Consider the following 72,089-nt stretch of genomic DNA (forward strand, 5'->3'; position numbering starts at 1 on the left):
ACATTGATGTTTTTATTTGTCTACTGGTATATCAATCGGTAAATATAACATATAACTCACAAAATACCATCTATAATTTCGTTGGTGAGTTAAGAGTAACAATGACATTTGCAATAATTTTTTTTCAACTTTCTCTGAAATATACCGACGAAGCTATTCCATCGATAACTCCGTCAATGATATTTTAAAAATATATTTTTTAAAAAAATAAAATTCAACAAAAGTAGAAAAATAATTAAAATAATATAAAAATCAAATATTTATTATAAATTTAGACATTTATACATTCAAATACAATAAATCTAAAATATAGGCGATGCTAGAGAAAGGGGAGGGGGAGGCTAGTTGTCACCGGGATCGCGGGGCTAATTAGGGGTTGCACATGAATCACTCATTTGTGATCTCATCTTTATTATCAATCAGCAGAGATCTTTATAATCAACAGTGAGTCGTTCACATTTATCATTAAGATAAGTTGTCTGAGCTTGTACTCGTTAGTCTAAAATCACTTTGAATTCCAGAGTTTAAGTGCTCAAAATCGATTGTGAGCATTCAAAAATTAATTGTGCGACTAGGCCTTTATTTTTTTTATTGCAACTTAGGACAACATGAAAAAGAATTTAGGAGACATGTCGTCCGATTTGCCCAAATTCCATCAACTGTGGTGACCGGAAAATCATGGTTCAAGTTTTTTTAACCTAAAACACCTTTGAAACCATTATAAATCTATCCATGATCTTAAAAAAAAAAAAAAAATCATCCAATAAACCAAAATCAACTCAAACAAAAAATCAATGCGAGCTTATATATGTTTTTTCATGAACTTTAAAGATAAAATTACATCCATTATGAACTCCCCTCATCAAATGAAACTATTTGACACAAACATTGACTGTTTTGATGGCATAAATCGGCGTCAATGATATTTTTCTTTCTTTATTGCTGAAATTTAGTGACCTCTCTATCCTCTTTCAACTAGGAACTAACAAATAACAAAAATAATTTTTTGTACCAAAATTGAATTAAAAAAAAATAAAGCACAAAAAATATTGTATAATTTGTGTTATTTTAAAAGTTAGAGGACCAAAGTATATCTTTCTCGGAATTTTTGGAACGCAACCCATGTTGGACACCTTTTTCATTTTAACATCTATTCTTCCAATCTCACCCTTGAATAAAAAAAGTTAAAAGCCATTGGCCTTAAATTATGATTAAATTGTCTAAAATAAAACTATGAAGACTAAGATGAATTGTCAAAAAATAAATAGGGTCATCTATAGTGAATATCCCACATGTTTTAGTATTTAACTAGTTATATGACCCGCACGATGCCGCATGTCATTTTTTTTTGCATAAAAAACATTAAAAAAATTAAGATTTAAAAGTCTTGGGTTTTTCTGCAAAGTTATACCCAAGAATCTTGGGTTTGACTACAACACCTAACCTAAGAGTAATATTAATAATAACATTAAACTTGCATGACCCAAATTTAAGTGAGCCTAGTTGCAATACCGGACCCAAGAATATTGGATGTGGGTCTAGCTATAAGGTCGTATCATAAAAATATGATAATTAAAAATAAAAAAACAAAGAAAAAACCAATAGGAAGAAAAAAGTAATGAAGAAAAAGAAAAAAAAATTGAATTAATTGGGTTAACTCTTTAAACCAGGTTATCCCGTAAAACCTGGAATTCACGCCATGAAAGTTTGATAACTAAATAAAAAAAAAATTTTTTTACCAAAATTAACTGGATTAACCCATCAAACCAAGTTAACCCGTCAAGCCTAGAATACGTGTCTGAAAATCTAATAATTAAATAAAAAGAAATTTAACATTAACAAACTAAACTAAATGAAAAAAATAAAAATCTGGGTTAACTCGTCAAACCAGGTTAACCTATTAAACCCGGGATTCATATTATGAAAATCTGATAACTAAATTAAAAAAAAATTAACATTATTAAACTAAATCAAACAAAAACAAATTCATTAAAAAAAACAAAAAATTGAAAATAAAAAGTTATATAATATAATATAATTATAATTATAATATATAATATATATATAATATATTAATAAGTGAAAGGCGTGAAGCTGTGCTTTCCCACGCCTTTTAGAGTTCTTTAATATAATATAATTTTTTTAGTATAAATGTACATATAATTTAAGTATGCAATACTAAGGAGAATTTCACCTCACAAATTACAAAAACGTGTGTGTATAACATATTCATATTCCAAAAATAAACAAGAGCCAACAAAAGAGAATTTTGGAGGTTCCATATGCACTCATAAATAAAGTAGATGGTGCCTTTAAGGATTTCACTGAGTGAACGTACTTGCGCTATGTAATGGATCGAATCAAAAGTTATTTTTAACGTGTAAAAAATATATAGGCGCTATTATTTTTTTAACATCAAAAAATATTTTAATTTTGAAACAAAAAATTCACCAATGTGTTTAATAAGATAAATTGATAATAACATGGACAAATAAACATTACAAATAATTATTAATGATAATCAAAAACTAAATCGACAAGTTAAGTGATAAATATAGATTAAAATATTTAATCTCGAGCGACGAAGAATTATTCGATTTTTCTTATTTAATTAGTTGTTAGTTTTTTTAACAAAAATAATAATTTATATTTTATTGAAACAAAATAAAATGCTTGATATGATTTAGCAAAGATAGATTTAGATTTTAGCATAAAACTTTCCTACCCTTCAATTTTATACTATTGAGCATAACTTCATATCAAACTGTTAGATTAAACTAAAAATTTTCCATAAGATTCTAAATGTATTTGTCTATATTAGGGTAAAAATTTTGGTGAGTTGAAGTTCAGGAAGACCTTGCTATATAGGTTATAACAAGTTGTATGAATTTTGTTGTTTATTTCCTTTTGATTTGTAGATTTTTTATTTGACAATGATCTCTTTCCTACAAGAATGTGACAACTTATTTTAAAAATTTTCTAATTCTTTAAGGATTTTTAATGGACTGCAATATAATTAATTTAAAAGGATAAACACTCTTTAATAGTTATACATGCATATAGGAAAACTAAAAAACACTTTCAATGAAAATTTTAAAATTAATTCCACAAAAGGATGGTAAGGTTAAGAGCAAGCCACTTGAGAGGAGAAATCAAGAGGGTACCAACAAGAGGAAACAGCCGGAGAGAAGAGAGCATGATGGCAATGAAAGAGAAGCCACTAGAAAGGAGAGTATAAAGTGTCACGTTAAGGCAAAACCCTAAACTTTTGTGTGTAGCTTAGCATAAATGTAATATTTTCAGATTTTAAGGTTATTAATGCATTTTGGGTCAAGTTTGGGCCGGGCAGAGCAGTATCTATAATTTACTTAAAACCCGATTTTTTCCTTCGAGTTTTATCCAAACCCAGTCGGGTTAAGAAAACCCTATCCATCAAGTCTATATCTATCAGATTTTGGTGGAATTACCATCCCTCAATGGCATGACGGGAATTGTATTGATGATTGTTTGCTGGCTTCGATCTATGTTGACTGTGCACTGGATGTGTTGAGATTTTATGGTTTGGATGCCTGTTGTGAACGGTGCTGGTGGTGGTGTTATTACTGATTGGGAAGACATGAGCTGAGCTGCGAGGTTTCTCCGGATTGTGTTCGCTGCCGGAGATCAAAGGACACGTGAAGAGGCTTTCCTTGCTTTGTCCTCGAATTGAATATTTGTACTGTTTTTTAGTGGAGGTGTTTGACCTTTAATTTCAGTTTTTCCAATCAAGACTACATAAGTAATTGATTTTGAGAGGACAAATAATTACGCTTTTTATATTTTTTATTTTAAAATATATTAAAATAATATTTTTTTATTTTTAATAAAATTATTTTTAACATGAAACGTTAAAATAATCTAAAACATAAATAACATATTAATTTAAAACAAAAATAAAATATAAAACTGAGTTTTTCTTTAGCCTAAATTTTTGACATAGTGATAATTATTTTCAAAAAATATATCAAACTTTTTATTTATTATTTTTAAAATTTATTTTTAATATCATCATATCACATCAAATCAATTCAAAAACACTAAAAAAAACATTACATGACTATTCCGTATATAAAAAAAAAATAAAAAAATAAAATACCACCACACACACACAACCTATCTACTTCAAGAATGATTAAAAATATAATAGCAATTGCTTTTCAAAAGTTTTTCTATCAAAATAATAATTTTTTTATTTTTTTAAAATTATTTTTAATACTAGAAAAAACAAAACTAAAAAAAATATATTTTTATATTACACCGCGTTTTCAAAAGTGTCTTCCTATCTATAAAAGAGACACCAACGGGCTAATATTGGTCATTTTGACTGCAGGCGGCAACAGCATATAGCATTCTGCTTGTTGCAGCACGCCAGTATCTGGATATGAAGTTACTCAAAGGCCAAAAAGGCACTAACAATGACATCTGCCCCCAATAAATGATCTTATTAACGGAATTTCAATATATAGAAGTTGTTGTTCGTGGAGATGCGCCAATGACAAAGGTTTGCCATGCATTGCCAAGCAACGGTGCATATAATAATAATAATAATAATAATAATAATAATAATCAAACAGCACTTGCTAGAAGTTGGGACAATCGCTAACTTGTTCAAGGAAACGTAAGTGCCACCCAACTGTTCAGAGCTTAGCGAGAAGCCCATTCTGGATTGGCTTTGCAGCTACCACATTGTCCTTGAGATCCAGATCAGATGCACTTGGAGGGACATCTACCGCCGGTGAGCTGTTAAAGAACCCATGTGGCTGCATAACGAACAGAATCAGAGCAGCAGGATCACAAGTTTGCCTCATTGGTAAAGAACTCGTACTTTAACTCCATAAAACATGCAAGAATCGCTCTAGAAGTGCAATGATGTATGAAAACAGATACTGTTATTACTGAGATGAGTAAAATACCATAAGCATAAAACCAATTCGTTCCACCGGCATGACGGGCCAGTCTTCTAGCCGAGGAATGTGTGTAACACCAAATACATACCTGCAATATTTGATATCATGATCAGAAAGATCTCTCATATGTGAATAAACCAATGATCTGATGTATTTGCATGGCAAATGATGCTTAGCGTGCTGTATTTTCAACACTTTTTGGTAGTTCGTTAATACCCTATTGTATGATTTATCCAAGACAAAGTGTATGCTACTGCATCAGATATACAAAAGCACGTCTAATATCCAGTGTAGAGTTTCGTGATAGAAAATCAGGATATTATTTCCATAATCAAATTGATAGTGCCAATACAAAATGAAATTGTTTCTCTTATAGAAACAAGAAATATCGGTAAGTGGACTGACCAAAGAACTACATCAGTTTCTTCAAGTGATCGATTTTGCTTCACCCAAGTAGCCAATCCCTCACCAACACGTGGATTCTGATTAGGAAACTCGCCTCCAGGATACATTTCATCACGTGCATATGGCGTAACCCAAAGGTTATGTTTCAAGAAAGCGGCTCTTCTCAAGAATTTTGCCTCAGAACCAGCTAATGGTAAACAGTTTGAACCAGGCATCAGCTTGAAACCTGTTAGCTGCCCGCTCCGGTTGACAGTTCTTGTGTTTCTGATCTGATTTTATGAAATGAGGAGCACAAACCAAAGCAATCAAAGATGGGAATAAATAGTAAAAGATATGAACAAGTCCTCCCCAAGAAATAGACCAAGAAACAACAGTTTAAAAAAAGAGTTAAAAAGACGGTAGCAAAAGATGACATCATTTCAATTTATACAGCTAGAACAGCTGCAAATTAACTAAACGTTAGTATGCATTACAACCTTCCAGGAGACAAAAGTAACAAACATATCGTTCATTCAAAGCAAATCTGACAATAAAGCATTTGCATGTTTAAGCACAAAAAATTCATGCACAATCCAATTTTTCAAATGAAATGTGAAATTCCAAGACAAACATCATGGCAGTATGAGCACTAAAAGTTGCTTGACATTGATACAGGAAAACAAGTGAAGCAAACTAAATTCTCCCAACTTGCACCCAGAAATAAAAAAATAAAAAAAACATTATGGAACATAAACCAAAGCATACTTTTATTAAGGATATAGCCTAGTAAGCAGAACATCTGCTTCCCCAACAGTTATGTTATTTGAAAATAAATTGAAGTGTGCATAGGGGACATGCTAATCTCAAGACGTTGCACCAATCCAATCAACCTTACCGTCCCGGGGCTTGTTTAGAAGTGTGGTAGAAGTTCTTTTTCAAAGTGCTTTTCGCTTAGAAATATATCAAAATAATATTTTTTTTTATTTTTTAAAATTTATTTTTGATATCAGCACAACAAAACAATCCAAAACAAAAAATTGAAGCTAAAAAACAATTTCAAAAGCACAGTTGGACTACAATGACAAACAAGGCCTCACTCTCTGCATATTGCCAAAATCAACCTTCATTGTGCACACTATGACCATATGACAAATATTACAATTTACCCAAAATGAAAAGGAGAGTCACAATGACGGCAGAAGTACTTACAATCCAATGGCGAGCAGATAATGGATTACAATCTCGCATTGCTTGTAACTCAGATCTGAGCAGTTCCTCTTCAGCATAGAATGCATTGTTATGGACATTATCCTTTCCTGGTTCTTCAATTTTAACATTCACCTCAACGACCTATAAGAAGTTAGATAAAGAAAGTAGACATCCCTTAGTGAGCATGAAAACATAACAGCAGTGGAAATTAATATAGTCACTTGGAATACAACTCTGTAATGGGACAGAAGAAGAAAACAAACTCTATTTGAATTAGTTAATTTTCTTTTACTTTGATATACTGTATTGCGACTTGGTCTTCATCACACATTTTTTTAATGATATTAGATCATATAGCCTGGAGAGAGGGACCAAAAGAAAAAAGGAAGGGACATAGAAAAAATAAATAAATCAAGATAAGCCCAGATTCCGGTGGACAGTTTCAGCAAATGCTAAGCATAAAGAGTTCGAGAAACCACAACAATAACAAAATATCCTAAGATAGCCAATGTAAGAGACACCTGATATTCTACCTACTGAAAAGAACTAGCATCCCTGTTAATAAATCAGGAAAGCTGCTTGAACATAAAACTCAAATATCAATATTCCAACTAATAACATGTGTCCATGAGCCATAAAATTGCCTAGAATTTACCCTGAAGCACCCATGATTTTTTCCCTCTCAAACCACTCAAATGAGGAAGTTACAAACAGACTCAATCTTGGAGAAGCCATCTAGCACAGTCTATCTTGACCAACCAAACCTAAATTAACATTAAGTCATGAAAGAATGACCAACAGCCTTCAAGAACGCTACCACTATCGAACATATTGACAAGTACTCAAACGACCTCCCAGAAAGAGCAACTTATGGGACAGAGATGAGCCAGAATTAACTAATCCTTCAAAATGTCAGAATGCAGTAGCTCTTATTCACAAAAGAAATAAGGATTTAATTGATCGTAAGAAATATTAAAATAAGCCTATCACAAAAATTGCAATATTACAGTGGATCAGAGACTTACCTGATTGAATGTTTCACCAGGTCTACAATCAACAGCCATATCCATACGTGCCACAAAAAAGTGTTGATGGACAGGTGCGTACAATCCCGGAGCAATTGTTGTTCCATATTTTCGAGTTTCTCCAGGTGGAAGTGCTCCTAAGCTAAGAATTCCAGTTAGTTTAACCTCGGCTTCAATTTTTCCATCCTGAAAGAAGGAATGACTACAGGCATTATTAATACATTAAGGAACTATCTTTTGACAGCCTCAAGGAAAAAACTCTAAAGAAGATAGCAGTAAACTGTAAAAGCACTGCAATCAAACAACCCCATTTTTCCATCAAGATGGTAGCTGAGCATCACAGCCACATTCAAAGAGCTTTGCATAACACATAAGATAAAACTACAATCAAGAAAAGACTGAACAATCAAGGATTTATGTAAAGCAAGCAGATTATATCACCAATTGACTGACTTGCCTGATAAAAGTGCCAGAAAAATCCGTACTCATAATTAGCAACCGTGCACACAAAAGACACTGAAAGCCTTCTAGAACGTCGGACTTCTGCTAATCCTGTTCTCCAATCCTGATGCTTCCATAAGATCCCATGATCCTCTTCATGTAAACAAACACAGTTCTCGATCGTTTCAACACCTCCTGTGAAATTTGTAAAGTGTGCATCGAAGTACTTTATATAGCCTAAACAATCACAGCCCTGCAACGTCCACTTTATTCAGTTATTGAGTAGCGCAACATGGATTCTAAAATTTTAAACTGATGGAAGAAAACTACTTGTAAAAAGGGAGAGGAAAGAAAAAAAAAATTCTCACCTTCTTAAGAGAATGTGCATTTTTACCCAGTCCATCTTCTCCAGCATCAAATGCATTCTTCCTATAGTGTGGGTCATTAGGATCTCCATAAGGGACCACCATCTCAACAAAACTTAACCTGTGAGCCACAGGTCTCCGACCTCGACCATCATCAACATATGCAACGGAATAGATGACTAAGCCCTCCCTGGGTGTGAAACCAATACGAAAATTCCACTGCCAAGGAAAATGAGAGCAGAAAAGAATACTGATCAGTTGATTTGTAGCACTTGGAGAGTTAGTTATGTAGCTCTACAAACAGACAAGCACCTTCTGCCATTCGATGAAGTGCCCACTGACACGAAAACTTGGACCTTCAGGTTGAATGATCTGTAGGGGTTTAATATCACTTCTATCAACACCTCCTCGAGTTTCGCCCGAAGTATAATTTCTCAATGGATCAGCAGGCGGTAGGGGAATCAGTTTACGGTCTTCAAACTCAATCACAACCATATTTTGCATATCAACAAGAACATGGATTCCTTCAACCGGGCGGGCATAACCATTTTCCATAGGGCAGTCACTCTCAGTTCTGCAAAAGATAAGAGGTTTAGCAAGCCTGCGGCTAGGAGCATCAGAATCACTGTGATATCCAGCACACCTGGAAAAAAAAATTGGGAACACCCAAAATATTATAATGATTGCAGGGGGATACACTGGAACATAATTTTACAGAGATAATTGGTGTCAGTGCCAACAAAGAAACTAACCATGGGTCCACCATCACAAGATCCATGTCGTCAATACCCCTCTTTTTCATTGCCTCGCGAAATGGAGGGAAATCTTTCACCACAGCTTCGCATTCAGCATATTCCACAGCATCCTGTAATTTTGAAGCAAATGAAAAGGTAGAATCCGTTATGTGTATTATTCTATTTAAGATCACAGCAAAAACTACCTCAGATTTTTTTTTCCAGGATTCAACAGACCCAACTGGAACTTTCTCCCTATTCTGATTATGTTATAACCTTAACCTAACAGTTGATCATTTAATATGTAGCCGATACAAGAAGAGTGGTCGTTGGAGACAGGAGCTGTCTGCATTACAAAATCTTTTTAACAAAGGCCAGGCACTCTTGTAAAGTTCAAAATGTTTCACATAATTCACCCTATTTCCAACAAATTTAAATTTATGCCATTATCACAGACAAGTGACAAGTACTTAACCAAGTCTAAATTCTTGATGAAAATTTCATTTTTTTTAGCACAGCAGCCAGAGCTAAAAAAGGGTCTTTACATACCATGGGAGGCTGAACATTCGGAACAACTTCAGATGAAATGACTTTGCCCCTGTGGTGGCCACCTCGAGTTGTTGCTCGAACTTCTGCCAGTTCAACAATCCATATGCTTGTCTCATTTGACCTTTTGTTGTAAACAACAAGTCTTGCTCGTCTCGGAGGAAGTTTAGTGGGAATCACTGGTCCACCTTTCGTTCTGGGAAGTAATGAAGGCTGGAAAGGAGGAAAGAAATACGCATCTGCCAATGCAACGACGTGCTTGACCGGCTCCACCAAAACTACTTCCACAAATCGCATGCTATCCCTCACCTGCCAAAAAAAAAGGATTGAAGTAAACAGTTAATAAATTCCTTTATGGAATCAAAGTTAGTATAAGTCATAAATTTAGTTTAATTAAAACCTCAGGGGTTGCTCCAGCTGCCCTAACAGTTGCCACTGCAACAGAAATCTCAGCAGCAGTTAGTGGTTCTAAAGGGTGGCAGGTTTGCGCCCTCGTCATTATCGTAATCCCTGTCCAAAAAAGATTTAAGATGAGACGAGAATAATGGAATAATTTTCAGAATGCAAGTGTGTTGAGTTACCTTTAGTATTAGGATCAGGTGAGAGGGAGGAAACCGGACGGATCATGGAAACCGAGGTGGATGATCTGTTGGTGATGGGATCCTGGGAGGGATCGGTCCAGCTCTGCAAGACCCCATCTGCTGCTGCTTTTCCAGCAGCAGACGCAAAGGAAGTAGGCGTCGCCTTTTCCTGAGCTGTGGCCATTGTAAAGGGTTAGCAAGCTCACCGTAATAACTGTCACTGTAGTATTTCGCTGTCATACAGCAAAAAAATTCTACAACTAAAAATTGTGTAGCTCTAGCTAGCTAGCAAAGGTAAGGTAGGATTCAATTAGCTGAGTGATTTGATTCTTCACCTAAACTTTCTTGACTTCTTGCTCAAGCCCTTTCCTTCTCTTTTTATACAATACCGAGAAAGAAAGAAGATGGATTGGTGCGAGTGAGACCGAGTTGAGTTGAGTTGAGTTGAGTAAGAGAATAAAGAAGGATGATGATTTCGCTTTAAGATTTAATTGCCTACAGTACCCCCACCCTACCTACCCCTTATTTTCCTAAATTTTACACTCTGACCCTGGTGCATTATTGAAAATCTTGCCGTGTCCTTTTTTATTTATTTTATTATTATTATTTATCATAGTATTAAAAAAAAACAATTAACTGCACCACATCGGCAATAAAAGAATCTATGCATATTATTTGCAGCAGCTCGTTTTATTAATTTTTAGATTTTTTAAAATTAATTTTTTTAATTTACTAATATTAAAAATATTTTTTTAAAAAATATATATTTAATACATTTTCAAATACAAAGAATATTTTAAAAAGTAACTTTTAATCTCTATCACTGTATAAAAACTTTTAAAATTGCTTTTTGTACTTTTATTAAGTCTCTTTTATAATTATAATTTTTTATAAAAAAATTTTGTTGAGAGTGGGTTCCATTTTTATAATCTTTCACGTGTAAAGGGAAGCCACGTGGGATATCGGTATGTGGTAGCTAGGCTCCATCCAGAAAACGGATTATTGTCGGTGAATAAAACGGATTATTTTTATAATCCCTTGGGCTGTTTGGGATTGCGTTTGAAAAGCGCTTTTCATAAAATTTAAAATTTTTTTTTTTGTTTTAGCTTGGAAGTAATATGTTTTTGATGTTTTCAAATCATTTTGATGTGCTAATCTCAAAAATGATTTTTAAAAAATAAAAAAATATTATTGGCATGTTTTTCTAAGTGAAAAACACTTTGAAAAGCAACAGCTCCCAAACACTTATGATAATTCCTCGCGTCAAAATTCAAATGTATAATTGAGTAATGGTCAAAATTCAAGATTTCAAACCTTGAGAGCCATTGTTTACGGGATAAAACCTCAAGGCTACGTGGCTAACAGGGACAATATCTTGCAGAAATTAAGGTTATGTTTGATATCATGTTTGGTAGGAAATAATTTTTAGTTTGTTTCAAAATCTCGTTACAAAATTATATCAAAAGTTGAGATTTTTAACTTTCAACTTTCAAATTGTGAATTATAACTTATAATACATTTAAAACAAGTTTTTTCATGTCATTTTTACTGAATATATTTATAACTTATTTTTTTTATTTGTAACTTATTTTTATCATAAATTATTTATAGAAAATAAATTTTGATTATGACTCAAGATCAAAAAATATAATTCAAGAATAATATCTAGCAGACTTGAAGTTAAGATCATCGCGCTGATGTAGGTAGTATTTGAGATTGTGGTAAAATTTATTTTTAAAAATATTTTTTTTGTTTGTAAATACATTAAAATAATATTTTTTTTATTTTTAAAAAAATTATTTTTAATATCAATGCATTAAAACAATCCAAAATTATAAAAAATTATAAAAAATTTAATTTAAAGCAAAAACAATTCTCAATAATTTTCAAAAGCGTTTTTTAAACATAAAAATAAATATATTCTTAAAGTGTGTTTGTTTTTGTGGTTGATATTAAAAAAATAGACTTAGAAAAATCATTTTTAGTTATGATTCATTTCATTTAAATAGATATTTAATTAAAATTATAGTTGAAAATATTATTAAAAAAAACATATTAAAACTGCTTGGTTAAAGTTGATGTTGTGACTTAAATTACCTAGAAAGACACTCAGTTTTTTCTTAATTTGCATAGCAATTATGATACACTAGAATACAAACAATAACCCTAGCATCTTACTTTTTGTTAACTTGTGACCGGACCATTAAGAATATATTTTAAAAAAAATTATTTTTGACATGATCTAAAAATATATATAAAAAAATATTTATTTAAAGCAAAAAATAAATCAATAAAAATTTAATTTTTAAAAAAATACTTTTAAAATATAAAAACAAACAGGATAACTTAGGTCTACAAACACAAACATAATGTGTTTCAAATATAATCAAACACCTTATTTTTATTGCTTGTCTTGATAATATAAGCTGTCATGAAAACAAACATAATGCATTTTTTGATGTTAGAACACAATAAATTAACACGTGAGCAAAACTTTACCTTGTGATTGAAAAAAGAAGAATGTATTTTTTGAAGTTTAGAACACGATAAATTTATCTATGCATCTAGTAAGATCCTCTCTCACGATTCTCCAATTTATTCTATTTTTTAATGGAAAAATCATTTTACAGTTTAACTACAAAATAAGCTATCCCCAAATTAAAAGTATACCATATCATGAATTTTTTAGAGGAAAGGCATTAAATAGAAGAGATAATAACATGTGTGAACCTTGATAAATCACAACCGAGTGTCATTCGTGTCATCCGAGCACTAAAATAATATCCAATTAAACATTCATTTTTTTTAAAATGAAAAATGTTGACATAATTGATTGTAAAATTTCTCAAAATACCACACATCTTTCCCAGTTAAAGCTTTTCACCACCACACGAAGGAGAATAAATTATAAACTAGTCATTTTAATTTTGAAAAACAAATTAAATAGACCTTTTAATTTTAAAAACCAACTAGTCTCTTTAATTTATTTTTTATTTTATTTTAGTTTTTAGTTTTAAAAAATAAATAAATAATATGGAAAGATTGACAAGGAAAAAAAACATTTTTTGAAATAAAATTATATAGAATTAAACATAAGCAACATTGATCAAAAGACTAAATAATTAGTTTTTAAAGTTAAAGAACTGTTTAATTTGTTTTGCAAAACTACAAGAACTAATTTATAATATACTTCTGGAAGGAACATAGCTTTTCAGGGTGTGAATAAAGCATACTTTCATTTAAAAAAAAAAAAACAGGCACCGGTACCCAACAGGGTAGGGTGTGAATATTCATGTAAGCTAAAAATAGCAATACCTGTATGTTAAACCAATTTTTTGTTAGCTTGTTTTGACAGTATTGCTTGCTATTCACTAAACTGATCGCCCCCTGGCAGAGCTCACCATACAGATATTAACCTTACAATTGCCTTAAAGTCTCTAAATGCTGGTTTCCGTCCTAAATCCCTGGGAGAACCCTCCACGGACAGAGGAACCCTGACATTCGAGCCCTATAATTGATTGGACCAACATGAGAATATTTCATCGCCTCAATTTGAGTTCGTTCACTTCTATAATGGCTAGTGCAACTTAAACTTCGATTCCCACTAGAGATGAACAAACTCCTTTGATAAACCCAGTAAACCTAATGCTATAAAATCTGACTTTTACTCCTCAGTCCCCCCCATGTATCCAATACAAAAGGTATTTCCATTTTCCACAATGAAGGATTCGCAGCTAGAAACATTAAAACCGCAAGTCCACTGGATGAAATAAGACAGCTCTGAAAACACATACAAATAGGCCAAAATTCAAGCACGCCAATGAGTCAATGACAAGAGATGGATACCAAACTCAATGATGGAAGAATATTGCTGGCAGGCATGGTTAGACTGCCATGCCAAAGGAAATTTTACAATTACTCGAGCCAAAGAGTCAATGACAAGAGATGGATACCAAACTCTACGATGGAAGAATATTGCTGGCAGGCATGGTTATGATGCCATGCCCTATGGAAATTTTACAATCACTCGAGAGTGACTACTGATTTTCTATTTCCTTCCCGCAAGCAAAATGCGGGAGAAAACCCACCAAACAGCATTAATTTATTGAAAAATGAATTTCGGGTGTGGATTCATAGAGTCCCTCAAGTCTACTGCAATGAGCTAGTCAATACATGACTACTGATTTTCTATTTCTTTCCCGCAAGCAAAAGGCGTCATGATTGGAAATCAAATCTGAGCAAATTCCTATAAGAATCTTGTAAACAAGACACTTAACGAGAGAATGTGACAGGGCATATTCCAAAAGAAACCAACTATCGAGTGAATGTGACAGGGCATATTCCAAAAGAAACCAGCACTGAGAAATGAATCAGACCCAATTGCATTTTCTTGCAATGCATACAAACTTCAATTGCCTGATTGGAAACGAAACTTTCAAGAGCAGTTTCATAAACAATTCAACTCAATAAAAAATATTCACAGTAAAAAATTGAATGGCAACTAAAGATTTTTATATCCATGGCAAAAAGAACCCTCATAAACAAGTCAGCATTAGGAAGAGTAAGGTTTCATATTCACAAAGCACCACAGTGAAATTAGCATCATCAAACAATCAATTCAATTCGACCCGGCCAAGAATGCAAGAGACAAAGCCATAATTAAGCCAATACCAATAGATTTATAAGAAAAACATAAAGTATCCATAATATCAAACGGTCCAACAGTATCACTAATCTCTTGAATTTAACAAAATCAAGGACAGCACAAAATCTTAAAAACCCTCACCTAAGCAGTAAGCACAACAGCCCCACCAGCCTCTTTAATCTTCTTCTCGGCAATCTTCGAAATAAGCTTGGCCTTGACAACGATTGGTTGCTTCTCAGGCAAAACCCCCTTCCCAAGAACTTTGAAGTACCCGAACTGAGTGACATCGATCATCGGCACAGTATCCTTGGTTGCCTTGTCCTTAACATCCTGAGGGACCATGGACCATAGCTTGTCGATGTTCACTATCGGACAGTGGAACTTGTTGCGGAGCTTGTGGAAGTAACGCATACCGACTTTGCCAAAGTAACCAGGATGGTACTTGTCGAATAGAATCCGGTGGTGGTGCATACCTCCAGCATTACCACGACCTCCTGGGTGCTTCCTGTGCTTGCCGATACGTCCATGACCAGCACTGACGTGCCCTCTCTTCTTCCGGTTCTTCTTGAAGCGGGTCGTCATTTTTTGGTGAGAGGGGTAGGTATCTGTTGTCTAGGGTTTGAACGGCGGCGGAGAGACCAGAGTGAACGGCCTTAGGGTTTGGGAAATATATAGATATGCGAAAGAAAATGTGTGGGATTTTTTGTTGACGATTTTGTCCTCCGGTTTTGGATGTGGCAGCGGCAGCCGTTAGGGTTTCAGTAAATGGGCTTTAAATAACTGGACCAGAAATTCTGAACTGGGCTTCCCTCTCGTGCTCGTTCCACTTCTTTTTCTCTTGCTTTTTCCTTGTCTTTTGTTTATGCTCACAGTGATTAAAGTTTTTGTATTTTCTTACGATGCAGAATAGAATAAAAAAAATAAAATTAATCAGTTAATTCAAATGTATAAGGATCATTGTTGATGAGCTGAAAAGATTTCTGGTAGGAAGATTGAAACCTTTTTCATGTATCGGTAAAACTAGATGTAAAAGACTTGATGAACCTGAAAATATCTACAAAAAAAATATTCAAAATCTTAAGTCATATAATATTTATTCAAGTGAAAAAAAGATAAATATTTTCCAAGCTTAAATATTTTGTTGAAATCAATTATTTAACACATAAAAATATATACCATCATGTTTTTTTTATATAACTGTAGCATGCTCTAGGTCATTTGTAATTAAAATAAGGAGTATTATAGAAAAAATATAATGATTAGTTCTTTATGAAACCAATCATTTTAAAATTCATAGAATCTATATCAATTACTTATTGATTAACACCTTCATTCATGTATAAATTTAATATGAAATATTCGTTTGTAATTTTTTATTTTTATTAGCGTGAGTGTTCGGGCCAGCTTGCGCGTACCTCGACTAATCCCACGAGCCCTGAAGTTAATGACCATGTAAATCTCTAATAATTATGAGGTTTATGAAACTCGAACCAGTAAACTTTAGAAAATAAAACTAGAACTTGATTAATTGAGTTGCATTCTCAATACTTATAAAAAAAATTTCTTGATAGATGAGGAGATGGTTATCTCTTTGATAGACTCATAAAGAAATAATTTTCCTTAAATAATAGATTTCTTGACTTACTACTAAATTAGTTCAATGATATTAATTAATTAGTTATTGTATGTAATTTTTTTTTTAAAAAAAATAGAAATATTGTTGATTCTTATATTATTCGACTATGAAATATAATTGCTATGATTGCACGATCTGATAAATAGAAATATTATAACAAATAATAAAAGAGATTATTACACTTGGATTTGTCAATTGTCGTAGTTTGAGTATGCCTGCATTAATGGGTAAATAGGAGGAAATTTTACAAATATTGAAATAATACAAGTTCGGAGATATCAATCTTAATCCTAAGTAAGTTAAATCCTTACGAAATAGGAGGAATGTTTTGTCCTCACAGGAAAGAATGAAATGTTTTTGTTTTTATGCTTTGCTGAACAAACAATGTTAGACCCGTATAGTTAACGAATCTTCATCCTAACTTGGGTTCCATTGAAGAATCTTCACATTTACCACCGAGCCCTTTGATGACCTCGAGTAATGTTAATAACAGCCACACGCAAATGAAATCCAATCAATACTCGAAAATGACTTGAGGTGTGTTTGATGTTGTGTTTTGGAAGTATTTCAGTATTAGCATAAAATTAATATGAAAATATCAAATAATATTAATTTAAAATAAAAAAATATAAAACATTCTTTTTAAAAAAATTTTATTTTAAATTAATATAGAATTTTTTATATATTTTTTATTTTAAATTAATATTATTTTCATATTAGTTTTGTGCTAATATCAAAAATAAATTTTTTAAAATAAAAAATATATTTTGACGTGTTTTAAAATGAAAAAACACTTTGAAAAAACAATTGCTATCACACTTCCAAATACATTCTTTATCGAATGTATGAAGTCATCATCAGGCTATCAACAATACTAATTTTCCTTGTACTGATATCATTTGGAATAGTAATTTCTTGAACAAAATAATATTTGACGTCAATGTATTTTGTATTTTTTATAAATATTTGGCTTTTTATTAGTTATGAGCAGTAACATAACCATCACAATATATAATTGAAGATGTCTTAAATTCCAAATAATTTAAGAATAAGGTTTATATATCTAATATTTGGTTAATCTTTTTATTCAAGCAATTTGTTTTTCTATTTTTGGCCAAGGTGACTGGTAGCTCGAACCTAAAAAAAGGTTTATTTTTTATATAGATTTTGGAACTATCAGATACTTAAATAAATATCTTTTTAAAGAGAGAGTGTAATGATATTTTAAAGAGATGCTCTGAAAATATGTATGCAATAAAGATTGTGAACCTAGCTTTTTAAAGGAATCTCCTGGTCATTATAATCTATGAAGCTGTCTTTATATGAAGAGAAGAGGTTGAAGTGTTATCTTGCTTTGATAGCATTTAAAAAAGGATAAATATCTCTTACACATTATTAATGATGGATAAAGTAACAGGTTCCTATAAGACTTTTATACACCTAGGGATATAGAGAGATTGTTATTTTTTTTACCTTAATTGTTTATGTTAAGAGTCACGACAAAAACAAACAGAGTCTTATAACCTAACAGGGAGCCTAAAAATATCATCAATTTTACATCCATCTAGGCTCGGCGAGATGTCAAGCCCAATGATATTGGATCTAATAGCCTACCACGCTTATATATACGTGGGCTTGGTATGTAGTTGAGCCCAGAGATATTAGGTTTGGCGGTCTGCTAAACACATGTGTACACGAGTTTAGTACGTAGCTAAGCCTAAAAATATCAGGTCATCACTTTACCTTTGGTCCTTTTATTGAACATGGATTCCAGGCAAAAATAACATAAAACACATTGATTTATTAGTAGCCTTCCAAGTCTTTGTATTTACTACACAAAGATTTTGAAAGGTTACCAACCTTAAAAAAAGTCTTTTTACCTAAAAGTTGTTTGTCACATTAATGAGAGACCTTTTAACTTCCCTACTATATTTGTCTTTCCAGAGCTTTTGGGATTCTTTATGGCCATATGTCTCACCCTTTTTAAGAAAAGTTCATTAAAAGGATTTTCATCTCTTATCTTAAGTAGAGACAAGACTAGAGAAGAGATAGAGGGCTAATCCATCATTATCGATGAACTCCCTATCCTTAAAAATACAATGGTGAGAGCCAAAACTCCTACAGAAACAAAAACTATGGGTAGTCATACTCTTCTTCCTTAGGGTCAAACAAATTTGACCTCTCCTAAAATGACTGCAGGTGTCATGGCTTGCTTTAAAAATAATAAGGGTCTCTATCCCTGTAAAGACCAATGTTCTAGCCTCAATCATAAAGGCTCATATAAAGACATTTCCTTTGCCTCAACTACCTTATCTATAAAGGCTACAATAGTTGGGGTCTTTACTTGGGTTATTTTTTAAGAAGCTGAATTTAAAGATTTTTTTTTTGCCTTGCTCTTGGTAAATATCTTTTCAATTTCTCTATCTTGACTAATAAGAAGAGACAACTTATGGAGGTTGTTATTGGTAGAAGGAAAGGCCTTGGAGAGACTGACCTCTAGGTGGTGAGACTACTAGAAAGGATCCCCACCATTTCATCAGACATCTTAATAATGTCTTATAGGATCTATCATTGTCATTTGGCTTTAAGTTGACAGATGGCCTTCAATGTAAAGAGCTTTCTTGTTTATCCTTGTAGTTTAGTTTTATGACCGTTATTATTAACACTTGTTTTTGGCACATTTTCTTAATGTGCATATATTCTAAGAAGTGTTGAATGACCAAGAGGAACCATATAAGACAAGTCATTGCTAAAAATAGTGGAAACCAAGCTGTCTTTAAGTGACGAAAAGAGGATAAAGCTATTGTGAAGGCTGAATTGAGGAGCCTCAAGGTGGTTTAGTTATCACTGAATGAACAAATATAAGGTGTTGTTCTTCAGTTTGACTCCAATGATAAACTGCTTCAAGTCGCTTATAATCAAATGGATATCCTGAAATGGAAGATTTTTTAGGTGAAAACCACTTAAGATGATCTGATGGTTAAGCTTATCACTGTCAGGAAAGAAGCCTAGAGTTCTTAGGCTCAACTGGAGGTTTTGAGGAACTCTTACGAAGAGCTCTATGAACTTTTTAAAAGGTTTATAGCTTTGTCTGAGACAGTTAGATACAAGATCTTTCTTGTCATGTCTAATATGTATTTCTTAAATCAATCAAGGGGAATGCATGTAGACTTTAGTGTTGCCTTCCATCTAGTCCTGATGCTTGATTTTTTGGATGTGTTCCTTATCAGGGTTGTTGCTGCCCATCGTGGAGAATATCTAGTTGGGGAGCCCGAGTTAGATATTCTATTCCCTTTCCCCCATCCCCTTTGCTCATGTATATAGCCTCAGTCCTGTGGGGTTTATCCATGTAACATATATTTTGTTTTATTTTATAAATTTTATTATTTTCATGTTTATATTGACATGTGATGTTTATATAGATCTAATGCCCATAATAAAAATTACACGGGATTCAAGCCCTTAAGAAAAGTTTTGAAATTTTGTATGGGTCTAACACCCATACTTAGAAAAATATCGAGGAATTCCTTAATTTGTACAAGTCTAATGCCTATACTAAAAATTTTATGCAGGGTTCAAAAGCCCTTAAAAAATTGTTAAAAATTTGTATGGGTTCAACGCCTATATTTAGAAAAATATTTATCAAATTTTGATAGGAATCGAGCTTTGAATTTTGCCTAACTTTGGTAGGATATGCCCCTTGATTGAAACCAAGAAGAATCCAAGTTATAACTGTATCTTTATATTTCCAACAAATCGTTGAGATGGCGCTGGGATCACACAAAAATTGGTGTTATTGCATTGCAAGGATGAAGTCAATTTTTTTTGGACTTGTGGGGTTATTGCCCTGAGAAAATTACGTCAATCCTTATTATTGAGGTCACTTTTATCCCATCCTTGAAGAGTTATGCAATCGTACTAGGAAGATCATGCCAATTATTTTCATGGTAAATTATGCAATCGTACTAGGAAGACAATGCCTTCCATGATTATTAACCCATATCAAAGTTCACTATATAAACATTATAAGAAGATTTTATTTTTTCAATGTGAGATTAGAGACCTATTAATATAGATACTCTGTATTCATAAGAAAAAAATTGTGTCAATATGAAATAAAAAATATTTTTAGTTTAAATACTTAAACTTAAAAGAAGAAGATAATATCTTTTCAATGTAGAGTAAAAAACCTTTGAAAATAATAATTTTTTAAACTTTATTATTTACAACAGTTACATCTCAAATTTGCGCTACCATCTTTATAAATAACCACTGTGCTTCCCATTAAGGGTCCGTTTGTTTACCTAGTTGGGGTTGTGCTTCGCTATAATTATAGAATGAATATCATTTAATTGATAAAATAACCAAATAATTTTACACGAGTTTCAGTGAAAACTCTTTCTTGAACACTAGTTAAGAAAAAAACTGAAAATATTTTTTTTTCAAATTACAATTATAAAAGTTATCGCAATTCTAAAAAATAGTAATAAGTAGTTTATTTTTGCAACCCAACTGCGCTTCTAAAAAATCTTGATTTTTATTTTTGTTTTAGATTAGTTTTTTTGATTTTTTTTTAGATTGTTTTGATATATTAATGTCAAAAATAATTTTTTTAAAAATATAAAATATATTATTTTAATATATTTTTAAATAAAAATATTTTAAAAAATATTTTATGAAGAATTAATTAAAAAACACACGTGCTAATGGCTGCAATGAGCCCGAATTTTTGGCACCTCACGTCCAAATAGCAAGCAGGGATCGAGCTCTATCAACAATGTACCTCTAATCCTCTCTTTCTTATGCTCCTGGCGTCTATAACTCCACGACAACAAAACATATAGCAGTAAAAAACAGCAACTAAAAAGCTCCCCCCTTCTTCCTTAAACTCAAAAAGCCCTAATCTAGATGTCGAAACCAAACGAGCCAGAGATGATCACTGGTTCACGGAGAAATTAATTAAAGAATAAAAAATTGATTTGGAAAAGGAAGAAAGAAACAGTTTACAAGGGGCTAGCACCGGCTTGGTAATTAACCAGTCTAATAACCTCTTTATTTTTAATCCAATGGTTATTAATGACTCTCAAATAATTCAACTGAAGACTTGCTTAAGAAACACTCCTTGGCAACCAAATTTCACAACGCAAAGTTGCAGAAAGAGAAGAAAGCGGTGCACTCCTCTTACTTCTCCGTTTCTTCAATCATATATCCATGGCCGTGCTGATTTGCTGCAGCAATGTCAACTTAATAAAGCCTCGCCTTCTCTCTTCGCCCCACCACCACAAATATAAGCAACGTCGTCTAATCCGTACCTGTAGGAACCTCGTCCGTTTAGACACCGGTACCGGATTTCAATTTTCCCTTCATAATAATATTAATAATAGAAGAAGACCACTTCCCCCAAAATCTTCGTCTTCTTCTTCATCATCATCAGTAAACGGCTATGGCAGTAACATAGAACAGTATTATGGAAGCGAGCAGCGGGTGGAGAGAGAGGAAGGTGTTGAGTTAAACGAAAGGATTCGGAGATTTATCGAGTTTCTTCCATCAATTTTGCCTGGAGGAGACTGGTGGAGCTTTTCTGATGAGGCGGATATTAAAATTTTGGCCAAACCGGTCACCATGTGGCGTGCACTTACTCGCATGTGGCACCTTGTGGCTCAGGATCGTTGGGTCATTTTCGCCGCTTTTACTGCTCTCATTGTTGCAGCGGTGCGTGTGATTTTCTTGAATTTAATTAATTAATTTTAACCAGTAGGAGTAGTGCTTAATTTGTGCACGTGCTTGTGGTGGGCTCAGCTTTCGGAAATCGCAGTACCGCATTTCTTAACGGCATCGATCTTTTCAGCCCAGACTGCAACCGTTGCAGTATTCCACCGAAATGTGCGTCTCTTGGTTGCCCTATGTGTTGTAGCTGGAATTTGCAGGTTAAAATCTTGTATGGTCAAAAATCCCCTTCTCCTGTAGCTTGCATGCTAATAAAGCATGGCCGTCTGATATATAGTTAATGCAACAATTTCCTACATTGAGGTTTCAATTTGACAGCTGCTGACATTGTGCCTTGTTTATTTGAAATTCAGTGGAATACGGGGTTGTTGTTTTGGCATTGCAAATATGATCCTGGTGAGTCACTCCCTGGTGGTTAACCTCTCCGGTTTCTAAACTAGCATTTCACTTGTTGGTCCTATCAGTTGTGTTATGCCAATGCCAGAGTTCATATCGTTGGTAGTTCCGAGTTACATTCTAAAATTGCTTGCTTAGCTTAAAGAAGATGTTTAGACTTGAGTTTTTCAAGATACTACTAGAGAAGAGCTGTTTTGTGAAACGCTATCTCCCGTGAAGTATCGTTCTGACTTCTGTAGTATTTTGTAGGTGAAGCGAATGAGGGAAACATTATATTCTGCTCTTCTTCTCCAGGTTTGTTATACTCTGATCAGCACTACTGCTTTGTTCGTCCTCTAATGCGATTCCAGGCAGTGCTTGTTTGGATATAATGGTTTATGGATTAACTTATGATTGTGGTGTATCTATTGTAGGATATATCATTTTTTGACAATGAAACAGTCGGTGATTTGACAAGTAGGCTTGGGTCAGATTGTCAGCAAGTGTCTCGTGTTATTGGCAATGATCTTAATTTGATATTGCGCAATGTCCTACAGGTTATTTGCTGGTAAAATCATCAGTAGTTATTAGTTTGTTTATAATATGATGATTGAACTTGTGTTCCTTTTGCTCCATTCTAGGGTACAGGTGCATTGATCTACTTGATAATTTTGTCCTGGAAACTTGGTTCGTTCACACTGTTGATATGCACAACTTTAGCAGCAGTGATGCTGATCTACGGCCAGTAAGATTTCTTGAGCTTTTTGCTAGAAACATGATGTGCTTTGACTCTAGATTAGTGACTTCAACATGCAAGGCACACAAATTTAAAGACCAATGATTTTGGCTAATGTATAATTTGTATCATCCCCTCTTTTCTATTCATGGACTTATTTTTGAACACTGCTGATTATTACTTCAACTTGGTTTTCTTTTTTGTTAGGTACCAGAAGAAGGCAGCAAAGTTGACTCAAGAGTTCACTGCTTCTGCTAATGAAGTAGAATAAAACAACTCATCCTTTAGATATTGAAGGAAACAGTTCGTTTTTCTTCTTAATGATATCATAACAAATGGGTTTGCATTATTTTTATGTAGGTGGCACAAGAGACATTTTCTTTGATGAGGACAGTTCGTATTTATGGAACAGAAAAAGTTGAACTTGGAAGGTAAATATGCTTTTGAATCCTGTACATGCTTGAGCACATCTGCTTTTTGGCTTTGCAATTCCCAGAAAATGGAAAACATTGCCATCAGGCATACATGTTTTTTTGCAGCTAAATTGATTCTGGCCGAAAAATGCTTTATATCATTGGTCCATAGGTACAAGCTGTGGCTGGAGAAATTGGCTAATATAAGCTTACGACAAAGTGCTGCATATGGATTTTGGAATTTGAGTTTCAACACTCTTTATCACTCAACTCAGGTCCATTTTTCTATTTTTTAAATCTAGTCTGTCATGTTGTCAATTTTTCAAACAAACTATCTTCTAACTTTTGAATTTGAGTGGTTTCATGGAAGTTTCTAGTGTAAGGTGTTCATGATCCACTATGAAAGTTAATGCATCTGGCCTTGAAAGTATTAGTAAACCTAAACTTCGTGGTCTGGTTTTTAGTCTCTTCCTGCTTATTTTGGCAGTTTTTATTTTATAGGTCATTGCGGTGCTAGTAGGAGGAACGTCTATTCTGGCTGGTCATATTACAGCAGAGCAACTTACAAAGTTTATATTATACAGCGAATGGCTGATATATTCTACATGGTGGGTAGGGGATAATTTATCATCCCTGATGCAATCCATTGGGGCAAGCGAAAAGGTCTTCCAATTGATGGATCTATTGCCAAGTGACCAATTCTTATCAAAAGGCAAGCAGTTTTGAACTTTGATAGGATCTTGCTTGCTTATATTCTTTTATTTTGTTCTGTTCCTCTTTCTTGCTCTTTTGGATACATGGATGAATCCATCTCTTGTGAGATCGCAGCAATTAAAAGGGAGATGCATTCTAACTCCCCACTGTGAGTTTGAAGCATCAGTGGTTTCCAAATTGAGTATCAAAGATTTGGAGGACAATGTGTTAATTCAGTGTTTCTTAGTTGACACTGCTGACATTCTACAATATCTGGGTAGTTTTTCAATGCAAACCTTTCAGACATTCTATGATGATTTGATGGTTTTTTCCTTCAACTAGGCACTTTGGGTTGGGAGAAACTTTGTCCAGAGTTGGACTGATGAAACAACTCTTAAAGTCTCTGACCAATAGGCCTTAGAGACTGCCTTGAGATATCATCTGCTAAGGTGTATCGTATTTGCACACATGTAGTTTTTTATTTATTTTTCAGCAATATCTAATTCCATAGAACACAAAGGAAAGCTGCCACTTTGGCTGCCAAAAGATTGCATTCAGAAGAGAACTTCCTTGCTTGTATTTTATTTACTGGTGAATTTCCAGTTATAATAATTTGATTTTTTAGATTTTGCTACTGTTCAGGATTTAAGTTATTTCCATTTATATTAGTTTGATTTTTTAGACTCTACTGCTTCACAGGATTAAAGTTGCAAAGGCTGATGGGACATATAGAGTTTGTAAATGTGGCTTTCTATTATCCTTCAAGAGAAATGGTATGTTTCTTAACTTCATCATCAATTATACTTCTGCCTCCTGATTCCATGTCCATTCTTTCCTTAAGACATACCCTCTCATGCTTCACTCTTCGTTGACTGTAAATAGCGCTAAAACTGTAACTGCATAGTAGTTCCATACCCTATATTGCAGTGAATGCTCTCCAAAAAGAGAGTACTTTGAGGAACTGTATGGCTATGGGTGAATGTGAAAGGAAACAAAGTGGAGAGATTTTTAGATGTCATATTTACTTTTTTATGTCGGGTTCTAATTTTCTGAAGTTTGTCATCATGCTGCTTTGAAACAAAATAATCATTTTAGCATCTGAACAGGTTCCTGTGCTGCGACATGTAAACATTTCAGTGCATCCCGGTGAAGTGCTTGCAATTGTAAGAATGTTTTTTCTTTGATTCCAATCCTGCTTCAATGACGATCATTGCTAATAATTTGCTCATCTAATTTCTCTTAGGTTGGTCTTAGTGGTAGTGGGAAAAGCACCATAGTGAATCTGCTGCTTCGCCTTTATGAGCCAACAAATGGTCAGGTAAAAGTTTTGACATGTGACAGGACTCCAACAACTTTTATTTATTGTCTGATATGGAAGGATTTGGTACTTTAGAATTGAATAATCAACGTAGAAGAAAATGTGGAAATCAAGGTGAAATCTTATATTCTGTGCTACGTGTTCCTCTGAAGGTGTTTAAATCTCAGTTGTTGAATAGAGGATTGATTATTAGCAGCACCTTTTTCAAAATCAAGTGTAAGACTGTAAAAGGAGAAGGTAAAAAGTCATCAAGGTTCCTTCTCTACTTCCTGATGTAGAGGGATAAGCAAGAAAAAGCCCACCTCTTTAACCCCACCCCCACCCCCACCCCATCCACCTGTTTCAATTGATCATGAAAATAGATGTCGTAGGTATAGAAAATTTGTGCTCATATTGTTACACCAAAGCCCTAAAGAGTCCTATCCAAAAAGGGATAAACTCCAAACAAATAAATTCCCAGTAGCAATAAAGTCCTCCTTAAATGCCAATTTTTTCTAACTTTCTCTTTGTTTTTTTTTTGGAATGGAATATATATGAGATCCCTATAAATAGCATCATGTTATTTTCACGTCTTTCTTATTCTTAAGCAAGTCTACAAGAATGCTTAATTGATCCATAATTTTGTGTTTCATCTTTCGTGTCCTTTCCTTTGTTTTGAGAAATATGACGATCAATTCCATTTTTTATTGCAAATAGAAAACTTCCTAAATAAGGACAAAATAAAAAATTAATAAAATTGCAAATAATTTGGAGATAGTTTTCCTGCTTGTACTATATCAGTTTAGAGGACTGGAAAAACATGACCTTGAACTCTGTTTTGTGGAAGTAGAGGTATATTCTAAATTGGTACGTAAAAAACCTCCAGTTTGCATGGATAACACATAGAAACTGATTTTTCCATAGGGATTATTAAGTTACCATTAGTGATTGGTACAACTAGTGCATGGCTCTCAACTTTGACTTACAACAACTTTATCCTCCACATCATGCTTGGTGATATTTTCTGTAATAATAGAGGCCTAGAATGATTTTTTTAGTATTCTGAGATCGAAGAAGGATAAACAAGAGAATTCACTTCTCAAATACTTGACGAACCCATCTTGCACCAGAATTAGAGATTCAGATGATGTTCATGTTTCGTGTTTCTATTAAAGGTTGCGCCTGCTTCCTTTGTCCTTTTCTTTTCTTTTCTTGCATTTGAAAAAGGAAACTTGACCATGAAGTTATTTCCCCCCTTTATTCAAATTTAGTTTGGGTTCATTCAAGAGTTACACATTAAACATGGGCAATCATCATTTGATTTTTAATTTTGATGGATGCTTGCCTCTTGAAGATTGTAATGGGAGCTGTTGGCAGATGATACTCTTGCATTTTAATGATCTATTGATTAGTGCGGTAGATGAACAAATATGAATCTTATGTAATTGTTACTTTTCTTGCAGATTTTAATTGATGGCTTCTCTCTTGGAGAGTTGGATATCAAGTGGTTAAGGGAGCGGATTGGATATGTTGGGCAGGTGCTTCGTTTACCTCCAGAATTAATGAATTCCAGTAAACTCAAAGAATTTCCTCCTTACTATGAATATTTGTAAACAGGAACCAAAACTATTCCACATGGATATCAGTTCAAACATTAGATATGGATGCACACGGGATATAACACAGGAGGATGTTGAGTGGGCTGCAAAGCAGGCATATGCTCATGAATTCATTTCGTCCCTTCCCAATGGTTACAAAACAATTGTTGATGATGATCTGCTCAGTGGGGGTCAGAAGCAGCGAATTGCCATTGCTCGTGCTATTCTTCGGGACCCAGCCATTTTGATCCTTGATGAAGCCACTAGTGCACTGGATGCAGAGAGCGAGCACAATGTTAAGGTATCGTCTTTTGGAATAATACACGACAAATAAACCAAAACAAAAGGAAAAGAAAAGGTTGAGAGAGAAAAGAGTGGAATATGTGAGGTAAATAACTTGATGACTTCAATTTGCCATCTGCTTGTAGGGTGTACTTCGTGCTGTTAGAAGTGAATCAATGGCAAAGAGAACTGTAATTGTTATTGCACACAGGTTGGTCTTGGTCTGCTGCACCCACCTACTTTCAATTGTCTTAATTGAGAGTTGAAGTTTGCTTGTATTCTTTCCCCAGGCTCTCCACCATACAAGCTGCTGACCGTATAGTGGTAATGGATGGTGGTCAAGTTGTTGAGGTCAGTGCTCTGTTAATTCCATCTGAATTCCTAAATATTAACTCCATCATTATTTTGAAAGTTGGAATTTTCTTTTCGAACCTCTTTAACTATATGTTTTTTCCTGTTTTTCTGCACTACCATAGTTATTACTTGCTCACAAATAAAAAAATGTATCGAACCTGTACCTCAGGTAAAAGGGCTTTGAAGGCATTTATCCCATAATTTCTCAATGCCTCTGCAGTTTTTTTGTTGTTCTTTTTTCTGACGTGGGATGGCCAGTAGCCCCATGTTCCACAAGAGGACATTGTTGACACAGCAATAATAAGTGCGTTTGTTTTTAAGGTAGCTTTTATGGTTGTGGTTTGAAAAAAATAAGTTTTTAAAAAAGTGTGGTTAGTTGAATTTAGCTACGTGTTTGGTAAAAATTATGGTTGAGGTTTATGTATAGCCAAAAACATGTATAAAATGTTTGGTAGTTGTGTTGTTGCGGTTGCTTTTTAAAGTGCTTTTTACTTGGAAATGCTTCAAAATAATTTTTTTTATATTTTTTTAAATTATTTTTGATATCAGTGCATCAAAATGATTTGAAAATATATAAAAAATAATATTAATTTAAAGTAAAAAAAATAATTTTTTTTCAAAAGTGTTTTTAAAACGCAAACATACAAACAGAGTTTTACAAAACGCAGTTAACAAAAGCATGTAAAAATTGCTTCTAAAATACTATGTTTTAAACTCAATTTTTTAGTGGGTCTTATAATAAAAACCGCAATTTAATGTGTTACCAAATACCTTACTATGTTTTTTGCACTACAAACACAAAAGCTACAAGTAAACAAATGCCATGACCAATAATATTCAGGCATATTTGTTACTGATTGCAAAGTGGAGAGAAACTGTACCCTTGTTTCTTCTAGATTTTGAGTTGAAATGTTCATAGTTTACAATAGAGATTCGAGACTAGGATTAATAAGTAGATGATGGAAAAAGCCTATAGGTTTCTAGATACTTCCTTTCAAACTCGGGCAATTTTAATTTTGACATTTATCTGGTTGCATTTACCGTTCTTTACAATCCTACCGAGTTTATTTAGTACAAAATTTAGTAAAAAGGTGCAAGTGCCCCCATTATTATCCTTTCTTTTTCATCATGCAGATGGGCAGTCACAGGGAACTTCTCCATCAGGATGGGTTATATGCACGATTGAATAGACGACAGGCTGACGCTGTGGCATGATAACATGGCACGCTGACATATAATAGATGTACCAGATATTTCTTTTGATCCGTTCTTTCAATTATTCCGTCAGGCATCTTTTTACCACTGCCGGAAGTGTTCATCATCAACTGAAATTCAACTGTCTTGGAGCAAGGAAAGGAGATCCAGAGGGATAGCCTGAGAAGTTTCTGCTATCCAAGTCTGTAGAGTAAGAAAGGCACGCAATACAGAATGCTTACAGCTCATTGTTTGTTCTCCACCGGTAAAAAAGAACAGAACTTTACACCCCTGCTCTTGGAACTCTGATGCAAGAGTGTATTTTAGTAAAGAAAGATGTTTATTGTGTTTCCCTCATGGCCACATGAGACGTTGATTATACTGCCTTCACCATGAATGCAGTGATATATATACCAGACTTGGAACTAGTGAAAGCATTACTGTAGGTTTTGGTGAGTTGATCTTCATCATCTCCAAGCTGTAGTTGGGTTCCAGTTGATTTTCTTTATGAATTTTTTTTAAAGGTGCCTATCTTGCGATTTGGTATAAAGGGATGAATTGTTTGACCATAAATGCTTCTGATCTCTGTGCATCAATCACTAGATAACTTGACAAAACAGATTTGCATATAAAATGCAACGAAGTGGCTGCTGAATCCAATGTCCCCTGCTGCTCAACTCTGTGATTCCCACTTGTATTTTTTCGGCTTTTTTCTTTTAGAAATGGGAATTTTTTCGTGGATAATCGTTTTATACTAGTTAATCAATTTCTTTTTTCTTTTTTGGGGTCAACTTGCTCTCTTTTTCTATAATAAAGAGAAGGAAAAAGAAAATTATAATTTGCATTTTAAAATTCATTTTATTTTAAAAAATATTGAATTATTATTTTTTAATAATTTTATGTGTTTAAATAAAAAATAAATTATTTTCAAGCAAAAATCAGCACTACATACCCAAACACATAAGCCCACATCAATTAACTAAAAAAAGAGATTAGTGTTTTATTGTAAGAGTAAGAGTTTGTAGCTGCGTTTGGCATGCAACAGTGATAACATAGTGTTTGGTTAAGGCCGTGATTTTTATACGTGAGCCCTATTATCTGCGTTAAAAACACGATTTTGCTGAAGCAGAATTTACATGCTTTTGCATGCTTTTGCACATCACGCAAATTTGCACTGTTCATGCCAATTAATTTGCGTGAATAGTGCAGCATGCTGCACTATTGAAGCTAATTAATTTACATGGAGAGTGCAACATGATGCACTATTCGGGTTAATAGTGCGTGCTGTATTATTTGGTCGAACCGGTTTCAGTCCAAAACTTAAAATATATTAAAACAGGTTTGATCCAGTAAAATAAAAATTACTTTTTATTATTTTAATTTGAAAAATTAGGTATTTAATATTATTCCTACATAAAATAGACAAAGATCGCTTGATAGAATTACCAAAAAGCATCACTATAATTATATTATTGATTTTTATTATAAATATTACAGATAAAGAATAGTAATAAATTATAAATATTATATTATTAATAATAATTTAAAATTTGTAGAAATATATTATAAATATTGAAAAGCAAAAATAAATTTTATTTGCAGGGTAAAATTAAGAATTAATATTACTATTAGTATTGTTGTTATCATCATTAATAAATTTTAATTACTGTGGACTATAAGTACTTTCACTGTTTGGAAGTATTGGAGACTGAGAATGATTTTACTATGGTTTGTACTGTTTAAGTTTGCTTTTTGTTAAAAGCATTGTGGATTAGAGGAATGTAATAACAAAGCTATCATTAACACAAAGAGTTGCAAAAACTAAAGAAGGGTGGGGTTGTCTTTTTTATTGAGGAAAAAGTGATCAATTTGGGTTAGGGTGGGGCTGCAAGCACCTAGCGCTGGGTTGCCACACTCTGGGTGTTAGGGTTGGACCCGTGCGCTTGGTCACAACCCCAGGCTGCCAAGTCCTGGCAAGTGGGTTTGAAGAACCATCGCCTGGGGTGTGCAGATCCGAGCCCCAAGGTCTCCAGAACCACGTGTTGGGTCCTGCGTTAGGATCCAATTCTCTTAGGTCTAATGTCAAGACTGAAGGTTCTTAGGTCTTAGGTTTCTAGAGATAATTATTTCTATTATAATTAAAAGCATTGATATAAAAAAATATTATTATTTTTGTTATAATTAATTTTAAAAATAATATTATTTGTATTATAAATATTATTATTTCTATTATAGTTAAAATTAGGGGTGTTCAAAAAAACCGATCAGCCAATTAAACCGAAAAGATCAAGAAAAAATTAACAAAAAAAACCAAACCGATAGAAAAAACCGAATAAACCGATTAAAAAATAAAAAAAAACCACTTGATCCGGTTCGATTCCAGTTTAAAAAGGCTTAAACCGATTGAACTAAATCAAACCGAACCGGTTTAATTAAATCTAAAACAAAATATAAAAGAAAACATCCTAAACCTAAATAATAAATACCCCCCTCCAAACCTTTCCAGCTGCTCACCCTCCCCCTTCCCTTTCCAGCAACCCCATCCCTCCCTCCCCGCTCTCCCCCCTTCTCCTTTTCCAGTGGCCCTACCCCTCCCTCTCTCTCTCTCTCCTCTGTACACAAGGAAGGCTTAAAGCAACTCATTTTCTCTTATATTGTTGCCTTTCTACTCTCTACTTTATAGGATGCTATTGAAATCTTTGTTAACATGTAGTTGTGTTAGTATGAATAAATTCAATGATTGTGATTCAATTAAGGAAGATCTTTCAGATTTCAACCGAAGAGCTTGGATTCAAAGTTTTCAACAAGGATTTTTTTGAATGTGATTCGACCAAGTTTGTCCAGTCATTGTGATTCAGCCAAGTTTTCTCTTATTTAATTGGTTTCAGTTTTTCTGGTTTCTAAGGCTAAAAAACCGACCCGAACCGAACAAAACCGGTTCGGTTTGAACCGGTTCTCAGTTCGGTTCGGGTTATATTAACCAGGAATAGTATTTTCCGGTTCGGTTGAATTTTTATGTTAAAACCGGACCGAACCGGACCATGAACACCCCTAGTTAAAATCATTAATATAATACTTATTAAATTTGAAAAAAAAATATTATTAATATTGAAAAAAAAAGATTTTATTTGAAGGGTAGAATTAAAAATTATTATTATCATTATCATTAATAAATTTGAAAAAAATATTATTGTTATTGAAAAAAACCATAAATTTAATTTAAAAGGATTGAAAAACTATAAGAACTTGGATCAACCAATTTTAATAATATTATTATATCCATTAATATTATTAAATTTGAAATAAATATTATTACTATCGAAAAAAAACGTAGAATTGATTAAATGGTAAAATTAATTATCATTTTCATTATTATTATTATTATTATTATTAACTTGGGTTGGGGTTTCCCTTCCAGACCCAAAAAACATGGGGTAGGAAAGGGGTGTCTCACCCAAGTTGTTTAGGTGTGGCATGAGCGCAAACCTCAATCCCTTGGGTTTTGCAGCCTCGGCTACCCCAAGACTATGTGTCATTTGTAAGGACTTAATTCTCACGGATCCTGTATCAGGATCCAAATCTTTTGGGTCAGTAATCAGGACCCAAATACCTTGGGTCTTGCAGCCCCATATGATCTAAGATTAGAGGTCTAGCATCAGGACCCAAGGCTAATAGATCCTAACGCAACGACTCAAGGCTAATGAGTCCTATATAATGATTCAATTCTTTTGGGTCTAGCATCAAGACGCAATTCACTTAGGTGCTTCATTTGGATTCAATACATTTGGTTAGCCATCCAATTAGTCTCAACATTGGACTCAAGAGAACTTGATCCTGACGCCAGACCTAGTCTTGGGATCTAAAGCCAGACTCAAATGAATTGGTCCTCTATCAAAACCCAATCCTTTTGAGTTTGACATTCGGATTCAAAGCTAATAAATTTTATATTAGGACTTAATTTTTTTAGGTGTTGTATCAAGATTCAAGCATAATGAGTTTTGTGTGAAGATTCAATTTTTTTTAGGTCTACAATAAGATTTAGTTTTTTTAAATCTTAAATTTTTATGATATATTTTTTATAAAAATAAAAAATGAACCCGTACAAATAACTAGTACATTTCTAAACATAATGTTTTATCCTTTTTTGTTTTTTTGAAGAAAAGAAAAGAAAAGATCCCAGAAAAAACGCTTCTCGTTTGTTTTCTTTGCCATCAAACCCAGTCCGGAAAGCGAAACCCTTGTTTGGATCTCTGGAAGGCAATCATATAATTAAAACCCACAAAGAGCGAAGTGAACACCCAAACATGGACGGTTACCAGCAGCAGCAGCTTCACGGATACATGAGACCGCCACCACCACAGCAACAGCAACAGCAACAGCAAGTGCCACCATCGGCGGCGGATCCTTACCACTACTACCACCAGCACCAGCCAAGACCACCAGTTCCTCCACAACCGCAAGGAAGCACTACATGGTACTCCAACCATTTCCAATACCATCCACCACAGCCACCGCCACCTCCATCACACTCTCCATCTCCTCCACCTCCCCAGCAGTGGCCTGTACCTCCTCCTCCCTCTTCTTCATATCCTTATCCTACGCACCTTCCCCCTCAAAGCCACAACTTCCCTCCTCCTCGCCCCCACGTGCCTCCACCAACACAATCTTACTCTCAGGTGATTCGCCCAATGCTTAATCTTATGCTTTTGCACTCTGTGAAGCTATGGTTATTTTTTCCGCTATGATATTTTAGAGGGATACATTAATTGGTGACCAATTGCATGTTTATTTATTTCTGTTTGTTTGCAGGAATGGGGGAATCCTAATTGGGGACAGCACCAAGCTTGGGAATATCCAGCAGGTTAGAGTCTACTCTTAAATCCAAATGCAATTCTTGACACCCTTTCCCCCCTTTATTGCCTGAGTTTGGACGGTCTACTATCAGCATTGTGGATTATATATACTTAACCAAACATGAACCTTTCCTCCGCCTAGACCTTGCTAGGTGTTTTAGTTTTAGTTTTTAAATTATTTTTGGGGTTTACTTTGTGATGATATGTTTTAATAGCAGCTCATAACCATGTGGAGGATTGGGCTGCTAAGGCCAGAGCATGGGCAGCTGCGAAAAAAGGGTCACCTGACGATCAGCATCCTCAGTCTCAGTTTACACCAGTTGGCAGATCAGAAGAACAAAGTTGGTATTATGACCAGTATCCGCAAACTGTCGATACTCATTATCAAGGTCTTCAGCAGCATCCATTTCCTGCAACGGGCTATCAACAGTTTCCAGTTTCCGGCACTCCTTTGCACCAGCCACCGGTAGCTTATCCACAGGAGAATGCATCTTTCAACATGGGACAATCTTCATATGTTTCTGATAGGCCCCTACCCTACACTGGTGGGGCTGCATCTTCAATTGCAAGTCCGTCTGTTCATCAGCAGGAGGTACCTTCTAGTTATTCTTCTGTTACAGGTAATAATTAATTTAGCATATTGTACTTGCATGTGAAGGTTGTGTTCAAGAACTGCTCCTATGAGACCTTGTTTTAACACTTCTACTTTTTCATCTGTATGTAAAAGGCATGCAAGACGAAGTGGCTTCGGGAGATGTATTGCCTTTTCTATGAATAAGGTTTAAGGAGAATTTGTTTTCAGTTCTTGCTGTAAAAAAAAAGGATAAAGCAACATCAACTCCTATTGGAGTTACAAGTTTTTTGAGAGGATTAAGTCCGAAGTTATCATGATCTTTAATATCTAAAACTATATTAAAATCTATAGAATTCATGCAGTGAATTGAACTTTGTGTGCGGAACATTTAGGAGCAAGCTTATTGATGTCCAAGTTAAACTTCCATTTCTCTTGTGGCTTTTATGTGTTATTGTTCATTTTTAATTTTGCTGTTTGGCTACTTAATTGTATGCAGGTAAAGAAGAGACTGAAGATCCAAAGGAGCAGCTTTACAAATCATTGCCTTTGGCCATTTCCTCTGCTCAAGAAGGACAGCATCATAACCCACCATCACTGCCTGCTGCTGGTAGATCAGTTTTGACCGAGCAGCCCTTTGCATACAGCAATCAGGCAGCTAATCCCACAGCCGACCTCAGTAACCAGCCTTTGGAATTTGCACCTGGTTTCAACTCTGATCATGATCCTCATGTACAATCAAGCTATGCTGCACATCATGATTCAGCAGGAACTGTGAAAAGCTTTGGCCCTGCTGCACCCATGCCTTCAATTAGTTCCTGGAATCCTGGTGTTACAACTGGTGTAGTTTATCCCCCAATTCCTCCAGTTTTTCCTCCAGGACCTCAGGTTTTGGTTCTGGCTTTGTGAATATTGCAAATATTCCTTCAATTTTAGAGGTTGTACACTGATGTGTTAATAACTGCTACTTTTTTCTGCAGGATCCTACCATATCTGTGCCTTCTTCTGTTTCTGGGCATGCTGCACCACCATTTGGAAACTTTCCTGGAACAAGTTTTCAGGCCACAATTTCACCAGTTGGTGTGCCATATGGTCTTGGTGCAGGAAATGCACTTCATCCTACTGGAGGCTTCGCAGATGCTTATGGGGTTTCTAATTTTTCTGAACGCCCAAAAAAGGTGGGTACACTCTTAGGCTGCTTTGCATTTAACTAAAATGATTACTAATGAGTTGTGAAAAATTTTCCAGTCTTCTGTGCCTAATTGGCTTAAAGAAGAAATAATTAAGAATGCCCCTGTCATGATGAGGCCTTCTCTAGAGCATCCTAGAGAGGAAACACAATCTATTGAGGATGAAGGTGTTGAAAAATCATTTGGAAAGGGTAATCAAGCAGGTAGCAAAAGCATCGATTCCCCAAGTTCTACTGAAGAAAATGATGACGATGAGGTTCTATTGCTTAATCTTTTGATCTTTAATGTACTTTTGGTGTTTCTTTCCCATGATCAAAGACTTTTTCCTTGCTAGATATGTTTCTTGATAATTTCAATGAGTTTTCCTATCATGCTACTCTCCATTTGATTTTGAACAATGAACATCGTTTTCCCCTTAGTCTTGTCTTTCTGTTTTGGCTCTTTTCAGGATTATGCTGAAACAGCCAGGACTGCTGCTATTAACCAGGAAATCAAACGTATCCTAACTGAAGTTCTTTTGAAGGTTACAGCTGCATAAATTCTATTGTTTTTTTAATTAACTTCTCTCTTTGGTAGTTGTAACCTCCGTGTTTTGATTAGGTTACTGATGAGCTGTTTGATGAAATTGCAACGAAAGTTCTTGATGAAGATGATCTGATGGTTGAAGGTAATAATGCCTTAACATCTAAGTCTTTATCCATATCTTTCTGTAACTACCCACAAATGTTAAACTCCATTCCTCTCTTCAAAATCTTGTCTATGATGGCCCTTTTCGGCTTTGCAGTTGAGCACCAACCAGCTGCTTCAAATCAAAAGGTATCATCCCCATCTCACCCAGGCATCTCAACACTAAAGGCTTCTGCAAAGGTTCTAGTTCCTGTTGGAAACAAGGAATTTGAGAATGAAGATGTCAATGAAAAATCTAGTTCCAGCTCCCCTGTAAATGTTTTGGGTCTCGCTAACTATGCCTCTGACGAAGATGACGGTGAAATCCAGAGTTCCAGCATATCAAATTTTAGGAAAAATTCTGTGGTTCAACTGTTGGCCATTCCAGAGATTGCTGAAGATAATGATGCAGCTGAAAATGGGAATTCACAAGTAGAATTTGTAAAGAACACTGGAGCTACAAATTTAGAGAGTGATCTGTGCAAAACAAGTTCAATTGGGTCTGATAATAAAATCAACGGTGCTTTTAGTGAGTTGAGCGAGCATGTGCATTCCGAGGTAGTCTTTGGAGCCAGACATGTTGAAATTAGTGTTAATGGAGAAAAAATAGAAAGCAATAACAAGGCTGCATCCAAAGCTACAATTGGAGAACATGCCAAAATGAAATCTGAACCACTTGGTGAGAGTGTTAGTGTGGAAAAATCCGTGGTGGATTATTCTCATACTAGGGGTACCAGGGTGAGATCAGATCAAGACAGTCGACATGAAACTAGAAGTAGTGGGAGTAGGGCAGATGAGAAGGGGGCTGATGGTCACAGGAGACAGGATGGAAAGCATCCAAGCAAGGAAAAAACAGATGATCTAAATGGCTCAAAAGAGAAAAAGAAAGAGCGAAATGATAAGACAGGAGCTAGTGCAAAGGAACCAGAATCAAGAAGAAGGTCATCTCATCCTGAAGTCAAGGAGGACAGGAAAGAGGAAGAAAAACCCCACAGATCTAGTGCCAAAGAAAATGCCATCAGAAAGAGAGACCGCACAAAGGAAAAGGAGGAAGACAAAGCAAGACATAAACCTACCAGTGATTCAATCAAGCACAAGAGAACACGCTCTTCTTCAATCAGCAGTAGGGGTAGAAATAGCAAGGACAATGATTCAAGTGATGAAGCTTCAGATGATTCTAAGAGGTTCACTTCTGAGATCCAGTCTGTTCCTTTTTTTTTTTTCCTGGATTTGCAGTGTGGATGCTTATATTCTGTTGTGTACTGCAGGAAACATTCAAGGAAACGGCGTTCTTCACCATCACCTGTCAGATCTAGAAGAAGGTACTCATTTATCAGAAGTTCATTGTTCTTATCATGTCTCCCATGTTTCTATTTTTCTCTACACATTTGAATACTCAAAACTCTTCTGTGGTCCTATCATGAAAATAAAACGTGTCCCTCTTCATGTAACTAGTATGAAAAAAAGGGTAAGTAGCAGTTTAATTCAAAGTTAATATGCTTGTTTGGACCCAGGTTTTTGTTCGTTTAAATGCTTTGTGGATTCTTTGATCTTTTCTCATCAGCAATTCAAAATGTAGTATGATTTTCTCCAATGATTTTTTTCATGGTCAATTTTTAGTGAAGTTTCCTGTGATATTGTTCAAGTCTGCTCTCCTTGATGCATACTCTGATAAAGTAACCTAGCTAGCTCGCTCTTTGAATGGAAACAATTAAATCAGTTGAAATTGTCTGCCTTTTTTGAGAAGGAATTTAGGAGTTATTTTATCAAGAGCAAGAAAGGGAAAATTAAGAGTTATGGGGAGAAAAGTAGCTGCAATCTTACCATCTTTATACTTTTAGATGGTGTAGGCATATATGAGAGACACTTGTTCCTGTATCATTATCAAGTAGACTTCAATGTTTCAGATACATAATTATTTTGCATATTCCATCATCAAGCAGACATGTTTTGACTTGTTGATAGCATATGGAGCCATCATTTGGTTAAATGATCCAAAGATACTGAACTATGGAACAAGATTGTGGGCACTTTTTTTGTGTGCTCTATTTGTATTATATGCGAGGTTCAATCTCACTGTTGGCTGTGTCATGTTTGTCAACATTATATGATTTCATCTTTGCATATTGCAATTCGTGTCTTCAGTAAACATGCTCGTTGTATGTAATCATTCATCCGTTCCCCCCCCAATGTAGTTCCTTTTCTTGTATCTCTATAGCTTATACAATCCAAAGCAATGGGTGTCTTGACCTGGTTGTAGTTTGCAACCTCTGCTGAGAACATGGCACGATTTTATTTTTGTCGACTACCCCACACTTGAAAATATCATAGAATAAGTCTGTTAAGAGCATAGCCAGACATTGACTTAAATGGATTTTTAGCAAAGCATCACTTTGTTTCGTGATTTAGGTTAGCACTTGCTCAATCCAAGTGGCCACTTTAATTTTTTTTTTTTCCAGTTAGAAAAAGATAAATAATTAAATAATTTATAATTTTATGCTTTTCTGGTAGAATTTTTTTTTTTAAAAATTAAATGAACATTTCTACCTTTCCTAGTTGAAGATATAAAATATAGTCACCTTAGCTTTTTAGGTTAACGCTAGATGGTGTTTGATAGTATGTATATACATCCTTGTTTGTTAGTAGTAGCAAAGAAAGTTTACACAAACGGAAATTCTTGTAGAGTTTGATTCAGAACGAGGCTAAGCATTTCTCTGTTCAGTTGTGTGTTTTCAACTCACCAAATAAGTATGATGGCTGCTTTCATTTCTAGACAAGTATCGCGGTCACCTCATAGCAAGCATTCCCAGCGCAGGCATTCTCCCTACTCTTCTTTTGAGACCACAAGGTATGTTGCCATGCAATCTTCAAGAATAAGATTGTGTTAGTGTTTCTGAGACATGCACAACCATTTGCTGCAAAGGTGAAAGCATCGAGTTTCTGATTTGTGAATTGCAATATTACCTGGTTCAGTAGCAGTGCTAATTTCTTGCAGGAGGAGGAGATCAAGATCCCAATCACCTGTCAGGCGGCACAAATAATCTAATATAAGAGAGGATTCCTTGGAATGATGCAGGCTCTGAAATGCTAGGCAATTCAGATTGGAGGTTTGGAAAAAGATCTAATGTGTCCTCTTGAAATTATTTGATGTGCCCTGAATTAGGGATCAGGCCTAAATTCCTTAAAACAGTCGGGGATGTTGAATATCTGGTATGTTGGGTGACGTGCTTCGGGAAGTTTTAGTGGGTAATGCAAAATCTATTTGCATGGTATGGAATGTCCAGGTTAAGTTGATAAGGGCTTTAATGGGGTGCTCAATGAAGGCTTTGTCTGTTCTATATTTGTTAAATATGTTCTATTTCGATAGCATGCAGCTGGGAATTTTGTTGGGCTCCATTTTAGTGCCTTGTCACTGAAGATATGACGCAGCCTTTTTGAATTTTCATGTATGATTCGACACTGGAATTTTTCAGTTTAGATAGTAGTTTAATTAGAATCAACTTAGAGAGGCAATTCACAAGGCGTAATGAGCGAGTTGGGGAAATCTGAAGGTGGAACTTCCATTGAAAGCTGAAGCACTTTAGCTTGTGATCTGGGAGACATTTAATTATAAGCTGGTCCCGCTAGTCTTGAGAAATGAATTAATTAGTCCCCCTTGCTTCATAAGTTAATTATTTAATTCCTTGACTAGTATTGATTATGCTTAATTTAATATTATTTTATTTCGAAATTCACTCTTTTCATAATATCCATGTAGTTTTTTCCCTTTTTCTATTTTTTTAAATAGAAAATTAAATGAAATTAAATTAAAAAAGAACACAAAATGGAAGAAATAATTAGTTTTTGAAACAGGGGAGGTTATTAGGGCCTCGAATTCTGTCCTTGGCCGCCCATTAGGCGCTTCAGATTTATGTATGAGCTTGATAGATCCTCTCGCATTCAAGATTTCAGGGGTGTTTAAGATTGAGTTGTAATTTGTTTTTTTTTTTTTTTTTTTTTTATATGATAATATTAAAAATAAATTTTAAAAAATAAAAAAATATTATTTTGATTTTTGTAAGTGATAATCAATTTGAAAAGTTTTTATTTAAATTAATTAAATATTCAGATTGTGCTTTAAACTATTATTTTTAAATTTTTATTATTTTTATTGTTTTGATATGTTAAAAATTTTTTTTTTAAAATAAAAAAATATTATTTTAATATATTTTTAAATAAAAAATATTTTAAAAAGTAATTTTACTGCAAACTACTGAATGGTTATCTTTAATTCTTTATCTCAATTTAATCCTCTAACCCTTAAATTTTGAAGGGGTCCGTGCTGACCTCCCTCCCGTAGCAATTGTTGCTTTAATTTATTATTTTTATTTTTTGATATGTTAATATTAAAAATACATTTTTAAAAATAAAAAATATTATTTTCATATATTTTTAAATAAAAATATTTTAATAAGTTATTTTACCGCAAACAACTGAATAGTTATCTTTAATTCTTTATCTCAATTTAATCCTCTAACCCTTAAATTCTGTAGGGGTCCCTGCCTGACCTCCCTTGAACCCGGTTGCAACTCGATCCTCTGATATGAATATGATTCCAGGCAAACCGATTTGACTCACTTTTAAAAACCACTTCTTTAGATGCCAGATTTTAATCATTTGAAAACTAAAAATCAAAACAAACAACATTTGACATATTTCTTCTTGTTTAGAAAAATTGAAAACAAAAGCGAGAACATATAAATAAATAAAAAGCCAGCACAGCCCTTTGATTTGTTTATGTAATTTATCCGGCATTTTAATAGGTGAGAGAGCATGGAAAGGAAATCGTGTTTTGGACCGGATTGGATGGAACATGGAAGGCAGCTGGATCCCAATGTTCTATCTAGGGTTCTTAATATTGAAAACCTGGTAATAATAATAATAAAAAAGTAATGGAAGGTGACGTTTGGGTGCAGCCTAACCTCACGTCTTCTCGTGCGATTCCCCGTCTTGGTGGTGCTGCTTCCAATGGCCATGGCGGGTTTGTTCCTCTACCATTTCTTTACTGCTTTTAAGTTAAAGTTTCACCCTCTTTTTGCCCACCAGAAGAAAGAGCACACGCAACCAACCCTTATGCAATCCCAACAAAACAGAAGAGCACTTTGAAGGTTTTCTCACCTCTCCTCTTTTCTCTTTAATTTGATTTGGTTTTGAATAACAGGGAATACAAATGCAGCTGTGGTTAGTCTGGCTATATGGGTTCATGTTGATTGCTCTCTCTTTGTATGCCACTCAGAGGTTACCGCCATCTTCTTTTAAGCAGACAAGACCCCGAGGCTTAAGCCATCCAATCATCACAAACCTACTGCCCCTGGCTCCAACCAGAGTCTTGCTATTCGATCATGGCTTGCTTTGTCCCCTCAAATCACTGTCGTTTTGTTCACTCAACACCCTTCTCATGCCTCCGCTTTTGGTTCCCGGGTTTTGGTTGGTTCCACTATTGATTTCACGTATGCATTTCTGTTTTAATTTGATTATGCTCGGGATTGGGGATGCTAGCTAGTTCAGCAAGGTTGTTGTCTTGATTCTAATGTGAGGAATGTGTCATTTACATTAGGCTCATTCTCTTCTTTTCGGCACCCCATTCTGCCATTCTTTCATTCCATGCTTGAAAAATCATGGTTATGCACGACAAGTATTGCTTTTTTTGTTGATCCACGGATGGTTCTTGTGTTTGACCTCATTTCCACCTTAAATTATGCTTACGAACTTGACCGTGATTGGCTTCTTGTTGTTGGGAAATCCGACCGGTAATGCACTGATATTTGTTCATAGGAAGAGAAGCATACTGACACAATATTTAACGTGGTTCGGCAAATCGCCTATATCCACGGGAGAATTTATATAATTTAGAGATAGAGAAAAAATACAAAACAAATACATGAAGAAGGAGGATGACTTCACTCTACTCTACTCTCAGCTCAAACATACTGTTGCATATGGCAGCATCTCCTCTTCCTCTCTTCCTCTTTTCACATATTCTCTACACTTCTCATATTTTGCTCTCTAATGTATACCTTTATTTATAGGCATCCATGATAGCTTCTCTTGGTCTTTTATCAACAATGGTGGCTGTCAAACATTAACATTAGTCAATGGTTGGTGACTGCCACCAACAAGCCACCATTGTAGCCTCCTTCTTTGACAATGGCAGTTGCCAAAGTTAATAGTTGATGCATATTAATGGCAACCAACCCAACAATCACCCCCTTTGCCATTCATGTGGAGCAACTGTCCTCTTGCTTCTTCAACACAAGCTTGCATCTTGCAGCTCTTTCAAGCTTACCATTCTAAGAGCGTCTTCAGCCAAGTTTACAGGTACTTGCCACACCTTTCAATTACCAGAGTCACCAAAGCACACCTTTTCTCACACAAAAGGATCACTACAACCAGATGGTCTGCCACTTCACATCTGAAGAGTGTTAACGCTTGTCTCTAGGACACAACATTCCCCTTCGAGCGTATCAACCATGCTCGGTCTGGAATGATTCATCAAGCCTCACACCAAGGCTTACAACACTATCTCAAACGAATATTCCAAGTGCAACAATCATTATCTGAGTATCTGAATATGATCACAAGCTCACCACTCTTTCAAGAGTCTACTCATCCAGGAGTTGCATCTGTCCTTTGTTCCACCCTAGAAACTACGCCTTACTTCTCTGTGAGTCTCTCGCTCTTAGTCTCAAGAGTCCAGGTAAGCTTGGAAGAGCTGCAAGATGCAAGCTTGTGTTGAAGAAGCAAGAGGACAGTTGCCCCACATGAATGACAAAGGAGGTGATTGTTGGGTTAGTTGCCATTAATGTGCACCAACCATTGACTTTGGCAGCCACCATTGTCAAAGAAGGAGGCTACAATGATGGCTTGTTGGTGGCAGCCACCAACCATTGACTAATGTCAATGTTTGGCAGCCACCATTGTTGATAAAATACCAAGAGAAACTACCATGGATGCCTATAAATAGAGGCATATATTAATAGCAAATTGTGAGAGGTGTAGAGAGCATGTGAAGAGGATAGAGAGAAAGAGAGAGCTGCAAGGGCAGCAATGTGAGCTGGAAGTAGAGTAGAGTGAAGTGATCCTCCTCCTCCATGTATTTGTTTTGTATTCTTTTTCTATCTCTAAATAATATGGACCCTCTCCCGTGGATGTAGGTGATTTGCCGAACCACGTTAAATATTATGTGCCAGTGTGCTTACCCCTCCTATGAGCAATTATTAGTACATCACCGGTCGATTTCCCCAACACAGTGGAATCATTGTGAGGACAGAATGCTGATGGCATGGAACAACAGAAATCTACCTTTACATAATGGAGTACCTCCTCCTTTCTTGTATGGCAAGGGATTTCACAACCACTGGATCATCAATGAGGCTGTGTTTTCTGAATTTAGGCTCGTCTTCTATGCAAGTCGGACCATCTCATGTTTCTCTCTTAATTATCATGAACATTGGTCTGAACAGTCTGGCAGAGGATCCAGTGCATTAAAAATTGAAAAAAGAAGCTGGGAGGACAGTGGCAATTCCCATCTGGGTGCAATATACGGCTGGATGTTTTTCCATGAAATTAATTATACTGGCCTAGTAAAGCTTTTGAATTGTGAGGGGAAATATATCTTTGCTGACATAACAGAAGACACTGTTTATCCATCTGTGTGCCAGACAGGAAGTCAGTGGACTAGAAGGGTTTTGAGATCCTTTACCGAGAGGAAAAATTTGGTTTCTGCTGAAAATGTTAAATCACAAAACAGAATATTAAATTGCTCTCTGAGAGATCAGTTAAAGTCATCGGGCTCATTGGATTTTCCATTTTCTTTGGAGTCACTCCTTTCAATAACTGTAGACAAGAATAAAACAATCGTGCTTGCTATTGCTGGATATAGTTACAAGGACATGCTAATGAGTTGGGTGTGCAGATTACGCCTCCTCCAGGTCACAAATTTCATCATTTGTGCTCTTGATCATGAAACATATCAGTTCTCTGTCTTACAGGTACTGCTTTTCTGCTTTCTGTTTCTCTTTAGTTATAGGGTTGTTTTTTTTTTTTTTTTCAATTCAATTAAATCAGGGGTCAGTTCTCAGTGTGCAATTAAAGGCACGTGAAAAGGGGCATGCTCATAAAAGAGAAACGTATGTGTGCTTCTGGTATACAAGTTTTTGGCTACTGGCAGCATACTGGTTCAGAAAAAAAAACCCAAGTTTTTACCATCGCCTGAAATTGACATTTTAGGATAACCTTGAACATCTGGGGAATGGACTTTGCCTGGACTGTTCTCTATTTATGGTTTTGAATGCCCAGAGGAATTCCAAGGTTTATTATGGTCTGAGTGAAATTCTTATTGTTAAGTTGCACCAAATGGTTTAGACTGCAAAATTTTAACATTTGAATTCTATTATGCTTTTGGAAAATTGGCCCCAAAAGTTCTATCTGAATTTTAGTTGTGGATCTCCTTCCTCTCAAGCTGCTATCTATTTGTGTGGGTCAATTGAAATTCTCTGTTTTCTACCAGGGCTTACCTGTTTTCCATGATCCATCAACCCAAAGAAACACCAGCTTTGACGATTGCCACTTTGGAACAGCATGCTTTCAGAGAGTCACCAAAGTGAAGTCCAGAATGGTTTGGAAGATACTGAAACTTGGGTACAACGTACTTCTAAGTGACGTGGATGTTTATTGGTTTGGGAATCCATTACCATTGCTTTATTCATTTCGTCCTGGTGTTCTTGTGGCACAACTCGACGAGTACAATGACAGGTGAATGCTCTCAAATATTTAGGACTTAAATAACTAATTTCTTCCCATTGACTAAGTACACATTGATTCGAGGGGATCAAAAGGAAACTAGTAGATTAAAATACAAGAATATGTAGTTGAAATCTGGTGCAAGTGACTTTAATGACTTGTTTCAAATGAAACTATCTTATGTTTGGTAAATGTACAAAATAAAGGGGAAAAAAAAAGGGTTAGAATGCTGTTAATACTGAATAATGTGTTTGGTGACTATCTTAACTTTGTTTATTCATCTCTACTATATTCTTAGAATTTAAATTGTAGCGTCTCTTGTTCTGTTGCTCTATCTGTAGGACCTGTAAACTTACCCAGGCGATTGAACTCTGGTTTTTTACTTTGCTCGTTCTGATAGTTCAACTGTAGCTGCTATGGAGAAGGTGGTAAAGCATGCAGCAACATCAAACCTGTCTGAACAGCCAAGCTTCTATGACACATTGTGTGGAGAAGGTGGATCCTATCGTATCAGTGATAACAGCTGTGTGGAACCTGAAACAAATCTGACTGTTCATTTCTTGGATAGGAACCTCTTCCCTAACGGTGCATACATAAACCTATGGCAGAAGAAAAATGTGAAAAAGACCTGTATGATGAAGGGTTGTCTTGTTCTTTCATAACAACTGGATTAGTGGGAGGATGAAGAAATTGGACCGACGGATTGTGTCAGGTTTATGGGAGTATGATACTAGCAGAATGTGCCTGCAAAGATAGCACAATCTCAAATTGATGTGATATTTTTGTTACCTAGTTATTGTTGGGTTGGTGTATCTTATCTGCTGTCCCAGGCTAACTTTGATATTCACGTGGAAGAAAAGAAAGGAAATTATTCCCTTCCCCAATGTCAATAATCACTAGATAGCCTCGGTTTCATCATTGGCTTTCTGCGGGGAAAACACTACTTATATACTGCCGGCCATGAAACCTTTGCAATATATAATAATACGGAAATAATGCAGATCAGAACAATGCTCGCCCACATTCTTTCATTATAGTGAGATGAAATATTGGGACCTGACAGCTTTTGATTGCCGGCTATGCTGAATGCCTGTCTAAATTTGTTAGGCCCGAGTCGAAGTACACAGACAGAGTCCAGAAGGTAAATAGAACTGGAAGGAGTTCCTATTTCAGTGGACTCATGCATACGGTCGAGATATATTTGTGTCAGGATAGTTCATCCTGGTGGAAGAGAGGACCTGTATCAACACGCAGTTCCTGCATCTCAATTAATGGAAAAATATCCGGGAATTTGCGTTGCCCATCCAGGAGTTTTCAAGAATCCGCAGGAGTCTCTCATATGACCAGATGTAAAATTGTTTGCCTGGTCACAAAGATCATATAATTCCAATCCACCACTGCTCAGAAATTGACTCTTAAACACACTGGAAGTGTAAAAGTCAAAGGTTTTGCACATGGTAAAGATGAGATAATTGATGTGAATATCACTTGGGATCCGAGACTAGATATTTCTGAGGAATCTGTAGGTTCTGCGAGAGAATTCTATACCTCCAAGGATAGGTGGCCAAGATATAAAGTGAAGAGGTCTTTTCGGGGATCAGAGTGGGAACCCAGCTTGAATTCTAGAATTTTCTCCATGATGTATTATACCACCATGCATTCTGGTATGTGGTCCTTCCAAGCAGTTCTTTTTCCTCTCTTCTTTTCGTAAGAGTTTTGAATCAGTTTTCATTTTTCTATTGGTTTTGTGACAAGTCTGCTAAAGAAACATTTACCACAATAATTGTGTTTGTATAGAAGTATAGATAGGTGCTATATTCCTTACACTCATGAGCTTGAGGTTCCTTCTCATGATTGTGGAATCTGCTGGGGCTATTTCTTCCTTTGTCTAAAACTTGCAGAATGTTCAATTATTTACCATTGCTGAATCAAGCATTAACAATTTTGTCTTCTGAATGTTAATAGAACCAATAATTTTGCCATTTGCTTCAAGAGTTCCTTCCATGCTTCTGGGACGTTGATTCACATGCTGACGTAAATCTTTCATAGTCTTCTTAGAACTGCATTGTACATAGTCATATTTAAACTTACAATACAAATAACTAGAATACCACCCTCTCCAACATTAGAAAAGAGAATCACCTTGCAGTTTGATTATTGCTCTTTCTCTCTAGAATGTCGATTTTTGGTTTCTAACATGAGCAATCTTTAATCCTTACTCTACACTGAACTGAGCCAGTATTTAGGTTATTTTCTTATGCCAATAACAAGTTAAAAAAATAAATTCATTTTGTTCTCTCATTTCCATAAAAAACTGTGACTTCTTAAAGGAAATCACATAGCTCAAAAAGACACCAATACCACAAATTCTTTTGAGAGAGGAGTGATTTTGATCAATCACATACATCAAGATTTTCATTTGGATCTGGTAAATTTACTCTCACAATATGTAAGACAAAAGCTTGGTCAAAATCCATGTGTAGAGAACTGCAAAGATAGCACCAACTGGAATTGTCACAGCCCATGAAACAACAATCTCTCTCACGGTTTCTGCTCTAACACTGTTCAGACCTCTTGCAAAACCTACACCCATCACTGCACCCACCAAAGTATGCGTTGCAGATATAGGCAGTCCCAGCTTTGATGCCACAAGAACCACAGAAGCTGCAGCAAACTCAGCTGCAAATCCTCTAGTTGGTGTAAGTTCAGTTATCTTCTTCCCAATTGTTGCTATCACTCTGTATCCCCACATCATTAGCCCTGCAACTATACCAAATCCTCCCCACGCTAGAACATCCATCGGAATAACGATCTCTGTTCCACTGGCACCGCCATGCAGAATAGATAATGCAGCAGCCAGAGGACCTATCGCATTGGAAACATCATTTCCCCCGTGTGCAAATGACATGAAGCATGCTGAGAGTATCTGCATGTATCCAAAAACTCCATAAACTATTTCCAACTGGGTACCCTTTGGTCCTGCAAAATCAGATAGTAACCCAATATTTTTGCTGTGTATAGCATTCTCTTTTGGCTCAGGTTGTGACGAACTAGCCTTCACCAGGAGATGACCAAGCTGTTTCCGGTATAATTCGGTAAACTAGGAAAGCACCAACTGCACCACTGGCTAGAGCCTGTGCCAGAGCTACAGGAAAGACCTTGCTTAGAGGAAAGGCTGCAAAAGAGATTCCAGTTACACCCAGAAAGACAGCGATTGGTGCGGCTGCAGCCGCAGCTAGTCCTGGATTTGGGGCGCTGTATACAAAACTACAAAAGTTAAAGATGGTTAGAATTTTGGAACACATGAATGCCATAATTCGAATGTAAGTTTTGAAAAAAAGAGAGTAAAAAAACCTCTCATTTGGTTGCTTAAGTGGAAATTTTTGTAGCTTATCACAAGAAATATTTGATATAAAAGTATGAGCTTCACTGGTTCAAATCTGCAAGTGTAAGAACATACCCTGCGGATGAATTTGTATACAAGAAATGAAACCATTGCTCCATTAATGGTGAGATCACCCACGATGAAATTACCCTTGCCAAAGAACTCCAGAAGACAGCTCCAGGCCCCCCATAGACAAGACCAAATCCTACCATTGATCCTACTATACAGTGTGTGGTAGAGACAGGCCAACCATAATATGATGCAACCTGGCAAATCAAGATGATAAATTAAGAATAAATGAAAGATTAAGAATGTAGTACCAAATATATTAGAGAACAAGCACATTCAACTTTAGGCTACAAAAATTAACCGAAATCGAATGTTGATATTTCAAGGAACTTGCACAGTAGGACGAATTTTGTCATCTTATAGGGTGCTGTCTAGATACGATGACGATTGCCAAAACATACATTTTCTTCAAGAAATCCTGTGCTCTTACCAGATCATAACTATATGCTTGATAGGCTTGGAAACTAGTATTGCTTCAGCTACTAAGACAAGATAAGGCATTTGAAAGGTCTTGAAAGTTACCATCAACTACAAAACAGGCCACAAAATGTGGCATCTGAAGATTTTGTTGATATGATCAGCAGTATCAGGATGTAATAATGCCTATACATGAAGTGAGCTTCAATTCTGAAATTGGTTATTCTAGAGCAAAAAGGAATTCACCATAGTGCCAAACATTATATCTACAACATGTGTTTTGTTAAATTCAATAGGACTCCAAGTAATTTTGCCCCCATCTGTTGAGAGGCACCTGTGTAGCAAAGCTTTTAAAGCATTAATTAATAATCATCACTACACCCTCATATAAAAACTTTTCTCCTGTTCTCTGTGTCTCAAATAGGTTGAGTAATTTCATGACCAGTTCACAAGTTATTAGGTGTCGGATTTTTGAATATATAAAAACTTTCTATGTGGATGGGATGCCACGCCATCAAAAAACTATCTTACCCCAAAAACTTAAAGCTAATTATTACTCTAAGTTTAAAAATTATTATATATTATTTTCTAACACACTCTAAACACGCTATCAAATAAAAGCTTTTTAATATTAAAATTTACATATGCTTAATTATTACCTTGCGGTTAATTTATTAATTTTATTAGATAAATATATGAAAGGTGAGATTCAAACTTTTAATTATTTAATTATTAAGATTATTATATCACATCAAATAATCATCTCAACCAAAAAAACTTAATCGTATCAAATAACTTATCATCATCCTTTCTATAACTTCAAATTAATGCAGACTTTGCGTGCCTAGGCTTTTAATTTGAGTGATGAAAGCAAATTACTACTAACTACTTGATTGAATTATGACGGATATACTTGGATTAAATTCAAAATCTTATACAAAATGTAATCTATTTAAAGGAATTAAAGGGAAGAAATTGAATGTAGTTAGGCAAAGTGCACCTGCAACCAAGTACCAGCAGCAGCCAACGAAGAGAGCAATCCAGCAAAGAGCAGGGTATCCTTTCCCTGAAACACATTAGCAACAAGAATTCCCTTCTGCATTGTACGGTCACATGGGTACCCATCAACAGCGCTCCTGAGAACTCCAAAACAGCTGCAGTTAACACCGCCTGCCGGATTGTTAAGGCTCCAGACCCCACAGAAGTCCCCATGGCATTAGCCATCATTGGCACCTATGTTCCAAGCCATATAGAATCCAAATAGCAGTGTCACATATGATAGGAATTTGGTCTTCAAGTCCAAGCCCTGTCCCAAAGTCTTCATAAATAAGGGAAGACTGAGAGCAGCAAATGCTATCAATATTGATATAGCAGAGGCTGTTCTTGAGGATATATCGAAGGCCTGAGCCATTCCAGGAGAGTCATTTTCCTTCTTTTTTACCGTTTCTTGATGTTCCTCGATTTGAACTCCTTCGTTTTTCTCTTCCTCACCTCCAGATTCTGCGTAAGAGGATATACTGGCAAAAGGGTGAGCGAGTTTAGAGTTGTTAAGTCTCAAGATGGGAGGAAAACTCCCGGTTTGTTGCTGCTGCTGAGGCTTGAATGGTAGGGTTTCTCTCTTGAAGAGGGTGGTTTCATTGGAAAAGAAAGAAGAACGGTTTCTTGGTAGATAGAAGTGAGAATTATGAAGGACATGGGTTTCTGGTGAGATAATGTTTCTTGTAGAAGATGATAGGGTATAAAAGAGAGTCATGTCTAGGAGTAGATGGTAAAGAGAGTAAAGAGAAGAGATATGGATTATGGAATTATTCATTTAGATTCTTTGGCCATGGAAGAATATTGTAGCCAAAGGGGAGAAAGGAGAGTAGGTGGTGGAGGAAGAACAGAGGAGTGTGCATAACTTTTGTTCTTGTTCACCGGGGTGGAAAGGAGGTTGAGAGTGGATTTGGCTGCTTGCTTTGGTTGATTCAAATGAGTGGTGGCTGTGCTTCTGGAGGGTCTCCACTTGTATGTACACATGTTTGTAGTCAGAAATATTAGTTGAAAAAAAAGAGGAAAATCTCCATTCTTTATCCAAAGAGATATAGGTAACCCCAACAATCAAAACCAGGTCTCTTTCCACTAGTTTTCTACCCAAGTGTGTGTGTCTATATTACATGCTTTTAGTTCTCATAATAACTTTTCAGCCTCTTCAATTTTTTAAAACTCAATTTTAGCTCAAAACTTTATTTTTTTATGTTTCAATCTTAATTTGAGTGAGGAGAAAAAATTGTTGATTCTGATAGTAAAAAAAAAATCGAAACCATCAATTTTGAACCACGAAAAGGTTCAATTTTGGTGTCAAGAAATTCCATTGAGGTATTCTTTTGCTTTTTTATTGCATAAGATGGTAGATTTGAACTTAGAATTATTTTTCAATTCTAGTTGATTTTGAGGTTTTTAAATCGATTAAATGCTATTTTGATACAAAAAATAGGTGTTTTGAGGTCATTAGAGTTTTTGTTTTTTATCTATGGGAGTTGGTTACTAACTTTTCATCCACCTATGGTAATTGAAATTTGATAAAACTAAACGATGCATTAACCTATTTTTTTTTTTAAATGAAGGGTTGACTGACATGTCATCCTCCCTTGAAAAAAAAAAAAACTATACAGGCCTAGGTGCGTGGGCTACCCTAGGCCTTTGTGCATGAACCTTTTTTTGTTTTTGTTTTGTTTTTTGAATTGATTTTTTTTTTAATTTTATCCTTTTTAATTGAATCTTTATTGATTCTTCTTATTGATTTTTTTTTTAATTTCATCATTTAATATTTTTTTATTTTAAAAAAGGCAACATAATTTGTTTTAGTATAATATTTGTAGTCTATTGCAATCTTAAAAAGCCTTAATATTTGGTTGTTTCTTGATTTACAAGTGTTTATTTTTGTTGTGTATAATTAAATAAAAAATGATTGAACCAGTTGAGTCTATAACCCGGGTCATAGGTTTAGCTGGTTAACTTTAGCTAATTAGAAGTTAGGCTTATAATTTGTTTCAATTTGTTTTATATGAAGTTATCAAAGTCTCAACAATGTCTTGCCATTGAGTTGGGTGCTCGATTTTACGCGCAACTATTTTTGTTATCATATGATTAAACTAAAAAATAGTTAATTTTTTTTTTTAAACTTAGTGGAGTTCATGACTAAGTCATAGGTTCGACAAGGTAGGCCAAGAAACCCAGATCGATCAAATAGGTCACCGTCTCAATTTTTTTTTTTTTAAAAATCATGTCATCTTGAAATTTATTTTTAAACCTAGATCACATTTCTACTAGTCATTTGACTTGCTTTTAAACCCATCAAGTCGATTGTGTCATGTTAGACACTCAAAAGCATTTGATTTAAAATATAGACTAGGTAAGGTACGAGTTGAAAGGTTCATGATCGATCCACTAGTCACTAAAAGATTCTTTGCGATCTAAACATTTTTTTAGTTAAAAATAATCATGGTATGACTATGGTGTATCATAGACTACATATCTATAATAACTAAAATAATTGCAAATTGCTTAAATGTTATAAATTCATGAAATATGTTTTTTAAGTTAGTAATTACTTTGGAAGTTTATAGATGTATAATGCATACCCATTGTACCATCCTAAATTTTAACACATGTTGTGTCTGAATAATATGGTTATATGCAACATTAGGGTCAATTTTTATTTTGTAAATAATTCAATCTATATAAGTGGTTAAGCAAAATCTTATAGTATTAAAGATCTTGCTAAAATTTTTAGCAGAGTTTTCCCTATACTTTGGAGTGTACCAAGCTAACAGATCTTCAACCATAACCCAAACAACACCATAATCATGGTCCATCCTGGACCTCTCCCCAACATCAACATAATTAAGATTGGCATATAAAAATTTTCTTCCATAACTATGAATAATAAAGCTTAAAAATCAAAAAGGACAAGCATATAAAATATTAACAAGAAAAGTAAATGCAAAATACTGCCCTCTAAAGAGTTTACAAAATGATTACTTTACATAATAAAGTTAAGGATTTCTACTAATTATACATAAGAAGTGTATGAGTACAAAAATATACCTAATATAACAAATCTAACCTAATATATCAACCTTGCTTTGCAAGTGTGCAATGAACCTGCAAATGACAATAATAAAATAAATAAGCAATTTAATAATGAAATTCACAAGTGCATATTAAGTATTTAAATAAATTTCTATGATCCTTGAGACACTAATTATTCTTTTAATATAATAACAAGTTCCCTTTTCAATCTAAAATTTTCATTTCTTTGCAATTATAACCTCACCCCCCAACAAAAAAAAACGTTCTTATTTCAATATTCACAATACTTCATCTTATTGATTTTCTTTTAATAATGGAAATAACATATTATTGACTTTCATTTAGCCACGAAAGTAACAAACATTAGCTTCCACTCAACAATGAACGCTACAAACATTGGCTTTAATCCCAACGATGAAAGTAATATAATAATGATCTATTCATCAATGGAAGTAAGCATACATATCATTGGCTTCAATTATATGATTGAAGCTAGAAACATTGGCTTCCATCCAATGATAAAAGCAATATAACAATGACTCTCATTCATCAATGGAAGTAAGCAACATATCATTGGCTTCCATTCCATGATGGAAGCTATAAACATTGCTTCCATTCAACAAATTTTTTCCCATGGAATCAACACATATTGGCTTTCATTCAATATGAAATCAATATAAGGATTGAATTGCCTTTAATAATGGAAGCAACAAACATTGGCTTCCATTCACTAATAAAAGCAACATAATCATTGATTTTCCAAAAGTCCTTTTTCCAATATACTTTTGTCACCTTTACCAAGGTCTATCTAGTATAAGAAATTGTAAAACTAATATACAAAATTAAAAAGATTAAGGTGCAAAAAGACATACTTGGTGTTTGACTTCTAGATGCGACACCTCGCTACTGTCTCGCTAGTGCAACCTCTCCTGTACTAATAAAAACAAACATCACTGATAAGTTCGACGAACAACAAAAGTGTCGTTTCAATTCTCATCCAATCCAAATTTTAACTCACTAAGTAGAAAAAATCCTTAAAGTTTCACACATGTACACAATGTTTCATTTGTCATAATTTCTATAGTGTCGAATCCCAAGTAAAGGTTGAAAATTATTTTTTTTTGCCACTTCAACCTAAGCCCCTCATAACACTGTTTAATGTTTCAATCATAACTAGAGTTATAGAAATTGGTTTTAAATGCGGTTTGTTTTGTTAGAAAGATAATATATAAGGCTATGACTTTTATGAAGGATGATGAACCCATTTCTACCATTTATATATCGAAATGTTCTTATAAAAGTAACGTGTGAGATTGTCTAGTAGGTTCTGGGTTAGACCTTTCATTAGTTTTTAGTCGTTATCTAGAGTTTTATAGATCAAAATTACACAAAACCAATTGCATTTGAAAGCTAGCACCCATACCTATAACTTTCATGAAGATAGTCATTTTAAATTGTATCATTTCTAAATAAATTTGTCATATTTTTAGCTTGTCGCTTTAATAAGCAACTGTGTTTTATTTTATCTCTTTATCATTCAAGGCACCCATTTCCTTTCAATATTCTTTCTAATACCATTAAACATGAATTTTACATAAATCGAACTAATCAAATCTACCCTCCATAGATAAAAACTCTCTCAATCAAACCATGATTCAATGACTACATATAGTAACTAATATCATTTCATTATAACAACATCAAAACACACAACTAAGGTTCATAATCTAAATTTCACATACATAATTTCAACACATCTCATACCACATCTTTATTCAATCTAAACAATTTGGATGAAGTTCTTACCCTTGATAGATGATGAATCAAGAGACAAATGCAAGGATAAACTAAGTTGTGTTCGCTTTCTCCTTTTTCCCTTCACAACATCTAAAACCCTCACAACTTATAATCTCTTCCATCCCTTGAATTTTTCTTGGTGGTTTTTATCCTCCAATCCCTTAAATCTATGTTTTTATTAGTGTTTTCCAAGAAATTTATAAGGCTTCCTCCTCTCTCCCTAGCATGCAAGGTTGGCTGGAACTTGGCTTCCTTTGGAAGCCAAAACTTCTATGTATACCTCATAAATCCTTTATTTGTATATTAGATCCTTATATATTTTTTATTTGCATATTAGCCCTTTATATTTTTTTATTTACACATTAACCCTATATTTTTCCTCATTTTCACATTGACCCCGAATATTTCTTGATCTTTACTTTGGCCCTAATATTTTTTTATTCTTACGGTGGGTCACTAAAACTCTTCATTTCTAATAATTTAATGTTGCACCATCTTTTTTCTCATTCTTTTTCATCCTTTTCTTTAATTAGAGTTTTCTTTGGATTAATCATTTATTTTCTAGGTTAAATTATCCCTAGATCCACCATTGCTTTATTATAAATTAAGGCTGAGTTATTGTGATTTTTCATTGAATATATGTCAATATATTTTTCTCACATAAATATTTTATTCCAAATTCCCAAAGCTATCATCTTCCCCACATAGTTAAATATTTTTCTATTCATTTAACATAATAGAATTCTTACTATCTGTGTATTCTATCCAAGGGTTTTCATTCTCCTCTTCTTATCAAAATTTCATCCTCAAAATTGACATTTATAATTGTTTGTGAAAATAATTCTAGATACTTGTTTCTCATTTTAGATTCTCTTTCCAGGTTCTTTTTTTTTTTTTTTTTAATTTGGGAACTCCTCTATAATATTTTCACCAAAGGAACCTTTAAGAATACTTGATCCCCCACCATAAATTCCAATGGTCTTCTTTGATTATCCACGTAACACTTTTTTCTATCTTGTGCTTCTTTCATCCTTAACCATATTAACTTCACCTTCTCAGTAGTTATCTACACCAATTCCGGTCTCATGAGTTTCCTTTCACCCACTCCATCCCAGTGTAAAAGAGTAAAAAATTTTCTTCCTTACAATGCTTCATATAAAGTCATACTAATAATAGCCTCGTAACTATTGTTGTTTGATAATTCCATTAATGATAAATGTTCTTCCTAGTGTCTCCTAAGTTCTAAAATTTAGGACCTTAACAAACCTTCTAAGATTTGAATGGTTCTTTCAGACTGACCATTTGTATGCGGATGAAAAATAGTGCTTAAGTTCAACCTTATGCCAAGGCACGCTGTGTACTTGGGCACAATCTTGAAGTGGACTATGGGTTTTTATCATAGACTATGGATAATGGAATCCCATGGAGTCAAATCACTTTATTCACATACAATCTAATTAATTTATCCATAGAATCACTTATTCTCATCGGTAAAAATAAAGTATACTTAGTTAATTGATCCATAATCACTCAAATTGCATCATTGCCCTTCTTGCTTGTTGGTAATCCTGATACAAAATTCATATTCTCATTTCCATCATGGAATAAAAAAAAGGCTGTAATTACCTTACATGCTGCTGATGTTCTACCTTCACTTGCTGACATACTGCATATTTTGCCATATATTCTACTATTTCTCTTTTCATATTAGGCCATCAGTAATTCTCCTTTAAATTTCTATACATCTTAATATTTCCAAAATGAACTACAAGTTTGGATTCATGTGCCCCACAAAAAATTCTTCATTTAAAACCTTGTCATTTGGTATACAAATTCATTTTCCCAATGCTAACATTTTGTTTTCCAATATGCCAAATGATGTATTTTGTTTTAATGGAATTTCTCTTCTTATCTTTTCTAACTCATTATTGGTGTTTTGAGCTTCTAAAATTCTTTCACTCAAAATTGGTTGCACTACCAATTTTTCTAATAATGATCCTCTTACTTCTAGATTCAACTGTACTATAAACTTAGCCAATTCTAGAAGTTCCATTTTGTCTCCAGGTAAGACACCACCAATCACAGTCTTATTCTTTCGACTCAAAGCATAAGCTATCATATTTGTTTTTCCAAGATGATAATCGATGATACAATCATAATCTTTTATCAGTTCTATCCACCTCTTTTATTTTATATTTAACTCGTTATATGACATTAAGTACTTTAAAGTCTTATGGTTTGTAAAAATCTGTACTTGAGTTCCATATAAGTAATGTCTCTATATTCTCAAAGCAAACACTATAATTACTAACTCCAAGTTATGCACCATATAATTTACTTCATGTGGTTTTAGCTGCCTCAAAGCATGGACAATTACTTTGTCATGTTACATAAGTACACAACCTAAACCTTTAGTGGAAGCATCATTATAATCCACTAATCCATCCTGACCTTTTAGAAGTGTCAATGCTGGAGTTGAAGTCAATTGCTTATTCAATTCTAAAAAACTTTCTTCATATTTATTTGACCACTCAAACTTGATTTCCTTCCTAGTCAACCTATTTAACAGCGAGGCTATAGTCGAAAACCCTTCTACAAGCCTCCTATAATACCTGCCAGCCTCATAAAACTATGAATTTCAGTCACATTCATAAGCTTCTCCCATTTTAACACTACTTTTACCTTCTTATGATCAACATATATGCTTTTTTTTTTTTTTGGTATCACTTGGTCTAAGAATACTATCTCATCCATCCAAAACTCACACTTACTCAATTTAACATATAACTTATGTTGCCTCAACATTTTCAATACCATTCTCAAATGCTGTCATGTTCCAAGAACAAGCGTATATCAAAATATCATCTATAAACACCACCACAAACCTATCTAAATATGGTTTGAAGACTGTATTCCTTAAGTCTATAAACATTGTTGGAGCGTTAATTAGCCCAAATGGCATCATTAAAAACACGTAATGGTCATAATGAGTCCTAAAAGCTATTTTTTATACATCTTGCTCCTCAATCCTTAGCTGATGATCCTGATCATAAATCTATCTTGAAAAATACTTATACTCCTTTAAGTTAATCAAACAAATAATCAATTCTAGAAAATGAATATCTATTTTATATGGTCACACTATTTAGCTATCTATAATCTATACACAACTCCCCAAGGTGAACTACTGGGTCATATGGACCTTTTTTCTTGTAATTATTTCAATTGCACCTTTAACTCTGCTAGTTTAATAGGAGCTATCCTATATGAAACTTGGGAAATAGGTGTAATGCTTGGCATGACCTTTGTAGTCTCATCTATTTCCCGTCTATAAGGTAATCTTGGTAATTTCTTAGGAAATACATCAAGGTATTCTCATATTATTGGAATATCTTTTAATTCATTTCCTCTCTTCTATACATCCTTTACATATGTTAGGAAATCCTCACACCTTTTTCGTATTAATTTTCTAGCAGTCATCATTAAAATTAACCCATTAAACATCATATTTATCTTCTTTTTAAATTTGAGCTTATCATCGTTTGTGATTTTAAGAATAATTATCTTAGCATAATAGTCCATCTTAGCATGGTACATACTTAGCCAATCTATCCCTAAAATTATATCAAAATCTAGCATATCTAGTGGTATTAGATCTACCCTGAACTCATAACCCTCTATCAAAACAATAAACCCTTCATATACATCTTATATTTCTACCTCCTCCCTCAAAGGCATGCTAATAAACCATTTCACCACTTTTCTAACAGGTGTATTTAAATTATTGGAAAATTTACAAGATACAAAAAAATGCATGACTCCTGATTCAAATAATATATATCCTTTCCAAGTATTTATAGTGATCATACATGCCACCATATCTGATGAGGCTCTAGTAGCATTCTGATCCATATAATATATTCTACCTTGAGTATTGTTACACTGTCCCTAACCTCGACCCCTACTAGTGCTAACTCTTGACTGAACATGCCCCATCTACTCTCCACTGGGCTTATCAACTGTATCTGACCATGGTTGACTCGGTGCCAAAGTCCTATTTGGATAATTTCATTTGAAATGTCAATACTCTCCATATAAATGACATATTTCCTCCAATTATGAACACACTCTCCGGTGATGCCTCTCCTGCCTATAAATAAAACACCTCCTTACAATTACCCTATAATATTTAGGATGAAGCCATCTACAAATATCATAACATGGAAAAGTAAATAATCTCTGAGTAGCAATCCTTGATAAACTACTATAATATGCCATCCTCTTCTAAGAGGAAATCCTCCCATACTAAATTGTGGAAACTTGCCAGCTGATCCCCTAATAGAGAAACCTCTTCTCTAAAAAGACTGACCACAATGAAACCCTCCTCCTTTCTTAAGAAAAAAAGGGCTTGCCTACAAAAGATGCAAGCTCTTTCCTCTTTCCCAAATCCATCCAATCATATCTCCCACCCAAGGGCTCCTTTTATCCCATCACAACCTTTAATGTCTGAGCATCCTAATTCAATTATCTAATTGTCACAGGTTGCAGGGCTACCAATCCCTTCTTCAGCTCTTGTCTAAGTCCTTCTCTAAATCTATTTATTTTGTGCTGCTCTGTTGGAAGCAAGGTATAGGAAAATATATAAAGCTCTTGGAATCATCTCTCATATTGTCCCACGATCATACCCCTTTATCTTAATCCCATGAATTTATTCTTTTCACTCCACCGATGCTGTAAGAAGTAATATCTAGTCTCAAATTCTCTTCGTAAATTAACCCAACTCAGCTTCTCACCTGCCTTCTGAGTCCTAATAGTAGCCCACCAAGTCCGAGCACCATTTGAGAGTAACTATACCATATAATTTACCTTGATCTCCCTAGGTATTGAAATTTGGATAAATGAATCATCTACTTACTAAAGTTGTTGTCTTGCAACTTCTGCATCATCATCTCCTATATAGGGTACACAACCAATATCTCTCATACATTTAACTTAGTGGACTAAGGTATGAGTACCATCTCCTCTAGCTGTATTAACAATCCCTAGTATCTTAGATATAATAGCTCTCACTATTTGTCGTAAATAAGTAGGATTTGAGGTAGGAGGTGCCCCTGAGGGTGTTATAAAAGGAAGTCCACTAACCTGTTCTGGCCTCTATATCGTCTTTAGTTGTGACATCTCTGCTATAACTGATAGAAAAACACCTCTAGGTATAAAAGGCTCCCTCTTGGTAGGCTAAGACCGTATCTAAGGTGAATGCAATGTTATGGCCCCTAAAAGATCATCCCTCTGATCTCCCACGCTCTCATGTCTCTATCTAGGAGATGGGGTAGTCCTCATTCCTTAACAAGTACGTACCATCCTGGAATGAAATTCAGTTGTCATTAACATAAATTCATTCTTCCTTATAGATTATAACCAAATGCTCTAATATAAAAACGTAACATTATAATTTTTAACACATATTGTGTCCGAATAATATGCTTATATGCAACATTAGAGTCAATTTTTTTTTAAATATAATTCATCTATATAAGTGGCTAAGCATAATCTTACTATATTAAAGATCTTGTCAAAATTTCAATAAAATTTTCCGTATACTTGGAGGCTACCAAGTTAACGACATCTTTAATCATATCCTAAACAACACCACAATCATGGTCCAACCATCCTAGACCTTATCTTACATCAACACAACTCAAGATTGGCATACACGAAATTTCCTTCCATAAACTATGAATAATAAAGCTTAAAATTCAAAAGGACAAGCATATAAAACATGTAACAAGAAAAGTAAATACATGGTACTCCATCTAAAGAGTTTACAAAATGATTAATTTACAAAAAAAGTTAAGGATTCTACTAATTATACATAAGAAGTGTGTGCATACAAAATATACCTAATACAACGAAATCTAACCCTAATATATCGACCCTGATATATAGTGTACAATGATCTTGCAAATGACAACAATAAAATAATAAAAAATTTAATAATGAAATTCATAAATGCATACTAGTATTTAAATAAATTTCGATACCCATTGTTCAAGTACAAGTGTTTCAATATTAAAGTTCTTTAATTCTAAATTGATGGTGTTTAGTATCTGCTAAGAATCATTCAATTATTTTTATACTATAAGGATTAATTAGATAATTTTGATAAATATAATATAAGGATTAAGAATTAATCAATTTTTTTTTTAAAAAATAAATACAACAAGTTCTTGCAAGTAACATCTTTTTCACATATTAATTGATAAATTTATCATTATTTATTTGATAATTTCTTTAAGAATTCCCTAAATCTTAAAATAAAGGTCATAAATCCTTATATCGAATACATTCTTTTTTATGTATTTTTGTTTCTCATTTTATAATGAAAATGTCCTTCAATAACTTAAAATTAATTTGAAAGGATAAAAGAAAACTCTCTGATAGATAATTCATGTTAGAACTCTCAAATAAAATAGGAATTTCATATGTATAAATTAAAAAATATATATTATTGATGATATCTTAGAAAATCCAATTAGTTTAATAACAAGATTTATATGTTGGATAATTGATTAATCTCTTAATTCTAGCAATTTGATCAATTCTTCCTAACCAAGTTACCTGATAAGCCAAGTTGGTCGATGGTTAATACTTGTAAAAGGTTCTTTTTTTATGGAATTGGGGACTCTTCAATGCTTAAATAAGTATCTTTTTAAGAAAAAAGATCACAATATTTTAGAGGGGGATTGGAAATAAAATATGTAGTAAGAATGAAGACTGTGAACTTGTCTTATTTGAAGGATTAATAGGGTTTTTATAGCCCATGAGCCTTGTCTTTTTACGAAAAAGAGGAGTTGGAGTGGTATCTTACTCTAAAGGGATTAACAAGGAAAAATTTCCCTGATACATGCATTAAAAAAAGGATAAATATCCCTTACACATTATTGATGAGGGATAAATGACAGGTTCTTTTGAAGACTTTTATATATCCAGAGATATAGAGAGACGAATACCCTCGACCTTAACGTTTTATGGGCTAATAGGTGAAGACTTTTGAAGACTTCTATGTTAAGGGTTATGAGAAAAACAAATGAAGTCGTATGGTGCAAGAGAGGGTCTAGAAAGATTATCAGTTTTACATCCATCTAGGCTTGGCGAGATGCTAAGCTCACGGATGTAGTAGTTTGCTAGACCTACGTGTATCTGGGTTCAGCATGTAACTAAACTAATGGATGTTGAGTTTGGTAGCTCACCGAACCCATATGTATTCGGGATTAGTGCATAGTTAAGCTCAGAGATGATAGGTTTGATAGCTCGTTAGACCCTTATATAGACAAGGGATGTTAGGTCATCACCCTGCCTTTAGTCCCTTTTTAAATATGAATTTTAGGTAAAAATAACTTATATAAAACATGTTGATCCATCAATTATCGAAGAAAAAATAAAATATAAAGATCATTAAGTATAACTCTAAAAGGCATGAGTTTTTCATTGTACAAGGCTCCACTGTTCATCTCATACATTAATGTGGATGAGTTGTGCAAACATTTTAGTCCTTTTATTTTTATCCTCAAACTTTTTTATTTTTTTTTTATTTTTATTTCTTATGAAAGGATGAAATTGAAAGAAGAGAAATCAAAATGAAAAAAAAAAGGCAACTTAGTTTTGGTACTTTGGTTGTGCTATAAGTTTGGGTAAAATATGCATTTTAGTCCTTGAACTTTAAAAATCATGCAAATTATATAATTTTAGTATCTCAATACTTCTACAATTCAATTTTGATAAAAAAAAAAAAGAAGTTCATTTTTATTATTTTTTTAGTCCTTGGTTGAGAGGAGAGATAGAGGTTGCTAGATTTCGACGGTAGAGAGAGAAAAGTAACATTGACACCGATTTAGGCCACAAGGCAAACAATATTTGTGTCAAATGGTTCCATTTGATGAGGGGAGTTCATATCAGATGTTTTTATTTTTATTTTTTTTTATCTTTGAAGTTTATGAAAGAAAAAAAAGATCTAAGCTAGGTTTGATTTTTGGTTTCAGGTTGATTTTGATTTGTGGGGTTTTGTTTTTGGGGTTTTTAGGCAATAAATAGGTTTATCAAGGTTCCTACAATGTTTTATTGGTGTTTTGGATCAAAATGGGTTGAAAAACTGGTTTTTAGGTAAAAGAACTTAAGCCTCGATTTTCCAGCTACTAGTGGTTGGAATCTAGGTAAATCAGATGACGCGTCGCTTGTCTTAGCAAGGGATGTGTTGTCTGATTTTTTTTTCAAAAATATTTGGGTCGTTTTCTCCAATTATATATATATATATATATAAATTAAATGCCTAGTCGCGTGGAACCTAGCAAAATGGGTTAGGCGGGCTGGTTTGGCTTGCTAGGGCCAACAATGACCTTTAGTTTTTTTTTCTAATTCTTTTTAAATTAATGGGTTTTTTTTCTATTTCTTAATTTATATTTAAATTAGTATCCATTTTCTCTTTTATTTTGTTTGGAGAGCCTATTTTAAATTATGATTATTTTTTAGTGATGCATTTTAATTTGAAGAGTTTTGCTGATTCATCTATAATTTTTCTTTATCTTTTGTGTGGGTGATCTTTATTTTTTAAAATAAAAAAAAATCAGATAATATTTCTAATACGTAAATCCTTAGATGGTGTTTTTTTTCCTCTTTTATTTTATTCAATTAATTTAATTTATATAGCTATTTCTATTATCATTTGCTTGAATAAAAAATATTATTTTTATAAAAACATTTAGCGAACACAACATGATAAAGATCTTGTCTTTCGAGATTATAGATCTTGATCTACACCTGTTTCTCGAGTTTTCAAGTTTTATTTTTTGGTATCGTTAATAACTTTTTATTTATTTATTTATTTATTCAAATGCATAGTTTTTGATTTATTTGATTGCATGTATACATAAAAGTTTTAATTTAAGCTTTAATTTTTTAAACCACAAAAATATATTGAGAAAATCTGGATATATAATTTTTTTATATATAAAAAGTAAAAATATCTAACTCACAACGAAGTGCAGTTCACATGATTAGTAATTATATAAAGATAAAAGTCAAAGGAATACTAGATTTTATCACAAACTAATATAAATCAACCATAGAGTGAGTCAATTATAATTTAGTATCTTTAATTTGAGAAATAAATTAAATTGTCTCTTTAGTTTTAAAAACTAATACACTAGTCTCTCGATTAGTGTTGACTATATTTAATTTAATATTTTTTTATTCCAAAAAATTAATTTCTTTTCTCATTTACATTTTTCTACTCTTTTTTTAATTTTCTGTTTTTAAAATAAAAAAATAAATTGAAAAAGACTTTGAAATAGATAAAAATAACTAACTGAATAGTTTACAAAACTAGAAGAATTATTCAATTCATTTTGTAAAATTAAAAGGACTGATTTATAATTTTCTGAATTAAATATAAGAAAAAATACAAGGATTGATGAGAGAAAATTCAAAAAACTAAGTGGGGCATTTGCCCCCCCCCCCCCTCTATAAACAATTGACCCCGCTCGAATGATGACTATGTGTTTACCCTCCATCACATAAGCCAGAATAACAATGATGAATTGAGGATCAAAGGAGGCGGTTGAAGAATAAAATTATTTTTATCCTTTTCTTTCTCAATTTTAAAATAAGATTCTCTTTAAATAAATAAATTTGAATGATATTTAAGGAATCATCTATTCAGATAACATGCATTAAAATGATATTTAAAGAATTATCTATTAATATAATATGCAACATGTAAAAAAAAAAAAAAAAAAACTAAAGAAACTTGCTTATTAAAATTGAATTAGAATAAAATATTTATTTTTTATTCTAATTTTTCTTTCTTATATTTTCTCATATTTGTGCGGGAAAACGATCTATTCATGATTGTTTTAATGGAAACCTGCTCTCATGGTCTTAATGAGATTTTACTTAAGAAAAAAAACATTTCTCATAAAAAAACCATATTTTTCAACAAAATAAAAAAGAAATGTTTGAATAAAAAAATTAAGTTTTTAATTAAAAATTAATATATATTTTGTCCTTTTTAACTCAAATCATTAGAATTTTTTAGAATATATTTTTTTATTTTTTATTTTAAATTTTATTCAATAAACCATGATGTAAATATGAAAGATATTTATTTTTAGAACAAAAAAATAAATGTATAAAAAATAAAATTTTGAAAAAACAAATTCTTCAATAATTTTATTCATCGACTTACTTAGGAATATATGCTTTTATTATCATATAATTAAAAAAAAACAAATTTTAAAAAGTGTTTCACGATAGCACGTGAAAAATATCACTAATAAAAAGTTAAAATGATATAACATGAGTAAAATATATCACATATGTGTGACATTACAACAATTGTTCTTTTGGATTAGGATTTGATAGTATGGAAAGAATAATAAATTCTTAATATTTTTATGGTTTAAAAGATTCAGATTCCTCACCCATAATTGATTTTTAGAGTTTGTATAAATGGGCTAATTGTATATATGAAGGACAATATCACACTTAGTACACCCTATATAAGGTAAGTTACATTGCTCATTTGTTTAATTATTACTAAGATTTTGTTGTATTTTTTGAAGTATTAATTTATCTATTGGTTAAAATAATTTCACTATAGTAAAGTGTTCGATGATTTTATAAGTCAAGCTTAGTTATTTTAAAGTTAAAATATTTTTTTAATATCAGGAATACATCTTACATATAAGTTTATAATCCTTGATATTTAAAATAAAAAAATAGATTTTTTGATGTTTTTGAAATTTAGGTCAAGTTCTCACAGCTTTAATAAACTTGTTATTAAATCCATCATGCTTGTAAAATATAAAAACTATTTTTATTTTTATTTGTTTGATATATTAGATTATGCAACATTTTTGTTTTGTATTTTTGTGTGTCATTTTTAAAAATGTAAATATGATTTTTTAAGAAAAACTTGGTATTATGCAATTTAAAACACACACACATATATGTATAAAGGATTTTTATTGTTTTTCTATTTTTTTGAAAAATAAAAAAAATTGATTTATTTAATTTTGTAAAAGTGCGTAATGTGTAAGTGTACAATTTCAATAATTAAATATAAAAGAATAAAAATAGTATTAAAAGCCCAAAATTAATTACAAAAAATACTACTTTAATAAATTAAAAATTAATTAAAATTAAATTAAGATCGTGTTTGTCAAAATATAAAAAATATAAAAATATAAAAATAACTTTTTTTTTTTAAATATGTTTGAAAAATACGCTCTTAATTTAAAAACACATATTTAACACTTGTCTTGAGAGCATATTAGCTAAATGTGACTTAAAAACTAAAAAATTATTTTTTCTTACAAATTTTGGAACAGAGTTTTAGGCTTTAAAAGGCTCATCCCAATAACATGGACCGGGCTTTCCAGACTGGCCCACAAATAATATAGGCTTTATCCAAGGAAACGAACGGGCTTAAAAACCAAATAGCCCAGCCTTTTTTTTCATTTTAGAACAAAGGAGTTTGGAAGGTCTAATCTGTAAACAAAAACCAAATGCATGCTCTGTCATTAGAATATCAGAATGAGTGATTTACAAACAAAATTCGCATAACTTCTTCTCTGTTTTTTTTATTTTTTAATTTTTTTTTAAAAAAAACGAGACACTAACAAATTCACACCTAAGCAAGACATGAGATAACTTTGCATAAGATCAAAGTGGCAAAAATGATGAAATTTTCCCAGCACTTGTATTGTTTCCTAATGTTCAAACAAGGTATAAGTTTGGTATTTTTTTTTAAAAGTAAAACAGCAATAAAAGAAAGGCAACATTAGACTATGGCGGGAATGCTAAAAGGAACACGATGACACATGTCATGTGTGTACTGCCATCTCTCTACCATTCTTTCTCGTAGTTATGAGCCTATTGTCACCATACGAGTCAAGCAGCATACTAACTAAAGATCACGTATAGGGCAAGCACAACTTAGCCATTTTGCTAACACTGGACTTTTCTTCGCTTTAGCAATTAAAGCGTTATAAAAGCAGGATCCTTTGTGGTAAACTTTGTGTGCTTGAAGATCTCTATAATGAGGATGTTGAATGATTTTTATGCCTCCTAACTGTCTGGAGCGTCTTCCCCGAGAGCTTAGCAGCCAAAAAAAGCATGCAACTTTAATGAAGTTGCAACCTTGAAGCTGACAGGAATCGCGAGTGAGGCTTGCTGAAGTTAAATATATATGGCGTGAAGTGTTTTAGGGGCTGACAATGGAGGCTGTGGTTTGCATTGGTGTTCAATGATCCGGAGAGGGTGCTGGAAAGTGTAAAGGTTTCTCAAAGGTGGAAGCTATGGCTTGAAATATATAATGGCAGTGTGGTTGTGGTCGTCCCCCCTGGTTAAGGTTTTGGTGTGGGTTTTATAGGATGATGGGAAAGGTCTAAAGGCCATGAGCTGGGTGTATCCTATCTCTTGATATTAGTTAGTTAATTAGGAGACATGACATCCAGTAGCCATTTCTTTTATTTATATGATTAGAACAACATACAATAATAGTTACTGTCTAGTGCACACGATAACTCTCTATAAAAAAAAGTATAATATTTTTTATATTACAAGACCCTCCATAATACCATTAAGTTAAAGGTGTTGGTCACATGAAGCTTAGATCGTAAATAGACAAAGCCAGCGTAAAGGAGCGACTTAGTATGAACATCAGCCAATTGATCTTTGGAGGATATGAAGCGAAACTTTATCTCATTTTTAGCCACTCGATCATGAATAAAGTGATAATCAACCTCAACATGCTTTGTACGTGCATGGAACACCAAAATAGCAAACAAAAAGTAGCACCCAAATTGTTGCACCAAATTGTGGTAACAAAACTGGGAAAGAAGCATAAATTAAAAAGTAGATAATGAAGCCAAAGAACCTCAACAATATCATCAACTAAGGCCTTATATTTTGCTTCAGTGGAGGAGCGAGCAATAGTATATTACTTACCAGATTTCCATGAAATGAGAGTGGTGCCAAGAAAGACAATATGGCCACCAGTAGACTTTCGATCATCAATACTTCCTCGCCCAACCAACATCAGTAAAACCATGCAGTGATAAAAAGGAGCCATAACTAAGGTGAAGACCACATGAAGACGTACCTTTCAAAAACCGTAAACTATGTTTGACAGCAGCCCAATGGCTCTTAATAAGAGCATGTATAAATTGACAGACTTTGTTGATAGCATAACAAATGTCTAGCCTAGTAAATGTGAGATACTGGAGAGCACCTATAATTTGCCGATAACGAGTGGGATTGGAGTATAAATCACTAGTTTGTAGGCCGATCTTGGAAGCAGAAGCCAGTGTATCAACAAGTTTGCACGATGACATACCATCCTGACTAAGGATATCAAGAGCATATTTATGTTGACTAAGCATGAGCTCTATACTGGTAGGAGTGACCTTAATCCCCAAAAAATAATGAACATTACCCAGATCCCGAAGTTTAAATTCTAAACTTTGTAGATTAATAAGGTAGCGAATCAAAGTAGAATTATTACCAGTGAGCAGAATGTCATCTACATAGACAAGTAGATAACAGATATCATGATTCATAATTAGAATAAATAAGGAGGTGTCAATCTTAGAAACACGAAAGTCAATCAGTAGAAGGTACTCACTCAGTCGTGTGTACCAAGCTCGTAAAGTTTGTTTTAAACCATAAAGAGACTTGTGAAGGCGAAAAACATTAGTTGGCATAGTAGGGTCAACAAAACCCGTGGGTTGTTACATATAAACAACCTCCTGAAAGGAACCATTGAGAAAAGCATTATGTACATCCAGCTGTCGAATCTGCTAATGGTGAGATATGACAATGGCAAGGATGAGCCGAATAGTAGTCTATTTAACAATAAGACTAAAGGTTTTTAAGTAGTCGATACCTTCATGTTGAGTGAACCCTATTGCAACCAAGCGTTCTTTGTGGTGATCAATAGCACTATCGACCTGGTGCTTGATTTTGTAAACCCAATGACAACCAACAACATTCATAGAGGGTTTAAATGAAACAAAAAACCAAGTGTTATTGGCATGTAAAACTATAATTTCATATCTCATAGCAGATTGCCAGCACAAAAATCAGTTAACATCTTTGAAATTCAAAGATTCGTGATCAGAGGAACATGTTACTCATGAGTGTGGAGGTATCGAAGAGGCAGAAATGGAGCTCAGGTTGGCAGACCTGTGTTGTCAGGGACACAACACCATGTGGTGCTGTCGAGAAACCACTAGAGCAGTAAACTTGACAGGCATAGTTTGTTGTGGGAGAGAGTAGCTGAAGAGATTAACACAAAGATCTAAAGCTAGCAGAGACTGAGGAGGACATTATGAGGAAGATGAAGGACCAGATGATGAGGTAAGGGGTGCAACAGAGAGTGCAACAAAACTAGTGGTTGTTATGTCCGGAGCTGTAAAACTTGAACCTACAAAATGATCAATAGACATAGTTACAACTAGTGGTGAGGAGACCTGTTTAGGTGTGAAGGATGGTGTTTCGGCTATTGGGTGGTGTGATAGGAAGTGGGTTAAGGCAGGAAGGTTAGAGGTAGAGGCCGAGTGTGGGTTAGAATTCGGTATGGTAGAAACATGATCAGTTTCAAGGAAAGGGAAGGACTGTTCATGGAAGCGGACATGATGGGAGATGTAGACATGATCAGAAGACAAGTCAAGACAACGATAACCTAGATGACATGAGCTATACCCTAGAAACACACATGAAGCAATATAAAAATCTAACTTATGAGCATTATATGGTCAAAGAAATGGGAAACGAAGACATCTAAAAGTGCCCAAGAAACTATAATCAGGTGGTTGATGCAACAAACATTCAAATAGAGATTTGTTTCGTAAGACTGATGTCGGCATACAATTAATAAGATAAAAAGAGGTTTCAAATGTATAATTCCATAATTTTAGAGGTGCGTTACAACAACCAAGTAGTGTAAGACTAGTTTTGATGATATGACAATGACGACTCTTAACAGTACCATTCTGTTCATATGTGTGTGGACATATTATGCAATGATGAATACCAATAGTTTTAAAGAAGGAATTTAATTTACAATATTCACCACCCCAGTTAGTTTGAATCAATTTTATTTTGCAAGAGAACTATTGTTCCACCAAAACTAGAAATTGATGAAACACATTATACATGCCATATTTTACACCAAAAGGATAAAACCAAATAAATTTTGTGTGCACATCCACAAAGATCATAAAATATCAGAAACCATCAGAAGATAAAATAGGGGCAGAGGCCTAAACATCACTAAAAAATAGTTAAATTGGAGCAAATGTACCTGTAGGTCCTAACGACAGACGTGATTATTTTTCTAAAAGACATACTGGACATTGAAACTTTAAAGGATGAGACATACAAGTGACCTTTTTATTTGACGCTAAGAAACTCAAAACCTGAGGGCTTGGGTGATTGATTCGATGATGCCAAACATCAACAGGAGTGGATAAGCTAACAGACAGAAAGGCTTGAGGTAGAAACATGGCAGAAGACTCAGAAAGGACATAAAGTCCATATTTAATCTGATTGGAAAGAAGGACTTCCTTGGTTATAAGATCCTTAACATAGAAAACAAAAGAGTGAAATTCAAAAAAGACATAGTTTTCACAACATAATTGTTGAACAAATAGGAGTTTTTTCTTAATTTGTGAAACATGCAATATATTGGACAAAATAAAGACTCTTTAGGAGTATGTAAGATATTATAGGCTATATTAGATATGACAAGTTCTTTACCATCAGCAACATGTAATTGATCATTACCGAGATAGGGTTATGTATATGTCATACCGGTAATATCTAAAGTAACATGCTAATTTGTGCTGGTGTCAGGAAACTAAGCGATATAATTTGCTGATGAAGCGTCACTGAAAGAGAGGTTAGTCAATGCTTGATTCCCATGATGCACAAGTTGTGAGCATTATTGTGCAAAAATCCAAACATGTTGCAGAGCCGACACTTAGTATGCCGCCCCCACTGACCAATGCTGGTTATGTTTTGCTGCGAGTCTGGACGATGTTGTTGCTAGTTTCCAAGATGTGACTGCCAGGTATGCTTGTTATTGCCTCCTCTAAAAGTGTTGCCACCGTATTAGGCAGGGGAGGGGCACATGTTACGTCAACCATTACATTTTTCTCTACCCTACTAGGAGGAAGAACTGTTGCCATTAAATACTGAAAATGCCTGTTAGGCAGCAAATGCAGCAGGAGTTGCGTTGGCATTGGCAGCAGCGGTGCAGCTGTGAAACTACATTAAAGGGAGCTGTTATGTAAAAATTCATGAGTGGATAGGTGACTATGAGGCTCAGAATATATCAAAGGGTTAGCTTTTATCGATAGACTTGTAACTAGATCATGAAATTCACTGTGAAGACCCCAGAAAACATATAGATTGAAGTCCACGAGGGAGATGAGACGACATGCGACAGCTAATTCATCAAAGAACCTATTAGATTTTTGCAAATAGATGGTAACGATATCATCCCTGAAGACAACCATGTAATTACATGATTTGAGAGTTTGATGGAGACGCAAGGGCATGTTCTAATATGCTCCATACACTAGTAGATGTTGGACAATCAACCACAAGGTGGAGAACGTCTATAGACAAAGGAGAGAGGAGGGCATTGAGGATGAGTTGGTCTTGTTGTTTGCATGTCAAAAAAGCTTGGGAAAAACCAGAACTGTTGGCAGTTGTAGTGGTAGAAACATTATTGTGTGGAGAAAAGCATACCATTGAGCCATCAACAAAGGAGAAGACACCTCGACCAATTAGATATGGCTTTATTTTCATGCGCCAAAATAGATAATTTGTGCTGGTAAGCTTAAGGTTGATAACTTGTTGTGTGTTAGAAAGAGGGATGATGGTTGTTTTTGCGGTAGAAACTATTGCAACAATAATAACTGTATTGTGTGCAGAGACAAGCATATCGACCGAAGCAGATGCTAACAAGGAAGAGGTAGGAGAGGAAGAGATGTCATTTTTAGTGGTTGTAGAAGCAGCAGAAGGATCCATAAGTGAACCTG

The 72,089-nt window shown here is 34.1% G+C and overlaps 5 protein-coding genes and 1 pseudogene across 10 annotated transcripts; 3 read left to right on the forward strand and 3 right to left on the reverse strand.

Annotated features, from left to right (window-relative positions):
* Positions 1-4,462: 4,462 nt before the first annotated feature.
* On the reverse strand, positions 4,463-10,727 carry LOC118045373 (amine oxidase [copper-containing] zeta, peroxisomal). 2 transcript variants are annotated; one of them, XM_035053979.1, is made up of 13 exons: positions 10,567-10,727; positions 10,232-10,405; positions 10,051-10,160; positions 9,654-9,959; positions 9,123-9,235; positions 8,683-9,013; positions 8,374-8,589; positions 8,022-8,258; positions 7,565-7,750; positions 6,540-6,680; positions 5,352-5,620; positions 4,953-5,034; positions 4,463-4,799 (listed from the first exon to the last, which is right to left on the reverse strand). In XM_035053979.1, exons 2-13 carry the CDS (start codon positions 10,275-10,277, stop codon positions 4,677-4,679), a joined length of 2,160 nt encoding a protein of 719 aa, XP_034909870.1. In that variant the 5' UTR covers positions 10,278-10,405; positions 10,567-10,727; the 3' UTR covers positions 4,463-4,676. The 2 variants fall into 2 exon arrangements, with proteins under 2 accessions (XP_034909870.1, XP_034909869.1); XM_035053978.2 differs by having other exon boundaries at positions 10,232-10,687.
* A 4,163-nt stretch (positions 10,728-14,890) lies between these two features.
* On the reverse strand, positions 14,891-15,544 carry LOC118045374 (large ribosomal subunit protein uL15x). The gene has a single exon (XM_035053980.2). It carries the CDS (start codon positions 15,456-15,458, stop codon positions 15,018-15,020), a length of 441 nt encoding a protein of 146 aa, XP_034909871.1. The 5' UTR covers positions 15,459-15,544; the 3' UTR covers positions 14,891-15,017.
* A 5,793-nt stretch (positions 15,545-21,337) lies between these two features.
* Positions 21,338-29,754, forward strand: LOC118045375 (ABC transporter B family member 26, chloroplastic). 2 transcript variants are annotated; one of them, XM_035053981.2, is made up of 18 exons: positions 21,338-22,224; positions 22,312-22,439; positions 22,593-22,635; positions 22,885-22,929; positions 23,049-23,171; positions 23,256-23,359; positions 23,558-23,612; positions 23,711-23,781; positions 23,936-24,038; positions 24,265-24,475; positions 25,156-25,229; positions 25,563-25,619; positions 25,700-25,774; positions 27,217-27,291; positions 27,371-27,652; positions 27,780-27,844; positions 27,924-27,984; positions 29,122-29,754. In XM_035053981.2, the coding sequence occupies exons 1-18, from the start codon at positions 21,724-21,726 to the stop codon at positions 29,200-29,202; spliced, it is 2,154 nt and encodes a 717-aa protein (XP_034909872.1). In that variant the 5' UTR covers positions 21,338-21,723; the 3' UTR covers positions 29,203-29,754. The 2 variants fall into 2 exon arrangements, with proteins under 2 accessions (XP_034909872.1, XP_034909873.1); XM_035053982.2 differs by having other exon boundaries at positions 22,165-22,224; positions 22,312-22,450.
* Positions 29,755-33,318: 3,564 nt separating this feature from the next.
* Positions 33,319-40,191, forward strand: LOC118045376 (uncharacterized). Of its 4 annotated transcripts, none has more exons than XM_035053983.2 (12): positions 33,319-33,857; positions 33,991-34,042; positions 34,250-34,654; positions 35,105-35,493; positions 35,586-35,783; positions 35,854-36,051; positions 36,244-36,318; positions 36,396-36,462; positions 36,580-37,645; positions 37,730-37,783; positions 39,235-39,309; positions 39,457-40,191. In XM_035053983.2, exons 1-12 carry the CDS (start codon positions 33,486-33,488, stop codon positions 39,500-39,502), a joined length of 2,997 nt encoding a protein of 998 aa, XP_034909874.1. In that variant the 5' UTR covers positions 33,319-33,485; the 3' UTR covers positions 39,503-40,191. The 4 variants fall into 4 exon arrangements, with proteins under 4 accessions (XP_034909874.1, XP_073267991.1, XP_034909878.1 ...); XM_073411890.1 differs by having other exon boundaries at positions 39,460-40,191; XM_035053987.2 differs by having other exon boundaries at positions 39,145-40,191.
* Positions 40,192-41,614: 1,423 nt separating this feature from the next.
* Positions 41,615-45,917, forward strand: LOC118045379 (beta-arabinofuranosyltransferase RAY1). The gene is given in 5 exon segments (XM_073411891.1): positions 41,615-41,755; positions 41,758-41,927; positions 43,655-44,491; positions 45,010-45,254; positions 45,643-45,917. Coding segments are annotated over 5 exon segments (1,599 nt in total). The 5' UTR covers positions 41,615-41,670; the 3' UTR covers positions 45,905-45,917.
* Positions 45,918-47,513: 1,596 nt separating this feature from the next.
* On the reverse strand, positions 47,514-50,929 carry LOC118045380 (inorganic phosphate transporter 2-1, chloroplastic-like; annotated as a pseudogene).
* Between the last annotated feature and the right edge of the window lie 21,160 nt (positions 50,930-72,089).

Source organism: Populus alba, chromosome 10 (genome assembly GCF_005239225.2).
Source record: "Populus alba chromosome 10, ASM523922v2, whole genome shotgun sequence".
Lineage (NCBI taxonomy): Eukaryota > Viridiplantae > Streptophyta > Magnoliopsida > Malpighiales > Salicaceae > Populus > Populus alba.

Excerpts from the sequence above, each read along its gene's own strand:
- LOC118045373 (XM_035053978.2), bottom strand. The coding sequence starts at position 10,415 with ATGGCCACAGCTCAGGAAAAGGCGACGCCTACTTCCTTTGCGTCTGCT. Across the intron at positions 8,259-8,373 it reads ATGCACATTCTCTTAAGAAG|GGCTGTGATTGTTTAGGCTA; the intron begins GTGAGAATTTTT and ends TGGACGTTGCAG. Across the intron at positions 5,035-5,351 it reads GAAACTGATGTAGTTCTTTG|GTATGTATTTGGTGTTACAC; the intron begins GTCAGTCCACTT and ends CAAATATTGCAG.
- LOC118045374 (XM_035053980.2), bottom strand. The coding sequence starts at position 15,458 with ATGACGACCCGCTTCAAGAAGAACCGGAAGAAGAGAGGGCACGTCAGT.
- LOC118045375 (XM_035053981.2), top strand. The coding sequence starts at position 21,724 with ATGGCCGTGCTGATTTGCTGCAGCAATGTCAACTTAATAAAGCCTCGC. Across the intron at positions 23,172-23,255 it reads TATTGCGCAATGTCCTACAG|GGTACAGGTGCATTGATCTA; the intron begins GTTATTTGCTGG and ends GCTCCATTCTAG. Across the intron at positions 25,230-25,562 it reads ATTATCCTTCAAGAGAAATG|GTTCCTGTGCTGCGACATGT; the intron begins GTATGTTTCTTA and ends GCATCTGAACAG.
- LOC118045376 (XM_035053983.2), top strand. The coding sequence starts at position 33,486 with ATGGACGGTTACCAGCAGCAGCAGCTTCACGGATACATGAGACCGCCA. Across the intron at positions 36,463-36,579 it reads AGATGATCTGATGGTTGAAG|TTGAGCACCAACCAGCTGCT; the intron begins GTAATAATGCCT and ends TCGGCTTTGCAG. Across the intron at positions 37,646-37,729 it reads GCTTCAGATGATTCTAAGAG|GAAACATTCAAGGAAACGGC; the intron begins GTTCACTTCTGA and ends TGTGTACTGCAG.